Raw genomic sequence first — 72,089 nt, 5'->3', positions numbered from 1 at the left:
GAAGGTAAGTACATATTTTTTTTTATTAAAATGCAATACACCCAAAAAGTCACTTTTTCGAAATAAGGGTACTACTCCTCATTGGTATTTTATTGGTTCTACGCTTTTCTTGTGAGCTAGTATACATATACAAGTATTTAGTATGGCCGTATTTTATAATACACTATAAAATTTAATTCTCAGTGTATAGAAAAACCTGTGTACCTGGTCAAGTTTTAAGACATGGCAGGAACTAGAGAATTAAAATTTAAATGCATCTCATATTTCAGAAAATTATAAACTTTTATGGATTTTGAGATTCTTTTTTTTTTTTTTTAGTTCAGACAGAACATGCAGAATGTACCAAAATAAACTAAGTTAAGTCTTGTGTCTCTATAACACATAATAAACAACTAGTCTACATTGAGTGTAAAATATAAGATATAAAATAGAGGTAAACGGACAGAAAGTCACAGGACAGAAAGTCACAAATTTGATAGGACAAAAATCACAAATGATTTGTTGACAATTATTTGAGAAAGATCTTGAAATATATTCTTTTTATTTCATATATTCATTTTACCGTTTAGGAAATTGTTCATTAGCCTTGATAAATGAAAAAAATATTAAATTTTAACGATATTTAACCATACAAAAGATATATTTCTTGGCACAATGTGGCCATTTAAGTACCAAGCAACTTTGACATTTTGTTTTCTTGACAATTATTTGATCATTATTGAAATTTATTAAATAAATTTTAATTACAAAGTTGCTTTAAATATAATAGTTCAAGAAAAATACAAAAATGTTTTTTTTAAGAATAAGTGTTTTCTTATTCAAAGAAAAATAATCTCAAAACTGATTTGTGACTTTTTGTCCTGTGACTTTTTGTCCGTGACGTTTTGTCTGTGACTTTTTGTCCTGCGACTTTCTTCTTCTTCTTCTTCTTCTTCTTCTTCTTCTTCCATACACTGCCAACATTCAACTTTTATAATATATTGGCAAATTAGTTCTGCATGGTTAAAAACAGGATAAAAACAAATGTTCATCTTATTTTGTAAGGTTGGTCATTTGAGATTTGAATGTCTCAAATGACTGTGCTGTGGCGATCTCCGGGGGAAGCTTGTTCCAGTCTTTGGTGGTGTTCACAAAGAAGGATCATTTCCTGCAGTCTTTGGTTTCTGTTTGTACCATGTATCCATGCTGTTGTGTATGTCTGGATACTCTGGTTGGTCTTTGGAGGTACATGTCTTTGTTGATGGCTACTTTGTTGATGGCTACTTTGTCATCGTCTGAAAAAACCAACTTCCATATACTGCCCACATTCAACTTTCTTAATATACTGGAAAATTAGTTCTGCATGGTTAAAAACAGGATAAAAACAAATGTTCATCTTATTTTGTAAGGTTGGTCATTTGAGATTTGAATGTATCAAATGACTGTGCTGTGGCGATCTCCGGGGGAAGCTTGTTCCAGTCTTTGGTGGTGTTCACAAAGAAGGATCATTTCCTGCAGTCTTTGGTTTCTGTTTGTACCATGTATCCATGCTGTTGTGTATGTCTGGATACTCTGGTTGGTCTTTGGAGGTACATGTCTTTGTTGATGGCTACTTTGTCATCGTCTGAAAAAACCAACTTCCATATACTGCCCACATTCAACTTTCTTAATATACTGGCAAATTAGTTCTGCATGGTTAAAAACAGGATAAAAACAAATGTTCATCTTATTTTGTAAGGTTGGTCATTTGAGATTTGAATGTCTCAAATGACTGTGCTGTGGCGATCTCCGGGGGAAGCTTGTTCCAGTCTTTGGTGGTGTTCACAAAGAAGGATCATTTCCTGCAGTCTTTGGTTTCTGTTTGTACCATGTATCCATGCTGTTGTGTATGTCTGGATACTCTGGTTGGTCTTTGGAGGTACATGTCTTTGTTGATGGCTACTTTGTTGATGGCTACTTTGTCATCGTCTGAAAAAACCAACTTCCATATACTGCCCACATTCAACTTTCTTAATATACTGGCAAATTAGTTCTGCATGGTTAAAAACAGGATAAAAACAAATGTTCATCTTATTTTGTAAGGTTGGTCATTTGAGATTTGAATGTCTCAAATGACTGTGCTGTGGCGATCTCCGGGGGAAGCTTGTTCCAGTCTTTGGTGGTGTTCACAAAGAAGGATCATTTCCTGCAGTCTTTGGTTTCTGTTTGTACCATGTATCCATGCTGTTGTGTATGTCTGGATACTCTGGTTGGTCTTTGGAGGTACATGTCTTTGTTGATGGCTACTTTGTTGATGGCTACTTTGTCATCGTCTGAAAAAACCAACTTCCATATACTGCCCACATTCAACTTTCTTAATATACTGGCAAATTAGTTCTGCATGGTTAAAAACAGGATAAAAACAAATGTTCATCTTATTTTGTAAGGTTGGTCATTTGAGATTTGAATGTCTCAAATGACTGTGCTGTGGCGATCTCCGGGGGAAGCTTGTTCCAGTCTTTGGTGGTGTTCACAAAGAAGGATCATTTCCTGCAGTCTTTGGTTTCTGTTTGTACCATGTATCCATGCTGTTGTGTATGTCTGGATACTCTGGTTGGTCTTTGGAGGTACATGTCTTTGTTGATGGCTACTTTGTCATCGTCTGAAAAAACCAACTTCCATATACTGCCCACATTCAACTTTCTTAATATACTGGCAAATTAGTTCTGCATGGTTAAAAACAGGATAAAAACAAATGTTCATCTTATTTTGTAAGGTTGGTCATTTGAGATTTGAATGTCTCAAATGACTGTGCTGTGGCGATCTCCGGGGGAAGCTTGTTCCAGTCTTTGGTGGTGTTCACAAAGAAGGATCATTTCCTGCAGTCTTTGGTTTCTGTTTGTACCATGTATCCATGCTGTTGTGTATGTCTGGATACTCTGGTTGGTCTTTGGAGGTACATGTCTTTGTTGATGGCTACTTTGTTGATGGCTACTTTGTCATCGTCTGAAAAAACCAACTTCACAGAAATAGAATTCAAAAACCGTTGTGACATGACCAACAACAACTACCCTACACTTCAAGACCTGAACATAACAGAAAACGGAATAGCAAAACTATTATCCAACCTAAACCCATTTAAAGCTGCGGGTCCAGACACCATTACATCAAGGGTGCTGAAGGAATTAGCCATAGACATCGCACCAATCCTAACAACCATCTTCAGGCGATCCTATGAAACAGGTGATTTACCGGACATATGGAAAAAGGCTAACGTAAGCCCAATATTCAAGAAGGGAAAACGGTTTGATGCAGTTAATTACCGCCCAGTCTCGCTTACCTGCATTTGCTGCAAAATCATGGAGCACATCGTAACAAGCCACATAATGACCCATGCTGACAAACACAACATACTGTATCCACTACAACACGGATTCAGGAGAGGCCTGTCCTGCGAAACACAATTACTAATAATTGAGTTTATTAATGACATCACCATAAACATGGACGCAGGAAAACAAACTGACTGCCTTATAATGGATTTCTCTAAGGCCTTTGATAAAGTAAGTCATAGCCTACTTACACACAAACTGGATCAATATGGCATAAGAGGGAAAACCAATAGGTGGATCAAAAACTTCCTCGCCGACAGGAAACAAGTCGTAGTTGTAGAAGGGGAAAAATCTGATACAATCAACGTCGATTCGGGCGTCCCAAAAGGATCAGTTCTTGGACCCAGTTTGTTCCTTTTCTACATAAATGACATGCCAGAGGGAATCCGATCAAGGGTAAGACTCTTTGCTGATGATACAATCATATATCTCACAATATCATCGGACACAGACAGCGACCACCTTCAGGAAGATCTGAATAAATTGGCAATTTGGGAAAACAAATGGAAAATGGCATTTCACCCAGATAAATGTAATGTTCTTACCATAACAAGAAAACGTAAGCCTATTATAAAAGAATATGTACTGCATGGCCACACCCTCGAATCTCTAAATTCTGCAAAGTACCTTGGATGCACCATCAGCTCCGACTTAAAATGGAATGAACACATTAAAAACATATGTGTCAAGGCAAACAAGACCATAGGCTTCCTCAAACGTAACTTGAACATCAATAACAACACAATAAAAGAAACTGCATACAAGTCACTTGTAAGACCGACTCTAGAATATGCATGTACAGTCTGGGATCCTTATCAACAAAACAACAAAAACCGACTGGAAATGGTACAGAGGAGAGCAGCCAGATATGTCACTAACAGATATCATAACACATCATCTGTTAGTGACATGCTTAACAAACTAGAATGGAAAACCCTCGAAGACCGTAGGAGAACATCTAGGCTTACAATGATGTATAAACTTGCCAACGGGATGGTGAAAGTTGACACCAGTAATACTCTCATTCCACCAGATAGGCTTTCCAGAAACATCAACACAAATGGATATCAAGTACCATCTTGTAGGACCGAAGTGCGGAAGGAATCTTTTTACCCAAGGACGATACGAGACTGGAATGCCCTACCACAAACTGCCACCAATACAGGTAGTCTTGAATGCTTCAAGACTTACCTGCATGAGATGAACTAGACCAAGCCAAGATGTTTTTTTAAATTCACTGTATATATGATGTATAGCACAAATTCAAATCAATTCAATACTTATTTGTTTGTCTAAATTTTAAATGCGCATCCAAAAAGTGGCAAAATAATCAACTTATTGATGGTGGCCGCGTATTGGTAGAAGTAGAAGAAGACGATCTTGTACATCATTGCGAGCCTGGCCTCTCTGCGTCGTTCTTGGAGACTTTTCCAACCCAATTCATTTATCATGTATGTGACACTTGATCTGTTTCTGTGGCGCTTGGTGACGTATCGCGCAGCCCTCCTTTGAACTTTTTCAATTTGGTCAATATGTTTCTGATGATATGGGTCCCATACTGTTGTGGCATATTCTAGTTGGGGCCTTACTAGAGTTTTGTAAGCTTGCTCTTTGATGCTTTTAGAGCCGATGTGTAGATTTCTGTGGAGGAAACCAAGGCTTCTGCTGGCTTTGCGGGTAATGTTGTTGATGTGTTCTCCCCAGTCTAGTTCGCTTGTGATGGTGCAGCCCAGGTACTTAATTGATGTTTCATGTTTTATTACATGATCATGCAATACATAGTCCCATTTGATTGGCTTTTTCTTTCTGGAAACAGTCAGTACGCTACACTTTTCTGGGTGAAACTCCATCTTCCACTTTTCCTCCCATAGTGCCAGTTTATCAAGGTCTGACTGTAGGTGTCGGCAATCAGTATCTGAGGCGATGGTTAACTAGACTACTGTGTCATCAGCAAAGAGACGAACTGTTGATTTTAGGTCATTCGCTAGGTCATTTATGTAAAACAAAAATAGGCTAAAGCCTAGGACTGACCCTTGTGGAACTCCAGATTCTACCTTTGCTCTGTCTGACTGTTCACCCTCAACTACTACTACTTGGGTTCTATTTGTCAGGAACGCTTCTATCCAGCTGTTGGTCTTTCCCCTGATTCCATAGATAGTGATTGAGTTTATGTAGGAGTAGGCTATGGGATACCTTGTCGAATGCTTTTGAGAAGTCTAGTATCAGTAGGTCAGACTGTTTTGCCAATTCAAGGTACTTTGTTAGGTCATCAATGCATTCTAAAAGTTGCGTCTCGCAGGATCGTTTACTTCGAAATCCATGTTGTAGTGGATAAAGGATGCTGTTTGCCTCTGCGTGTTTCATAATGTGGCTGGTAACAACATGTTTTCGATGATCTTGCAGCAAATACATGTAAGAGATATTGGTCTGTAATTTGCTGGAATGCACTTTTGACCCTTTTTGTATGCTGGTGTGACTGTTGCTGTCCGCCAGTCATCTGGAACTTTACCTGTCTCCATTGAAACATTAAATATGATGGTAAGTATGGGAGCGATTTCGCTGGCAAGTTCTTTGAGTATCATTGGTCTGATGTTATCCGGTCCAGCGGCATTGTGTGGGTTAAGGTTTCTCAATTGTTTTTCTACTCCGTTGATTGTGATAAGGATGTCTCTACAGTCTGGGTAATTTTCTGGTGAGTCGGACATATGATTTTGATTGTAGAATTCACTGTTGCTGATGTTGTTTGCTGTGGAAAATACAGATTGAAATTGTTCATTTAATATGTTTGCTTTGTTGATTGGATCTGTTTCTAAGCTACCATTTTTTCTTAGAGGTGCCACTCCACTTTTATCACTTCTTCTGTGCTTGATGTATGTCCAAAATCTTTTAGAAGGGGCATTTGTTTCTTCAGGATTCTCTGGGGTGATGATACTTTCAATATACTTCCAATATGCTTGTCTTAGGCTTTTCTGTGCTGTCATTTTCAGTTCTTTAAATCTTGCTAATTTATGTCCTACATTCAAAATAGAGAACCATTCTGTACAGAATTATAAGAGACTCTACACATTAGGGGAAATTCGCCTAATTGCGGACACTTTTTCAAATATGGAAGTTTGGATACCGTCGAGGCTAATTGCAGACATACTGGTGGTTGCATTTGACAGGAGAGGGTAGAGGGGTATCTGTATGTATCTGTATCTGTATCAATATAGTTTCTGCCAATGTAGGCACACCTCCAATGGAGTCGAAAATAATAGTATCCTTCACCACACAATATTATACGCAAAGAATGTCTAATCCAATACACAATAATATATCAATAAAAATGACTTCTTCTGTTCCGCCACCGTTATGTACAATTAATATATAATTTGACAATAGAAAGATAAAATTTATCTTTAATTTTAATCCGTATGCACCCATATAATAACCAACATTTATTATTGGTTGATAACTGTCTATATGATTCGATTACAACTGATGATACCTGTGGAGATTCCTACCCTGATCATCAACATAATGTCAAAATATACTTTATATTTACTCATCATGATAGATTGTTTTTTCTTTTCACATTTTTGTTGTTTGGTTAGCAGTTCATACCGCATCATATGCAGGTTGTTAATAAGCTGTCTACACACTCTCTCTAGTTGTCCAGCAATATTTTGAACAAGTTCATTATTAAGTTTATCCACAGTATAGTAGAAAGGATTAACTATTAGCTGAACTAAGTCTACTTCCTCTACAATGCAAGGTTTTGCTAAAAGTTCACTAACTATATCAATTATTATCTCCATCAACCTTAGCCTGTCGGTTTCAAGTGACTCACATGTTAGTAGAAAGTGTGATAAAATTTCAGGACTCTTATTACAAAGCTTACATGTTGAACTGACTTTGTTTTTATTGAATGATGCTCGATTCGATTGAAATATATATGTTCCTGTAGCAATTTTGATTCTTGTAGGAATCCTTACAATGTCTCTATTGTTGGCCGTTTTTGTGATGATCAATGGGTGTATTTTTCCAATAGTATATTGAAAATTCATATACTGGAGAGTTGAGTACATCTTTAAGTTATCAAGAATTTTATTGGTCCAGTAACTTTCACTTTATTGTTTATAACTGATTTCCATTTTGTTTTCGTAGTGGATTGTCCAAAACGTTTTCTATATTTTCTATATTTTATAGCATACAGAGTTTTTTAATATCAATGAACCATCTATTGCTATTGAAAGATTTTGATTTAAGAGGCCTTTCTGCTATTCTCCACACATTGGAATTTTTTTTCAAAATTTTGATATGTAACTCAGCTTCAATAGGTATCATGCAAGAGAGTATATAAATGGCTGGCCATGGGTCTGCTGTATTTGTAGATAAAGATAGTAGCTGTTTTAATAACTTCTTGTGATACAGATTAAGAGTTGCTAGAGATTTTCCTTTTGGAATAAAAATTTCTAGTCCATAAGTAAGAATTGGTAATACAAAAGTTTTAACTAGTGAGAGATTTGTTTCTGGGTCCAATCCGTTAGTTCCATGTAGACCTGATCCCATTAAGCTGTATAAAGTGCGTCTTGATTTTTTAATGTTTTCTTCAACTGTTAACTGGATTGATTTTTTTTCTGATTTATGTATTCCAATGTGTGTTGCTGTTTGAACTACTGGCATTGGCTTATCATCCATAGTCCAAAATCCTTCTCCAGTTTCTATTGTTTTTGAGGTTGTTCTTACTGGCAGTATTACACTTTTAGTTGGTTGTAATTAATATTCTTCTCTTCGATTGAAGTCAAGAGCAATATCAACCATGGACTGTATCTCCAGTGGATTTGTTGCTATAATAGCGACATCATCAGCACAGACAACAGTTTGTTACCAATTTTTCCGCCGAGTCCCGTTTCGCACAACAGGTTCAGTAAAGGATTGACATATACTTTATACAAGTCAGCAGATATAGCTCCACCCTGACGTACTCCTTGATCTACTAAGAAAGGTTCGGAAAGGTGACCATTCCATTTAATACATGTAGCAGCATTTTGGTAAAGATTTTGTATCATTAGTAGAGATTGATCAGATATCCCAATTTGGAAGAGTTTTCTAATAAGGTTTGCATGTACTACCACATCAAAGGCTGATTTCCCATCGAGCATAGCTATATAAAAGTTGGTCTTTTTAGGTCTTTATTTTCTCTCTCAAACTCCTCTATGATGAGTTCACACATAAGTGGGGTGGTATTCTCTGTGAATCCACTTTGTAACGGGTTTTGAGATTCAATAATTATTATATTTTCTCTTAGTTTTAAAATCTTTTCTATTATTTTCGATAAGGTTGGAGTGACAGTAATTCCACGGTAGTTAATAGCACCTTTAATATTGCCTTTGTTTTTAAGTATTGGAAATAATGTGCCAATTTTGAATAGGTCTGGAACATAGCAGTATTTAAATGACATATTTATTAGTTCACGTATATAAGCTTTCAGATATTCACCACCATATATAATATTTTCTGCTGTGATTCCATAAATGTCCGCTGCTTTGTTTTTGTTCAAACTTGAAATTGCTTTTTCTACTTCCTCATCAGTCATTTGCATATGGATATATCTATTTTGACATATATCAGATATAACTTTAACTTCTTTCTCAACATGTTCCAGGTGTTTATGATCGAACTCTGTATTGACAGAGTTTTTAGCTAGTTCTCCAAAATGAATATGCCAGCCGTTCATAATTTGGTTGTCACTGTAATAAATTTGATTATCAACATTGAGCTCATCTATATGTTTGGACATTTTTCATCTTTGATTTCTAATCATTCTAAAAAATGTTTTGGTAGGCCTATCTGTGACTTTTGATTCAATTAGTTTTTGCCTCTCATTTATTCTTTTAATAGCTATTTCTAAGCGACATTGTTTCCTTTGTTCATAAGTTGTTTGTTTCTTTTGTTTTAGGTAGAAGTTCTTCGGGTCATTTATGCTTCCGTTACTTTTCCAGTTATAAAACGCTGTTTTCTTATTACTGATAGCTTTGCGGATTTCCTCATTCATCACTTGTAATTTTGGCTTCCTTTTTCCTTTTTTTGATTTAGGAGCAATAACTTTTGTAGCTTTAATTATGATGTTATTTAAGGTATTGAAGCCGCTCTCAAGGTCATCACGATTTTGTACTTTACATTTCGTTGAGCTAATTTCCCGCGTTTTTAGGTCTCCTCTCTTGATTGGTAGATTGGAAAATCTCAAAACCTGCGGAAATGCCGAGTCGTGTAAATGCGGACAGGGGGAGTTAAAATACAGACACCTTGTCGTCAAATTGTGGACACTTATTTTCAAACAGTTCTTGCTATTCAAAACGCAGGTATTATGTATATATAACATTGCCTTTCATGAATACTCTTTCGGTGCATCTTAAAGCATGGTTGAGAATGGTTTTCTTACATGAACTGGTAATACATGTGGAAAGGTGAGAAAAAAAATAAGATTAAAAAAGTCCAGTAAATATCTTAGACCATGCCAATTATTAAATGATATAAGATGCAGAAACTTTTTTGTACTGACAACTTCCATCGTGATTTTGTCTTCCAAGATACATGCATGCATATATACGTGATATAGTTGTGATACCTTTCAATTTCAAATCGTATGGCATTCATTGCAATGTGTTTAAATGTCCTAAATCTGACGGAGCAAACTTGAGTTATCCTACGACAGAGAAAGTGCAGATGGGCGGATGAATAGACGGACAGTTTAATTACTATAAAAGGGCATCCGCCGAAAGTCGACAGGCCACAATAAAGACGTAGTGCTGGAGATTGTGGTCACTCATGATGATACGCTATTGGTGTTCATTACATTTCGTCAAATATATACTTTTTCTATATAATAACCGTTCGCTGACCAATAATGGAATCGAATTTTATCCGACTGGCGACACTGAGGATACCAACGTGTGCAGACTGAGAACATGCATACCTAGTTCTGTGCCTTAGATGAAATGTCTAAAACACAACAGGTTAACGATAGATGCAAAGGATGATTAATTACTAACATTCATTCGTCCATGCAGGTAAAAAAAAAACCGTGAGGCATATGTCGTTCACATGAGAAAATTACCGAACCAAATATGGACGCTCCAGTCATGCTTCAGTGATTCCCTATATAGTCAACCAAATTTTTCCCACAAAAAGGGGGGGGCCGCCCCCCCCCCCCCCCCTAGATCCGCCTATGGACTACCAAGCTTTTAGTTTATGATTGATTATGTGATCACTAAAGAAAATTAGTTTTTGATAACCAAAGTAAATATTTAATGATGATGTGATTATATTGGCAAAAATTTGGTGATTATGCGAATAATGGTACCTCCCAATGAGGGCCCTCGATTGTTTTTCGATTTGTAACAGACGTACGGACAGACAGACAGACGACTGGATGCACAAATTAATTACCGTTGGACGCTCGCAGAAAGCCGATGCATTGGTTATTTTATTTCTATCATGTTTTGAAATTTTTTATTAAAACATTTCTTTTAAAAGAATATCCTTGATATCAATAAGTGCATCTGCCTCTTCCCCAGTAAGATACTGAGAATTTCCAACGCTTTATCTCTTCTACCTGATTATCTAGCTATAAACACAATGCTGCTGAATTCATTTTCCTTATCACTTTCAATAATTTCGCATAGTAGTGTTGATACATATTCATGTTTTGATAAACGTATCAATTTCATAAATAAATAGCCAATAACATCATTGTCAAATAGCCACTCGTCTACGAGACATTGTTGCAATTTCATTCGGGCGATCGTTTTCGGTAGATTTTATTTCATTCCATTTGCTCTTGCAAAAAGTCCTAAACATGTAGACATTCTGTAAAGAAAGAGAAATAGATTGACTTGACATCCCGTGGTTGACGTTTTCAGTTTTTGACCTAAAGAAGATGTGTGACCATGTGTGCAAGTTGCCTACTGGAGTGAAATTCAGACTTGTAAACGAATTATGTTCGTAATATGCAAAATGAGAGCAAAACAACATGATAAACCCAAATCAACAATTTATTGATATAAATGTATCGGATTCACACTAATACTACTAGATTCTAAGAGAGTTTTGCTTATTTCCCACATCATGGTGTTGACATACGCACCACTGCACGTGTTAGTTGTTAAAAATATCTTGTGTCCGCATTTCGGCTATCATATTATTTTCGGTGGTGAAAATGCGGACACTTGCTTTTTCCTATTTTGAAAATCAAAATTTAGACAAATCAGTAAACATAATTAAAAGAAATGTTTCCTTGCATAACATACGTAATGCCTATTGCTTTTCAACACATAAATTACCATTCTAACATGAACAGCTGTGTATTGAATGTGACACGCTGATTTTGGACCTTGTTCAAAATTTCCCGGTTTTCAAACTTGTTGACCATAAGCTATTTATAGCATGCACTTTCAATCACATGACATGAAAGTAAATCGTAAGTAATAAACATGATATCCTTATTGCAAAAAAATAGAGTTTCAATAGTAAACAAAACACCTTATTTCATATATCAATTTTATTTCAATTTTTTATAATTTTATTGAACAGTCCATTGAAAATTGAGATATTCGTTTTCCGTCCGCATATCGGCGCTGTCCGCAAATAGACGATTTTCCCCAAAAACATAGTAGAAAATTCGTCTATTATAAAACATATTTTGCAGTATAAAATATTTCCTCGTCTATAGAATGAATACATAGGTAGAAATGAGCGGACCGTATCAAACGAAAAAAGGAATCTCAAAATCAAGGTTAGTTCTAAATTTTCTGAATCATAAACCTTTAAAATTAAATTCGGCTAGTTCCTGCCATGCTTTAAAACTTTACCAGGTGCACCAGATTTGTCTGTACTCGAGTAATTTCAGTTAATTTTGAACTGTAAACACGGCCATTGTTATAATTTGGGTCAAAAACTAGGACGTGGATTATACATTGAACACCTATCCTAGATCTTAGTCCGAGATTACTCTGACGTCCAACGGCTGTTTTGCCAGACAAGCTGGGGCCGTGGGACGTCAGAGCTCGTCCCATATCAAAAAGTGGATATTTGCCCGTCCAAAATAGATGCGCTGCTTCGTCGCTTCTGGTGCCAACGGACGTCCTTGGAATTATATAAATCGGGTATCCATTTGTTCATTTTCCATTTATCTCTTCATTTATGTAAGTTTCACCTACCTACCACCCTTTATTTTCTCATATTTAGACAATTTTCACAGTGACCCATCGATTCAGACATTTTTACTTTTATTTTCAAATGGACGGCAAGTTACGAGAGATTTTGCGACCTCGAGACTCAAATATGCAAATATTTATACTTTTTGCACCTCCTTTATAGGAGATCGATATTTAACATTTAGTAGCCAACCACGGTTTTTCACCTCCTTTACAGGAGATCGGTATTAAGCATTTAGTGCCAACCACGATAACATTCGGAAGCTCTCGGATATTTACATTGCTTGCATCGTAAATGAGCGAGGTGTTAGATTATATATTCATATTGACCTAGGGTCATATGCATACATCATTTCTCATAGTCCATTGTGCCTTACTTTTTTCTCGTGATCACATGACAATCTTTCAAAATGAAAGTCAAAATGCCAGAATCGATGGGTCACTGTGAAAACTGTCTAAATATGAGAAAATAAAGGGTGGCTGGTAGGTGAAACTTACATAAATGAAGAGATAAATGAAAAATGAACAAATTGATACCCGATTTATATAATTCCAAGGCCGTCCGTGGGCACCAGAAGCGACGAAGCAGCGCATCTATTTTGGACGGGCAAATATCCACTTTTTGATATGGGACGAGCTCTGACGTCCCACGGCCCCAGCTTGTCTGGCAAAACAGCCGTTGGACGTCAGAGTAATCTCGGACTACCTAGATCTGTGCTAGTTTAAATACCATTAATGAAGTTGCCAGTGAACAATTTACATCCATGACCAAGTAAGTGTGAAAAGACATTTTGTTTGCCATGCATGCGCTCACATGAAACAATTATTTAATTAAGTCATTATTATTTTTTGTTTGTTATTTTGATATCTGTTAGAGTTGAGTAATTTAAACTATGCTTGATTTTTTTCTGTGAACTTCCTTGTCAGTAGTAGATCAAAGTCGTACCATAATTAGGGCGTCGCATCAAGGATGCGGGAGCCCTATAATTTTCCCTTTGTCCGTTCGCCTGTCCGTCAACATTTTTTTGTAAACTCAAAAATATCAAAAAGGATATGAAATGTTGCACAGTTGTTGTGCATAATATGTAGATGTGCATAATATAATTTTGTGAAATATGGCTCATTAATTAAAAAAAAACTTCATTTTTGTTAAAAATAAAAAAAAAAATGAGAAATGTTTTCGTGTAATAGAACATACTAGAATGTTTTCTGTTTAATTCCGGACAATTTAGAGCTTGAAACTTGAAGACTACATGAGTCGTACATATATGTTAATTGGCTGACTCGAGATGTCTTTTTGGTTATTTTTGTAGGATGGTGGCTCCGGTCTCATCGATGCTTACCTCACTGCATGAGCACTGACACCTCTGTAATTCATATCACATGTCGATAAAAAGGTGACAGTGTTATTTTATTCGAAGTCATTAGTTTTTAGCTCACTTGGCCCGAATGAGCTTTTCTCATCACTTGGCGTCCGTCGTCCGTCGTTGTCGTTAACTTTTTACATTTTGAACTTCGTCTAGAGAACCACTGAATGGAATGAAACAAAACATGGCATGAATGTTCCTTATGAGGTGCTGACCAAGTGTTGTTACTTTGTAGCCGATCCATCACCCAAGATGGCCGCCAGCGGGGCACTTCGTTTAACATAGGACTCACCGACCCTATGGACAATACATACAAATGTATTATTTAAGAGAACCACTGAATGGAATGAAACCAAACATGGCATGAATGTTCCTTATGAGGTGCTGACCAAGTGTTGTTACTTTATAGCCAATCCATCATCCAATATGGCCGCCAGCAGGGGACTTTGTTTAACATAGGACCATATGGACAATACATACAAATGTCTTCTTTAAGAGAAACACTGAATGGAATGAAACCAAACATGGCATGAGTGTTCCTTATGAGGTGCTGACCAAGTGTTGTTAGCTTGAAGCTGATCCATCATCCAAGATGGTCGCCAGCGGGGGACTTCGTTTAACATAGGAACCTATGAACAATACATACAAATGTCTTCTTTTAGAGAACCACTGAATGGAATGAAACCAAACATGGCATGAATGTTCCTTATGAGGTGTTGACCAAGTGTTGTTACTTTGAAGCCAATCCATCATCCAAGATGGTCGCCAGCGGGTGACTTCGTTTTACATAGGACCCTATGGACAATACATACGAATGTCTTCTTTTAGAGAACCACTGAATGGAATGAAACTAAACATGGCATGAATGTTCCTTATGAGATGTTGACCAAGTGTTGTTACTTTGAAGCCAATCCATTATCCAAGATGGTCGCTAGCGGGTGACTTCGTTTTACATAGGACCCTATGGACAATACATACGAATGTCTTCTTTTAGAGAACCACTGAATGGAATAAAACCAAACATGGCATGAATGTTCCTTATGAGGTGCTGACCAAGTGTTGTTACTTTGAAGCCGATCCATCATCCGATATGGCCGCCAGCGGGGGACTTCGTTTAACAAAGGACCGTATGGGAAATATATACAAATCTCATAAACATGTTTAACCCCGCCGCATTTTTGCGCCTGTCCCAAGTCAGGAGCCTCTAGCCTTTGTCAGTCTTGTATTATTTTTAATTTTAGTTTCTTGTGTACAATTTGGAGTTTAGTATGGCGTTCATTATCACTGAACTAGTATATATATTTGTTTAGGGGCCAGCTGAAGGACGCCTCCGGGTGCGGGAATTTCTCGCTGCATGCATTGAAGACCTGTTGGTGACCCTCTGCTGTTGTCTGTTCTATGGTCGGGTTGTTGTCTCTTTGACACATTCCCCATTTCCATTCTCAATTTTAAATGTCTTCTTTTGAAGAACAACTGAATGGAATGAAACCAAACATGGCATGAATGTTCCTTATGAGGTGCTGACCAAGTGTTGTTACTTTGTAGCAAATCCATCAACCAAGATGGCTGCAAACGGGGGACTTAGTTTAACAAAGGACCCTATGGGAAATATACAAATGTCTTCTTCTAGAAAACCGCTTAATGGATTGAAACCAAACATGGTATAAATGTTTCTTTTGAGGTGCTGACCAAGTGTTGTTACTAGTACTTTGTAGCTGATTTGTCATCCAAGATGACTGCCAGCAAGGGGAGTAAGTTTAACATAGGACCCTATGGGAAATACATACAAATGTTTTCTTCTAGAGAACCATTGAATAGAATGAAACCAAACATGGCATGAATGTTCCTAATGAGGTGCTGACCAAGTGTTGTTTCTTTGCAGCCGACCCATCATCCAAGATGGCCGCCAGCAGGGGACTTAGTTTAACACAAGACACTATGGAAAATACATACAAATGCTTCTTCTAGAGGTGCACTGAATGGAATGAAACCAAACATGGCATAAATGTTCCTTATGAGGGGCTGATGAAATGTTGCTACTTTGTTGCCCATTTACTGTTCAAGATGGCCACCAGGATTTTTTATTTAAATTACAGGGCTAATATTAAACCAAATTTGGCCTCAATCATTATTAGGGTATCTGTTATAATTTTAATCTATTTTTACATGATTTCCAAAACCAAAGTAGAATCAGGTCAGCGACACAGGCTCTTGAGAGCCTCTAGTTTTTCGTACTCCGTCCACATTGTTCTTCCTTTGACAACATTGTCGTAAAACATATACATATGTAGTCTTGGAAAAGAGGGACGAAAGATACCAGAGGGACAGTCAAACTCATAGATCGAAAACAAACTGACAACGTCATGGCCAAAAATAAAAAGACAAACAGACAAATAATAGTACAGATGACACAACATAGAAAACTAAAGACTAAGCAACACGAACACCACCAAAAACTGGGGGTGATCTCAGGTGCTCCGGAAGGGTAAGCAGATCCTTGGAAATTACATCAATCCTTAGATCACTTATTACGAAACTTTGCACACATAATTATTAGAGATTCAATCTAATTAAAAATGGACCTCTCACTTGCTCTTGTCGCTCGACTTATCAGTAAACAAGACAATAGGGGAAATGAAATAAACTGAAAAGTAGGGACAAAATTTTCAAAGTGACAAGCAAAAAAGAAAACAAACTTGTATAGTGGTATCATCTAGAAGTTAGTTAGTGTCCTCTTTAATTTTCATTTTTATCATTTTCAATATTTTTCTTTTGCCAAAAAGTTGGGGGCATGTGCATGACAAATAATTGAATACACTTAAAATGATAGCTTTTCCTTATACTTTCCCTGACCGGTCGATTATTCTTTTTATAATCGTTTGATATCAATTCTTCATTGGTCAAACATTCGTTAAATTATCTGAAATTGCTCTCACCGCGATATAAAGCCTTTTAGCACTTATGCGGCGGAATTCAAGAAATGGCTTTTTGGAATATTCATAAAGATAACTTCTATTGTTATGATTAGCTTTATTCAAGGTTTAAATCAGTTAGCCGGCAGCAAAATTCAAAATACGCAAATTTAATCGATTGAATGAAGGAATGACTATATATATAAAATATGAAATTTTAGAAGGTAAATCGTTTGCAAATATTTTATAGACCATGGCTTCAGCGGCCAAAGTAGGCGACACGTCTTTACAAATACCACATTATGTACAAAGTGATGCACAAAAAGTCAAGATAGAGGATTCAAATATTCAGATAATACTTGGAGAATCGGTAAGTTTGCAAATAGAATTGCTTCGATTTACCAAAATCTACTTAAAGGAAATATCAACTGAAAGTATATAAACTTTATTGTCAAAAAGTCAAATGTTACGAAAACAATGGAAAAATGGCAAATACTCTTCTTTCTAAAAAAATAATAATTACATCTTAAAAGTATAGTTTCCAGTTTTCGGATAATTTTCTAAAAATATTCATTAATACATGGATTGTTTTTTTATTTCAAACAAAATAATAAAATTTCGAAAAACTGAAATTGTTTTGTCATTGTTTTACATATAATGTGATATGAATTTCTGAAATATATAGAGTTGCAGAATTTTCACAAAGAAGGCTGTGCATCCAAGTATTTCTAAAAGTAAAGGTGACGTATTGTTATTGCACGGTTCAAGCTTTACTTCACAAACATGGGAAGACAACAAAACATTACAGTACCTGGCAGCAATGGGGTATACTGCTATAGCTGTTGATTTACCAGGTAACGTTTACGCCGCATTAGTAGCATTTATTTTTCGTATTTTGTAGTTTTTAAAATGAATTGTAGTATCTGGTATCATAAAAATATTTGTTTGGGGTATTGGGTAGATTATAAAGTGAATATTAGTATTTGGTAGCATAAAAATAAAATTTTAGTATCCGGTAGTTTATAAAATCTATACAGCTGAGAACATTACATAGAACTTAATCTTAACTGTAACGAAAGGTCCGTACTAGCACAGCTCAGGTGTGGCATTCTTCCACTCCGGTTAGAAACTGCCGGGTCGTTTTGTAGGTGAAGCATAAGATGACTGTGTAAAATGTGTGATGATAACTGTATGGAAAACGAATTCCATTTCCTCATAAACTGTAATTCTTACAACAATCTACGAGTTCAACATTTCTCACAACTTGATTGAAAATTTATATATTCTATCAAAAGATGAACAGTTTAAATATTTACTGTCAAAATCCGAGAAAAATTGCTAAATATCTATTGCAAGCTTTCAGTAATCGAAAACACTTTTTATATGAAAATTTTAGATAAAATTGATTACCGTTTTGTTCGTCGTACCATTGATATTAATGTTTAAAGTGACTTATAGGCCCAAAGGCATGAAAGGGTCTGTTTTTATATTTCACTGTATTATATATTATTTTGTGAAAAACACATGTCACAATAACATGTATAATAAAAAATTTAGTTAGTTAGTTAGTTATAAGGTGCGTACGCCCCCTCCTTTGATTGGAAAATATGTCATATTTTAGCATAAAATCGTGGGAAGTTGTGTTTAACTTATTTGTATCCTGGAAAAAAAGCTATTCACGGTAAAAAGGTTCAAAAACTATTTACTGGGTATGAACTATTTACTGCAAGCAAACATTTTCCCATACTTTATAATTAATCACTTATTTACTGGCTATACAGGTAGCAAGTTTATTTCATATACCTAATTTATCAAAATACTGTGATACAGAATTACAAAAAAAGAGAGATGAGATTCAAAGGGTCTAGGCAATCGAAAATCATATCGAATTCAGGTGCTCTCTTTAAGGGTAGTCAGTTCCTGCTCCTCATCATAGCGCCTGTCTTGTTGCTCAAGCAGCTACAAACCGGTGATAAGTCGGTTTCCGTAATGGTATAGTTGAGGAAAAGAGGAGGGAAAGAGAGAGTCATCTGTGATACAGATATTCCATGACAGTCAACACAATCATGATGGCATTCGTAAAACTTTCAAAGGGATGGCTACAACTTTACCACTTGGAACCCTTGATGCAATGACGTTCTTATAAGCAGTAACCATTTATCAAGGAAATTATGATAGAAAATGCAGCCATGGGATATCATAGCAACTGGTAGATATATACGAGAGGTAGTCCATAAGCAGGCACTGCTTATAAAATACCATATTGGTGATTTTATTGTCAACTCTATAGTGAAAAAAGTCAATCAAAGGCTTAAATTTTTATATAGAAACAAAGAGTGTCTAAATTTTCAATCTAGGAAAACATTGTGCTCTTCCCTGATTCAATGTCATTTTGACTATGCATGTGCATGCTGGTATGAAGGTATATCAAAACAAATGAAGAATAAACTTCAAGTGGCACAAAATAAGATTGTGAGATTTATTCTGCAATTACATCCCAGAAAGAGTGTGACATATATTGAATTCAAGAAATTGGGCTTTTTAAATATTAGTAATAGAGTCAAACAACTAAGACTCAATCATGTTTTTAACATTTTTAACAATATATGCCCAAATTATTTACATACTAATTTTGTTAAAAATGAAACATCTTTCAATACAAGATCTAGTAGTAAAAACTTTTATATACCAGGAATAAAAGGGTGTGAATCCACCACTTTCTTTTATAATGGAATAAAAGACTGGAATTCGTTACCAGACATGATTAAAAGTTGCTCTAAAAAATATAATTTTAAAGTGCAGGTGAAAAAATTTTTGATGGATAAATTTAAATCCCATCTTTAATAGTGAATTTGTTTTTTATTAATTATATTGGGGCTTTGACCATTTATCTGTGATAAATTTTAGATGATTTGTACTTGTATTTTCTATGTGTCAACCCTTGGTGTAAACTGGAAGTCTCATTATAAAAGGACCCCACTGGAAATAAGTTTTACTAACTTTTGTGGGTCATCCTAAGATATTAGGCTACAGTGTAAAATCTAGTCAAGTTAAATTTCACTCATTTCTAATCTAGTCTAATCATATTATCAAAATATCATGAAAATTTTCATAATTTTATTTTTTATTTCTTAATTTAAAATTTTTAGTAAACATGTATATCATTTTAGTGTCTATAAACTATGTCTAGTGTTATATCTGTGTCTTTGTAATATTTTGTATCTGTCAAATTCATGCCTTTTTATCTTGAATAAATATATATATATATATTTCAAGCTTCATGTAAACTATATAAAAGCTTGTAAGGTTTACATAATTTTCACGAGCATTTTTGTTACAGGCTACGGTAAAAGTCAGACAATACCTGATCATTGCAAACCTGCTGATTTCATGGAAGGTCTGATTTGTGTTTTAAGAATGTCAACACCTATAATTATCAGTCCATCTGCCAGTGGACGATACTCATTGGCTTATTTAGTTTGTGATGCAACGAACGTCTCTGAAAGAGCCAAAGCCTTCATACCTGTAAATACAGTGCAGGCACCAGAATATTCCACAGAAGAATACAGTAGGATACAGGTATAAAGATGTAATCAAGAATTGGTAGCTTGAGTGGGAAAGATGGTCATTATTCCATTGATGCAAGATTTTATTGTCTGTAAATACTTTAACTCCACATGTATTTCTCATTACAAAAAGCAAAAGATTTTCTATATATATATGATGACTCTATCTAAATATGATTCTTTCAACATACTATTAACACCCCTCTATTCTTCATTGTATTCCTACATCATTGGTAGAGTTTAAATTTTTAATGTAACATGTGATTCAAGTGCTTACTAGCTTCCAGTAGTTGCAAATATTTCACTAACTACTAGATAATTTGAAATGCCTAAAAGCAACCAAAATTCCAAAACGTTTGGCATATGCAACTATAATTTGCTTAATATTAACACGCTACCGGTATTTTCATGATCCTATCTCAAATGGGGTAAGAGGAGATGGGTCAATTGATTTTTTGTCAGTTTTGGAACCCATGAGGATACCTTAGGGTTAGCATGAATATTACAATATTGTTGGTCTTTGTATATATAATGTGACGTGTGATCAAAGTTTCAACAATATTCTCATAGTATGAAGATTTCATTGATTTACTGGTTTTAGCAAAATTCTTTTCACTCATAATTCTGACCTTAAATATCAAAATTCGGAAACTATGGTACAATCTACTTTATAGCTTTATCATCTTAGGAAGATTCAAGATTCTGTAATTTATTGTTGATGCGATTATCCAGGACATTACAAAAGACTGTATAAAAAACCCCACCAAAATGCTATTACCACCTCTATGAGCATAGGGCTTAAAAAAAAGTGTACTAGAAAAATGCAAATAAACTCTTCAATGCTAAAATCTGTAAAATATTTTCAAATCTATAGCAATAAGTACCTATGACCTACAACCAACATACTTCAAATTAAGCTAGGAAATAAGAAACTACAGTGGTATATAAGGACTTTGCCTACCCATATGTTGTCGCATGGGGTTGTTTGTATTCAAGCATGTGTACTTAATCAATTAATAATCTTCTAACTTGCATAGGGCCTCGGTGGCCAAGTGGTCTAAGTAGTTCTACTACTGTAATCACTAGCCAGTCAACACTGAGGTTGTGAGTTCGAACCCCACTCGTGCAGGTGCACTAGTGTTAAATTTTGAAATAAATGTGGATTGTGGACACAGATGATGCCCCCACTTGCATATCATATAGTTATAAAGGGACATAACCGAAGAACGGTAAAAGTGACGCTACCCAAATTTGATCTTGATCTGAGTTTTGTGGTAATAAGCATTGTGTATAAGTTTTATAACATTTGGTTGAGACAAACTAAAGTTAGGGAACAGAAAAGAAAAATTCAGCATTTTTTATGTTTATATAGGGGCATAACTCAAGAATGGTAAAAGTGATGCCACCGAATTTCCTACTTAAAATGTATTATGTAGTAATAAGCATTGTGTATAAGTTTCATAACATTTTGTTGAGGCAAACTAAAGTTAGAGAACCGAAACAAAAAATTTGTACTTGATCTTAGTTTTATGGTAATGAGTATTGTGTATAGGTTTTATAATGTTTGGTTGGGCAAACTTAAGTTACAGAAGGGAAACTAAAAATTTTGCATTTATAAAGGGCATATCTCAAGAATGGTTAAAGTGACACTTCCCAAATTCAACTTGATCTGTGTTTTATCAGTGGAAGGCAAAATTAAACATTGCATTGTATAAAGCATTGATTGTAGTTGATTCAACTTTAATCATGGACAAAGGAAGATAACTCCAATTTTAAAAATTACTTGAATAATGACATTAATATTTTTAGAAAAAAATTGAAAAATTTAACAATTTTTCCATTTGTAAAGGGGCATAACTCTAGAACAGTAAAAGTGACGCCACCAAAATTCAAACTTGATCTGTGTATTGTGGTAATAAGCATTGTGTATAAGTTTCATATTTTCATCTATTTTATCAGCAATCAAAGCCGGGCTCCAAAGTTATTGTAAAACTGCCTATTCTAGAGGTGGCGTGAATCAGATGTGGATACTAAAAAATTCCATAGATCTTTTAAATACATACAATCTAAACCTCTCTTAACTTGCAATAGTATTAAAACATTTGACTTTTCTACACTTTACACAAGTATTCCCCATTCCAAACTAAAAGACAAATTGAAAGAGTTGGTATTACTTTGTTTCATTAAAAAGAATGGCGAACATAGATACAAGTATCTTGTCTTGGGGAGGGATAAATCCTACTTTGTAAAGAATCACTCTGATTCAAACAAAAAATTCTCTGAAACTGACATTATCAAGATGCTTGATTTCTAGATTGACAACCTATTTGTTACGTTTGGAGGACGTTTTTTTCAACAGACTGTCGGAATTCCAGTGGAAACCAATTGTGCCCCTCTTCTTGCCGACTTGTTTCTTTATTATTATGAGGCTGACTTCATTCAGGAACTTCTTAGGAAGAAAGATAAGAAGTTAGCAATATCCTTTAACTTTAAGTTCTGCTATATAGATGATGTTCTCTCACTAAATAATACAAAATTTGGTGACTATGTTGAACGAATCTATCCCATCAAACTAGAGATAAGGGATACTACAGATACAGTTAAGTCTGCCTCACATCTTGACTTACATCTAGAAATTGACAATGAGGGTCGGTTGAAAACAAAACTTTACGACAAAAGAGATGATTTCAGCTTCCCAATTGTGAACTTTCCATTTCTATGTAGCAACATTCCAGCAGCGCCTGCATACCGAGTATATATCTCCGAATTGATACGATATTCCCGGGCTTGTATTTCCTATCATGATTTCCTTGATAGAGGATTGCTGCTCACAAGGAAGCTATTAAACCAAGAGTTCCAAATGGTGAAGTTGAAATCATCCCTTCGTAAATTTTATGGACGCCATCAAGAGTTGGTTGACCGTTATGGAATAACCGTTTCACAGATGATATCGGATATGTTCCTTATGTCGTAACTACAATACCCTTCTCTTTTCACGAATGTGACCTACCAATTATAGACTATTTACTGGATTTGTAATAACATAAGCAACACAACGGGTGCCACATGTGGAGCAGGATCTGCTTACCCTTCAGGAGCACCTGAGATCACCCCCAGTTTTTGGTGGGGTTCGTGTTGCTTAGTCTTTAATTTTCTATGTATCGCATCTGTACTATTATTTGTCTGTTTGTCTTTTTATTTTTGGCCATGGCGTTGTCAGTTTGTTTTCGATCTATGAGTTTGACTGTCCCTCTGGTATCTTTCGTCCCTCTTTCATAACATTTGGATGAGGCAAACTTAAGTTAGAGAACAGAAATGAAATATTTTGCAATTTTTTCATTGATAAAGGGGCATAACTCTAGAATGGTTAAAGTGACACCACCAAAATTCAAACTTGATCTGTGTTTTGTGGTAATAAGCATTGTGTATAAGTTTGATAACATTTGGTTGAGGCAAACTTTAATTAGAGAATGGAAACCAATTTTGGGACTTACGTACGGATGGACAAGGATAAAACTTAATGTCCCCTCCGGCAGGGGCATAAAAAATAATTAGATTGATAGTGTCAAAATATTTTTAAAAAATTGTTCTTTTGCGCGAAATTTTTTTTCTGACTCAAGACAAAAAACCATACCCACCGCCCCCTCCTCTTGAAGTTAAATGGTTGCTCCCTAAGCACATAATAAAAGAATTATGATTAAATTAGAATTTGTTCATTTTGTAAAGGGAGATAATTGAAATCACTAGCAAAAATATAAAGCCTAAAATGGTTGGTGTGGGGACTTGGAACTTAGATCAAGAGTATAGGCCAAATCATCTTTCCCCCAAAACAAAGTATAGAATTATATGGAATGCATGTTTTTACTAAATGAAATATTTTAACTTGTATCGCTGATCACAAACATGAAAATATTCATATTCATATCTATATGCTACAGAAAAAATTAACTTGGGTATCCTGAACAAGTATCAGTTTTAAAGCAGACAATCGATTAAATTGAATAAATAAATCAAAACAATATGGATTTTTCATCATTGTATATTAATGTATTGTAGATTCCGTCTGCAGTAATATATGGTGAAAATGACAGAAGAAATGAAAATTTACTTCCAAATCTACAGAAACTCCCAAAAGCAAGTTTATATAAAGTGAAGGACGCTAGACATGCAGCTTATTTGGACCAACCTGAAGAGTTTCATAAGATCTTATACAACTTTCTGAGATCCCTGGAAGCAGTTGAAAGTTCTGACTAGATTTATATAAATTTAACATTTTCATTGTTGAAAAGAGCAGATTAAACCAACTAAATAATGTGTTGTTTTTTTAAACTTTTGAATTTTGAATACTTTTTTCATTGCCATCTATATCTATTACTGGACAGGGTATTTAACACCATCCATTTAAAAACTTATGCATATTTTGTAAGTTTTAAAGCAACATCAATGCAAGGCACATAGGACATTTGCATCAGTGAAGCTTAAAATTACTTATTATGAATGTGCTACATAGCTTGCATTCAATTCTAATTTTGCAATGGAGATGGGTGCAATTAGGGTCTAAATTGACATAATTTTTCAATGAAATTTTAACTTTTAATAGACATAGAAATATCGGGTGTCCTTTTATGCAATAGTTGAGGGGAAAAATATATAGTCGGCATAGTTCTAATACACTTTAAAAGATTGATATTGTAGCATAAACATTACACTGTTTTAAGTTGAATTAAAGATGATATCTGCTTGCTGTTTGGTATTATTGTTTTCCATGCAACCATTCATACATTGTTTTTCATGCAACCATTCATACACTGTTTTTCATGCAATCGTTCATACATTGTTTTTTTTGCAAATTTAACAATTAAAAGCATTAATCAGGAAGAAGGTGTCCGAATGATCTAAAATGTGCTCACACTAGACAACTCAACTCAACACTGCAAAGCTGCTAACCAAATATAAATTTATTCTGTTCTGTAGTACCTGAGAAAAGTGTGACAGAAACATTTCATGATGAACTGACAGACGAACAGACAAGGTGAATGCAATATATAATGATAAATCCTTGTATTCAGCTCAGACACTCTACCACGTATTGTACATGAGGGAATTTTGAAAATGATCAAAGTAAGCCAAGAACCTTTACCACAATGGCGAGTGATCCCCTTTACATATGAAGCAATGTTCCTGAAAAAAAACCTAAAAAAATGAAATGCATGTCCAAAAAAAGATTGTGGAAGATTTTTTAGTTTGCAATTGTTTGTGCATAAAAAAGAGAGGGTTAGGGTCTAAGATTTTTGTAATTATTTTACAGCATTTTAAAGATCACTAAATGGTATCATAAATTTTCTCAATGCCATTCTAAACTAAAATCACACTCTTGACCTCTTGTTCTGCCAGACTGCCACCTTTGTTTAGATCTGAATCCATGAATGAGCTTTCTAGATGTATGACCACATTATTTGGACACAAAACAGATCCGTTATTCCAACTAAAATAATAACCACTTTAGTTAGCCCTGATGAAATTGCTCAACTTGTCAGTTATAACAAGATTGTTATTTATAGGAAAATACAATGGGAACCGACCGTGCGAGGGCTTTATAGCCAATAGGAAAATACAATGGGAACCAACCGTGCGAGGGCTTTATAGCCAATAGGAAAATACAATGGGAACCGACCGTGCGAGGGCTTTATAGCCAATAGGAAAATACAATGGGAACCGACCGTGCGAGGGCTTTATAGCCAGTCAAGGTTGTTAAAAACCCCCATAAGCAATGGGATAATTATTTATACAAGTATTTAAAAGCAATAAACTGTTGTTTAATTGATTACGGAAAAGTGTCCAAGTGTTTACTTGATTTTGTGGTTTTACCTACAACAACTAAATTCCAACAAAAAAATAGTACCCAACAAAAAATTATGTACTGCAGTAAATTGTCAATGACTGAGTATGTCAAATATATGTATTCAAAACACATTTATGCAAGTTGATAACAAGTTTTAATTGAAATTGTCTGAATGAATGTTTACAATACACCACATATATTATCTATGTGACAAAGTGACAGTTTTATGCATATGGATCAAAGTTTGTGTTCCATGAATATCACATAAATTAAGTGTTTTATGCATATCGATCAAAGTTTGTGTTCCATGAATATCACATAAATTAAGTGTTTTATGCATATGGATCAAAGTTTGTGTTCCATGAATATCACATAAATTAAGTGTTTTATGCATATGGATCATAAGTTGGTGTTCTGTTGATATCACATAAATTAAGTGTTTTATGCATCACATAAATTAACTGTTTTATGCATATGGATTATAAGCTGGTGTTCCATAGTTATCACATAAATTTTATGCAAATGGATATGGATATCACACAAATTATTTGAAATTAACAATGTTATGCATATGGATCATAAGTTGGTGTTCCATGGATATCACATAAATTTACATACACAATAAGTGAATGTATATGTAACGGCATTTCCATAGTTAAACCATCAACAATACTGGGTAAGCAGTCATATATACAGTCCTTGACAGTGTCATGACCTTTGGCACTTGGACAGTACACACCAGCTGAAAAAGACAATTACAATGTGTCAATTTTGTCCATTGATATTACTGGTGAGATATTTTATTAATATTTTGAACAAAAGTATTACCTAAACAGATTCTAATTCTGTTCCTTCATAATATAAGTTCCAAATGGAAAAAATATTCTGTAATATTATTTTACTGGTACAAATATAACAGTACAATGTACATAAATCAATGCAACCATTATCTGTTCTAGTGTCCAGTACAGATAAATATCTATTCAACTCAGTTAAGTTAGGCTTAGTGATGAGTAGTCCAATGTTAACCTTTTAGCTTCCAAATTTTAAACTTTCAAGATGTTTGAATTTCAAAATTTATTTCTGACCCATCTCAAATACCAAAAGTTACAAAATGAAAAGGAGTTGAAAGGACTGAGTGATAATCTTTAATTGTCAGACTTCTCATCAAGAAATGTTTTATTCAGGATATCCATACAATTATATCTATTTACTATAAATTCTAAAATTTTTGGCATGTTTTTATTATTTAAAAATATGACAGGATATGTCTTGCAAAAAAAAAATCTCACATTTTGAATTGAAATATGATACCATTATTCATATGCAGCATTTGGTGAAATCACAATAATTAATCTCACATTTAGTAAATTGTTCTAAATTTTAAATTATTCGAAGTTAATATTGTTTTTCTTTTAATGAAAAATCTTACCTCTTGCATCATCCGGATGCTTGTTATTTTGACCCAAGTTGAGGTCAGGTGACTCATATAAAGGTCGCAACCATGGTATATCTGTAAGTAATTCCCACCTTGAAGAATTGCTGTTGTAACCTAAGTAAAAAAAATTCACAATATATTATTTTTACGTCTACATAAATTAATCGGTTTTTCCTGTACAAAACCCCTCAGATGTTCTCAAGTTCTTTTGGCCTAAAAAAGCAATCTTTTGTCGTAACTTTTTTACCACTAATCTGGAATATTTTGGTAATCTTAGTATCAAATGAAAGCTAAATGACAGGTGATCATTGTAAAACATTTTTTTACTAATAACTTTGAACAATTAAAAAATTGCATGAAATTTAAAGAGGAGGGTACATTTTCCTGTTCCTCAGATCTGAAGTGCCTGTTTTGGTACTTCCTAAGTTTCGGTAACTAGTGCCCTCTTATATACAATTAAAGGTATGCTGATTTTTTTTAGCACAATTTGAGCTAAGGCAGTGCTTTGACATGAAATAGCTGTCACTTTATTTCAACTTAAGACAAAAAAGCTATGAATGCTTGAAATTGAAAAATTTAACATAGAAAGTAATAAGACCAAGAATTATTGGTAATGCTTTTGGATCTGCCGAGATTGAATTACATCAACTTAAATCACAACAGTAGTAATATAAAAAATAAATAATTATCAATGGCATAAATAGTAACAAAAGACCATAACTACATGAAAATTTTATTGTATCCTTAACATTGTGTGTTCATTTCTTTGTTTTCATGTGCAGTTTTAATGTCTCTTGAACCCTTTCCCTGAAAGCAAGTGACAAATTCTCCCATGAACATTTTCTTCAATTATACATCCTAACCTGACATTGTATATATAGATCTTCCCCATGGTTAGTTTTGTCTGTCTTCACTTATATATCCTCTCCTGAAATTGTTTATATAGATCATCCCCATGGATAGTTTTCTCTGTCTTCACTTATATATCCTTACATGACATTGTATGTATAGATCATCCTCATGGGTAGTTTTCTCTGTCTTCACTTATATATCCTTACATGACATTGTATGTATAGATCATCCCCATGGGTAGTTTTCTCTTTTTCTTCACTTATATATCCTTACCTGACATTGTATAAATAGACCTTCCCCATGGATAGTTTTCTCTGTCTTCAGTTTCTTGATGTACCCATTCTTTATAACCATAATTTTTAAGCAATTCTCTGAATAACAAAGTACATGTATCATTCCAAGTATCATGGTTCTAATTTAAATAGTAGTTTTCTTAAAGATGGTAACCAAAAGGGGGGGGGGTCTCAATATACAAATTTGAATAAAGGTGTCAGGCTGGGGTTTGTGTCTCGCCTACGATCACTGCTGTCAGTGTAAATGTGTAATGTTGACTTAACAAGTGAGTCCATTTATCAGTAAAATACAGAATTTAAATTTAATCCCAGACTGTCTTTAATGTTAACTGTAAAAAAACTAAGTCCATCTATCAGAAAAATACCGAATATGAAAATATATTTTCAAAAGTTTGCTTCAGACATTATCTCTTAATCATAAAAAAGTTCCATAAAATTCTATGAAAGTTTGACAAAGTACTTGATATGCAACAAACTTTAACCCCAGACTGTATCTACTTGTTAAATGTAAAAACAAGAATGTGTCCATAGTACACAGATGCCCCACTCACACTATCATTTTCTATGTTCAGTTGACCGTGAAATTGGGGTCAAAACTCTAATTTGGCATTCAAATTAGAAAGATCATATCATAGGGAACATGTGTACTAAGTTTCAAGTTGATTGGACTTCAACTGCATCAAAAACTACCCTGACCAAAAACTTTAACCTGAAGCGGGACAGACGGACGCGCAGACCGAAAAATATAATGCCCCTCTACTATTATAGGTGGGGCATAAAAACTATGTCCATTTATCAGTAAAATAAGGAAAAATGAAAATAAATATTTTCAAAATTTTGCTCTGGCTACTGTATTTTGGTCATTAACAAGCTTCTGTCCAAATTTTATAAAATTCCGTGAAGGTTTAACAAAGTTATTGATGACTGAAAAACTTTAACCTCAAACTGAATCTGAATGTTAAGTGTGAAAAAAAACTAAGTCCATTTATCAGTAAAATACAGAAAAATCAAAATCAAAATTTTGCTCTGGCTACTGTATTTTGGTCATTAACAAGCTTCTGTCCAAATTTCATTAAATTCCATTAAGGTTGGACAAAGTTATTGATGACTGAAAAACTTTAACCTCAGACTGAATATGAATGTTAACTGTAAAAATCAAAGCCTTAAAGGCCGTTAAAGCAATTGCTGCCTAGTTAATGTTTTTGTGACTTATATTTTTTATCCACATGTAAAAGAATTAAACCTGACAGGAGTCTTATCTAGTGAGAAGTAAGGATGTTTAACTTTATATCAATAAAAGACTTATCCAGCAGAAAGTAATATTTACAATTTTTTACATTTCCCAGGGGACGACACATTTACCTGGCTTATGGTGGAGGCAAATATATTTGAGGAAACGTATAACTCCCGAAAAAATCATAATTGATTATCCCCATCTAGAGTGTTTATTACTGGGCAATAATTCACATGACAATCCATGTACCTGGCTTCATTATCTTTATTGCTTTTATTTTAATGTTAATGATATCATAATTTGTGTTAAATTTAACCATTCAGTTGATGATTTCAACTTTAGTGACAAGAGTGTTCTACTGAACTATAGTTTTTTATAATAAGAATCATTCATTCATACATACCGATGAAAGATTTGAAGATGGGACAGGTTTATGAAATTTTCATGAAATGCACGTTACTGTCGATTAACCTGGGAACTGGCTTACGTTTTACCCCTTTCATTACTAATGACATAATCACGTAAAAAAATTAACGCAATGGATTCTAAAATAATTAAAATTTTCAGTTAAAAATCTTCAATACGCTTGACGATTTCCTGCATGGTCAATGCTAGTAAGATATATTTTAAACCATCCAATGAAAAAACGCTGATTATGCATTACACAAAACCAGAGGCATGACGAAACATTATATAAGTAAATAAAAAGATTATTTGGGTTTACCATACGACAAACAGAAACATTTTTTCATTTAAATGTTTTTGATTTTTAAAACTTCAGAATAATAAAACACAAAACTTTTTAATTCCCGCGAATTACAGATAAAATGCTTCGCTGGGGCGCAGCTTGATACGACCGCAGAGGTCGAACCCTGAACAGTTGGGGCAAGTATGGACACAACATTCAAGCTTGATACAGCTCTGAATTTGGATTGTTATTAAATATTTGACACAGCATAGGTTTCTGACACAGAAAGAATGTGGTCTAAGAACTTGAATTTTTTTAATTTACCTATTATGGTCCAATGTCCAAAATCAAAATACATGGATAGATTCAGCATATTAAAGAACCCCATATATTCAATTTTTGTTAAAATCAAACAAAGTTTAATTTTGGACCCCAACTTGGACAAACTTGAAAACTGGGCCCATAATCAAAAATCTAAACACATGTTTAGATTCAGCATATCAAAGAACCCCAAGAATTCAATTTTTGTTAAAATCAAACTAAGTTTAATTTTGGACCCTTTGGACCTTAATGTAGACCAATTTAAAAAAACGGGACTTAAAATTAAAAATCTAAATACACGGTTAGATTTGGAATATCAAAGAACCCCAATAATTCAATTTTTGATGAAATCAAACAAAGTTTAATTTTGGACCCTTTTGACCTCAATATGAACCAATTTGATAGCAGGGCCCACAAATAAAAAATCAAAATTCATGGTTAGATTCAGCATATCAAAGAACCCCATATATTCAATTTTTGTTGAAATCAAAAAAAGTTTAATTTTGAACCCCAACTTGGACAAACTTGAAAACTGGGCCCATAATCAAAAATCTAAACACATGTTTAGATTCAGCATATCAAAGAACCCCAAGAATTCAATTTTTGCTAAAATCAAACTAAGTTTAATTTTGGACCCTTTGGACCTTAATGTAGACCAATTTAAAAAACGGGACCTAAAATTAAAAATCTAAATACACGGTTAGATTTGGAATATCAAAGAACCCCAATAATTCAATTTTTGATGAAATCAAACAAAGTTTAATTTTGGACCCTTTTGACCTCAATATGAACCAATTTGATAGGGGGGCCCACAAATAAAAAAATCTAAATACATGGTTAGATTCAGCATTTCAAAGAACCTCATATATTCAATTTTTGTGGAAATCAAACAAAGTTTAATTTTGGACCCCAATTTGGACCAACTTGAAAACTGGGCCCATAATCAAAAATCTAAATACATGTTTAGATTCAGCATATCAAAGAACCCCATATATTCAATTTTTGTTGAAATCAAACAAAGTTTAAATACTGGACCCTATCTTGGACCAACTTGAAAACTGGGCCCATAATCAAAAATCTAAACACATGTTTAGATTCAGCATATCAAAGAACCCCAAGAATTCAATTTTTGTTAAAATCAAACTAAGCTTAATTTTGGACCCTTTGGACCTTAATGTAGACCAAATTAAAAAACAGGACCCAAAATTAAAAATCTAAATACACGGTTAGATTTGGAATATCAAAGAACCCCAATAATTCAATTTTAGATGAAATCAAACAAAGTTTAAATTTGGACCCTTTTGACCTCAATATGAACCAATTTGATAACGGGGTCCACAAATAAAAAATCTAAATACATGGTTAGATTCAGCATATCAAAGAACCCCATATTTTTAATTTTTGTTGAAATCGAACAAAGTTTAATTTTGGACCCCAATTTGGACTAACTTGAAAACTGGGCCAATCTAAATACATGTTTAGATTCAGCATATCAAAGAACCTCATATATTCAATTTTTGCTAAAATCAAACAAAGTTTAATTTTGGACCCTTTGGACCTTAATGTAGACCAATTTGAAAACTGGACCCAAAATTAAAAATCTAAATACACTGTTAGTTTCGGCATAACAAATAAATAAATGTGATCAAAGATTTTACAAATCTAATGCGCCATACTGTGCAATTAAAGATTACTTCTTGAAATTTTTCAATATTTGAAATTTGAAAAAAAAATAATATTTGAAGAATATTTCTTTTTAATTTCTGAAATCTGAAATGAGAAAAAATTGACCCCCCACAATTTCTTTTTATCCCCCCCCCCCCCCACCTTTTTTCCCCCAAAAAATTCTTTCCCTCAAGATATAGTCATAATCTCAATTCAAATTTCCAATGGAGTTGGCAACCATAATTACCCATTTAAATTTACCATAGTGCTAACTTAATCTATTTTATAATAGAATTAAAAATATAGTGTCAAATCTTTCATATGGATTTTTTTGTAAAAAAAAAAGATGCAACATTTGCAGATATTTTTACTGGTCTTCCTTTATAAATATGCATTTCTTTAAACATAATTTAAAAGCAGTGTAAGGGAAGTAACTAAAACGTTGTATTTGGATTACCTCCCTTACACTGTTTTAAATTATCTTTATTGTTCATTAACCATTACTTTATACATAATTTAAAAGCAGTGTAAGGGAGATAATTTCAATGATGTATTTGATTTATCTCCCTTACACTGCTTTAAATTATGTTTTGTACTAAAGTATTTGTCCATTAACCAGGACAACCTTGTTTTTCCCCCTTTTTTGCCCCTAATTCCTAAACGGTTTGAGCCATAACCCCCCAAAGCAAATCCTTACCATCCCTTTGTGGTATGGAAACTTGTAGTATAATTTCAGAGAGATCCATACACCGTTGCACAGTTATTGTCTGGAAACTAGAAAATGCTTATTTTTGGCCCCTTTTTGGCCCCTAATTCCTTAACTGTTGGTACCATAACCCCCAAAATCAATCCCAACCTTCCTTTTGTGGTATTTAACCTTATGGTCAAATTTCAAAAAGATCCATTCACTTAAACTAAAGTTAGAGTGCGAAAACCAATGTGTATTCGGACGACGACGCCGGACGACGACGACGACGACGCCGGACGACGACGACGACGACGACGATGCCAACGTCATACCAATATACGACCACAAAATTTTTTTGCGGTCGTATAATAATTGCATAGAGGGTCATTATGACATTTGACACTGTCTCGAGAAGTAACCTTGATCAGTTGATCATTTTATCATTTGTTTACATAGTGGAGTCTATCAGTATCAATCATCAGCAATTAAGGAAACCCTTAATAAATAACAGGGCCCGTAATTTCAAGGAAGTATTACCAACATGGTAAGTGTAATCAGAACTCGTAAATTGTGCTACTTTTAATTTAAAACAAATGATGCGAGATAAGATTATATTACTATATAACGTGCATAGTGATTTTACGATAATTTTATGAATGAACGATAATTACATGAATGAACAAGAGCAACTTCACCTCTTTCAAAAAGAAACACGAATTAAACAGCATAAAACCGTATATAAAGAGATAATTCAGTCAAATTTTCAATATTAAATCAACAACTGACATGCTTCAATATTTTGTTGAAACATCTCAAGAACGAAATCGCAGGTATAAAAATGCACTTTTTCACTGGGACTTCTACGTTCTTTGATAGTCAAACAGTTGTCCCCTTAAATACAAAAGTACATCTACAAGAACATATGTTGAAACTTCACAAACCCACTGTTGTTTTTTCAACTGTTTCAATTAATGTATTTCAATAGAAAACATGCATAGGATTTATAGAATGACAGACGAGGAATCTGCTCAAAAACTGGCTTGATCTGGGTTACAAAGATGGTAATACGCCATAGCATTAAAGCAATTGCTTAAAAACCAAGTCCATTTATCAGTAAAATACGGAAAGATGAAAATAAATATATTCAAAATTTTGCTCTAGATACTGTATTTTGGTCATTTCTTAAAATTCCATGAAGGTTTAACAAAGTTATTGATGTCTAAAATAACTTTAACCACGGACTGAACCTAAATGTTGACGACGCCAACAACGGAATCTAGGATCCCTATGTCTCGGTTTCGCGTCATAAATGTTGAGGCTCCAGTTTTTACAGACATCTAAACAGAAGATGAACATGTATGACCCATTGACAAATAAATTTCAACCCAATGATATATTTCCTCTGTGAAATTTCACCCTATTGATATATTTGGCATTCAAAAAATGTGACCCATACCAACGGTACGTCTGTGTATACCTTTAAATAGGAAGAGACCCCCCCATGAGAACTTGTTCTGTCTGAATAAGAACTGAAAAGTGGTCCTACTATATATTTCAAACTTACAAAGTATGTATTAAACTTATGATGAAGCAATGCATTGATCTATTTACCGACTACAAACAGGTCTATCTTTAAACTAAACTATTACTAAACTTAAAATAAACCATTAACCATTTAAGTGATTGTATAGAAATATAATTCACCTGATACAGGTACTAATACTTAATGAAAGGTTCATCTGATCACACAAAATTTCAAGTCATTGATCAATTAATTATAAAAGTCAGGTCAAGGTCAAGGAAATATTAAACACTTCACATTTCACAAGGGTTTCTGAGAATGTCTACATATTTTCATGAAATTATCTTTAAACTCAGTTCAGTCTGTTTCAAAAAAGGATTTGTTTTTTTTTCATTTCTACATCCATCACAATTGTATTTGAACTTACAGATTCATTCCAGCTATGAGATCCTGCCAGGTTTGAACACGAACTCTGTTATACATAGTTTCTAAAGGTTCTGGACTGTGGTCATAAATGATACATATACTATAGTCAATATCTTTCTTCGAAAACAAGTCTCTCTCCAAAGTTCTTGCATCAAACTGAAATATATCATATACAACTGCATGTAAATTTAGAAAAGCTAATTATTATTAACCCACTGAAAGGTATTCAATACATCTAAAAAATGACTAAGGGAGCTGCCATTTGATTTTTATGGGGGGCTAGGATGAAAAATTTTGTCTTGCATTTTTTTTTAAGTTGTAATCTCTGTCCTGCCTTTTTATTTTTCACTCCATTCGGTCCTGCCTTTTTTTTTAGTTTATCCTGACTTTTTTTTACGTAAATTGTCATCCTGCCTTTTTTTTTGCAAAGTGTCTCATCCTGCCTTTTTTTTACTCAAAACTCCTGTCCTGCCTATTTTTTTTCAAATTTCATCCTAGCCCCCCCTCATAAAAATCAAATGGTAGCTCCCTAAAATTAACAAACATCATCAACCTTGGATGAATCTAAATTTTCAAATCTCTGGTGAAGTTGTATGAATCAAATAACAGATTAACAGGTATTTCCTAGTAGTGTTTCAATATCAATAAAATTAAGAAGATGTGGTATGAGTGCCAATGAGACAACTCTCCATCCCAGTCACAATGTGTAAAAAGTAAACAATTATAGGTTAAAGTACGGCCTTCAACACGGAGCCTTGGCTAGCTCACACCGAACAGCAAGCTATAAAGGGCCCCAAAATGACAAGTGTAAAACTATTCAAATAGGAAAATCAACGGTCTAATCTATACAAGAAACGAGAAACACTTATGAACCACACCAACAAACGACAACCACTGAACAACAGGCTCCTGACTTAGGACTAAGGACTTTAAATTTTATTTTACTTCACCTTTTGTACAATATTTTAGTTTCTAGACGAGTGAACCAACACCTTCTAACGGTACAGGCCAGTAGAGTAATCAGGATGGATACCGAAGTATGCTGCGGTTGTCTTAAAACCTTGGGGAAATATAATTATAAAAAAACAACAACATCCTGGATTACTGCAAGGAAATGCTTTATTCTGGTCTACATGTTTCGCAACTTATGGTGGCGTCTTCAGGACAAATTAATGGTAGGAAACAAGTGTAGAAGTACATAAAATGCAGTTCATATGGGGTTACAAAAAGTTTTACAAGACGTAACGTCACAATTATTGGTTTGACAACGTTAAAATAAAAGTAAAAGTTAATAATGAATTGTCAGTATCTTTTCCAAAATGGACAACACTTTTAAAAATTGTGACTTGGCACTCATACCACATCTTCTTATATCTAACACCTCACTGGACATATAAATAAAGCATTTCCTTGCAGTAATCCAGGATAATGTTGTCTTTTTATAGTTATATTTTCCCGAGGACATATTGCGAAACAAAAAAACAGCGAAGGTAAAAAATTAGGCAGAAGAAAAAAATAATAATCAGAACAAAACCAATAGGTCCTTCCACAGAAAAGTGGAAAGACCTAATAATTATATAAATATTATTATTAATAAGAATGGTGAATGAGAATCCAGGTAGAAAAAATTTAGACTCAGAGTTTTGACGTGAAATTTGATATAATCTAACCGTGAATAAAGAATGGTGTATTCATTTATGTATGTAGCATTTGTCATTGGTTTAGTCAATTACATACAGAGAGATATCTATAGGATTTGAAATTTTCCTATGTTTTATATGGTGTGGATGGTATAGCTTCAAAGAACGTGTATATTGGTTCAACTGTCAATCAATACTTGATATTAAACACTTGCAATTCTAGCCCTGGATACTTAAATAGACAAATACATAAATATAGTTCTTTTTGTAATACATGTGTGTAACATGATCAGTTCAATGAAAGTTGAGAGAAAAACTGGTAAATAAATGTTAGCACAACTAACTGGACCACTTTGAAGATATCCAGCCCAATACGATATCATGTTGACCAACATGAACTTTCAGCTTGTATGGGCCAAACTGAAAATTCAATATTGTAGGGACAACAATTATATATAACATACAGTTTTATTTAAATTTAAGTCCTATGTTGTGGATTCATTATTATTCATATAGTACTTATATTCATGGATTTCCTGGTTATAGGTAAACCATTAATTTTAGTGTAGTATAGACATATTTACACTTGTATGCAAATTTGTCTGCCATTACGTATAATCACACAAGTTCCCGTAAAATTTGACATCACAATTTAAAAAATTTGATGTCACAATTAAAAAGTGATTGTTACTTGATGTCAGAAGGTAATTCAGAGCAGATCTTAGGTCATTCGGAGACAAAATTCAGCTAAATACCAAAAGTGTAAATATGTTTATTGTATACAGAATTGATAATAAACACAAAATCAAGTATTTAAAATCCAGAAAAATTAGTATTCATGAAAATAAATGAATTCACAGTAATACAATGTATATTAAAAGTTTTTGACATAAAACTAACCTGACGCATTGGCCTAATAACAGTTTTAATCATGCTTCCCTTTGCCAATATCTACCTGCTCAGTGGCTCTGTAATTTTCTTATCACATCTCTGAGACATGAGCAGAAGTTATCAGTGACATCACAATGTCCAAGGAGAAGTAATCAGTGATTTCACAATGTGTGAGGAGACATTATCAAGCCTACCTTTATCAAGAGTAAAATGTTCTAAGAGAGTGAAACAACCAGATATAGCTAGAAATAGCAAGATTAACAGATTATCAGGTTTTCTGCATATAGATATCTTAAGATATAAGCCTCTTGACCAAGGGTCCGGAAACGGTCATATATGCCAGACATGACCGATTTGGAAACTGAAAAGACCGAAATGATTTATTGGGATTTAGGTCTTTTTTTTTTTTTTTAACAGAAATAATTTCGGTCATTTCATTGAGATCAGGGTTTTATCGGTCGCCATTTTGAACTTATTTTTGTTTTCAGGTCATCAAGAAAAATAGATTTGTTTGAGACAAAATAAAAATTTTATTGATTTGTGTTAGTGATTTAATAATATTTATCATTAGTCTGTTGTTTATTCTATAATGTAAGTAAAAACAATGTACAGGACTCTGTCGAGTCACAGCGTGGGGTAAGTCTGGGTTCAAGCCACTAGGTTTGTTTACATAGTAAGGATAGTAATCAATGTCCAGGAAGTTTGAATTCGGCTTGGGTGTCGTTATTGTCTTGATTAAAGCCATAAAGGCCATGTACACAAATCTCACCTGTAAACACCTGTTAAGCAATAAAAACAATATGGTGATTTGCTGTGCATCAAATTTAACGTTTTAACCATTCTGACCTAGATTTTCCCAAACAGATATTATTTTATTCATTAAAGAAGACAAATAACACTGTTGACCCGAGAATCTGTCTATTTTTATCCAAATAAAACATATAATCCATTTATAATCGATCAGCTGATTTGGTCAACGTTTGTTAAATATAGATTTATGTTTACTGAGTTTGCGCATGGAAAATGGGGATCAACATGGGTTAATTGATAATCTTATTTGAAAGATCGATTTTACTGTTAACTTTTCGGTAGGAAATGGCAGATAAAGATATTAATAGATTTGCAAAAGTGGTAAAGCGTATAATTTATAGGAATGCAGAATTAAAAAAAAATGTTTAAAAAAGGAATTAAAACTAAATAACGTAATTTAGATTTGAAGCCATACAGCCTATTTAAGAAATATACTCAGCGAATGAACAATCTCGATTTTTTTTTGTTTTTTTTGCACTTCCGATTTTTTGAAACCATCTTACTCACAGAATGTAATGGGCGTTATCCTTTCTTTTGTTTTCCTGGCTAAACTTCCGATTTTTACCCAAGTGAAGCCATACATTCTCTCTGTAAAGACCAACAGAATTCATGGTTTCCCCTTTTTGATCCTCATATCGTAAACCAGGTGAATACACATTATCTTGTTGTGTATTAGGTAATCACTTACACTCATCCAAACAGCAGCAATTTGAACAATACAAACGATATCTTGTACATGCAATAAGAAGCTCAACACAGTTTATTAATTGGTTTACATAACTTTATTTCAAAATGATGAAACATGCCGTATTTTATTCCTCTTTTAATTTATGCAAATTTAAAGGGTTATGCATACGACCTCAGTGATGCAATACACAACAACAAAACGTCTCCTCGTGTAGTTTCTAACTCAGAGACATCACTGTTACTGTTAGATCAAGGTACAGTTACACTTGTTTGACCCAATACTTCACAAAAAAGGACTTTACTTGTCCATGTGCAAGACTTGTCACCCTCAGAAAAATGCATTATTGTGCATCACGATATTATTACATCACAAAAAAAAAATGACCGAAATGACTTGGGAAAATTTCCGGATCCTTGCTCTTGACACAAAGTGAAGTTTTTTCGCCAAAAAATTTCACAGCTGATATTTAACGATATCAATGCGAAGAAAACCAGGTAATCTGTACGTATATCAAAAGGTTTTGATACAAAACTAACCTGATGCATCGGCCTAAGAAAGATAAGTCTGCTTTTTCTACTCTGAAGATCTCCTATTTGTTTGACCATGCCATTCTCATCAAGCTTCTTACACTGGGTGAAGTCTATTCTATTCAGTACTGGTGCTTTCTTAACTGTCATGGATTTCAATACTCTGCTTGCATGACCTGAAAATATACATTGTGCTATCGATATATGAATATCTAAGGAGTGCCTGAATGCTGATAGATATGCAAAACAAATGTTTATCAAGTTACTTTCAAGTTGATGTTTTCACTTAAAAAGTTTTTAAAAGACATTTTATATTCATGATTTCATTTATACCAATGAGTTACGCTAGCCTTTATTCATTAAAGCAACCAAGTGCTTTGACGTAGAAAGAAGCACCAACCTTTCAAATATCCAAATTTAGATTAAACATCTGCACTGTTCTAAAGTTAATAATTACTTTTTATAGATATATATAAATTATGACAATAAAACTTCTTTTTCCCATTGTTTCCAAAAGTTAATAAGTATGAAAGGCTTTTTCTGAAATTGGGGTTGTCAACAGAACTAGACATACAGCAAATTTGGAAATCAATGTGTGCCTTTATTATCGGGAATCCCAAATGACCATGCAAATTAAAGATTTAAAACCATGTTGTAGTACAATGTACATCATTAGTATAAATTTACTAAACATCCTGTTGCATTTCGCTTATTACTCTAAATAATGAATAATTTCTGGCTTTCCAGTATATAAGGTAAAAAGAATATTTAAAGTTACTGTGGATTCATTATTATTCGTTGGATACCAATTTTCGTCGATTTCGTGGGACAGGTGATCCACGAATTTAAATGTTCAACGTATGGCACATTTTAGATAAAGTTATATGCAGACTTTGACAAAACCACAAAATTAAATATCCTTGAAAATGCAAGTTTTCCTCAATCCACGAAAATTGACATCCACGAAAATAAATGAATCAACAGTACTACATGTAAGAGTACATCTTGACGTTTGTGGAAAGCATAAAACATCAATAGTCAGTGTAACAGAGGTTGAACTGTCAACATGGAAATACAGTTCATTTCACTGGTTTGCATAATGCATAATTGCATAATTTTGTTATCTGCATAACTTTCTCCTGCAATGAATCATTTGCCTATTCTTCTTTTAAGTAAAAATCATCTGGTTATTTGCATAGCCTGACAAGAGGCCTTTCAGTTTATTGCATAGCAAAGAAAGTTTATCTGGATGTGTTAAATTAAAAGTTAAAATGATTCTTTTTTACCATAAATTGTAATATCTAGGTAACGCTAAACACATTTTTTCAAAATGAAGCTTTACTGAAATAAAGTTGTAAACTGTGAAACAAATCTTTTGTAGTGTTATTGAATAAGTATTTAAGTGGGTGTTTCATTTTTAGGACATTTAGTTAAAGTGTAACTAGTTGATTCAAATTTTGATGTTTGTGCATATTTTTCAGTATACCAATAACCTTTTATTTTTATTCAAGTGCAAAACTATACGCAACGGAGGATTTAAGTTAACCAGAAAACAAATTTTATCCCACCAAATTTTGTGCTTGTGCCAAACTATGCTACCTTTCCATAATACTGTATTGTGTTGAGTTGGTTTTTTTTGGGTGTCAAATATTATCAATAATATTGATAATGTTTACACGATATTCATCACTACAATTTCAAATTTTTTTGTTATCTGAATTTTTGTTATTTTTAATTTTCATTCAATTAGAATAATAATTTCAGAAAAATACCATGTTAATTTTGTCTAACCTGATAATTTACTAAGTTTTGGACAGTCCTCCAGTATCAAATCTGTAATGCCTACCATGTTCAGTGTCATACACTGTAAGGAACGAGACTTTAATGTCAAAACCTGTAAAAAAACATAGGATAATCAGAGCACATGTACACCACACAAGTTTCTGGAAAAAAACATTCAAATCAGTATAAATATAAGAAGGTGTGGTATAATATAAAAATAAGAAGATGTGGTATGATTGCCAATGAGACAACTCTCCACAAGAGACCATTAATATAATGGAATATGTAGACAGCTCTCTCACAAGCAAAAAACCCTAACTGTAAAATATAAGGGCATACACTACAGGCACGGGGACACATTCTACTGCATCAACACAGCACGAGTAACAAACCCTGCAGTAAATATAAAAATAAGAAGATGTGGTATGATTGCCAATGAGATAACTCTTCACTATGATAGCCCATGAGACAACTCTCCACCAGAGATCAAATGACATAGAAGTTAGGAACTAAAGGTCATCATACAGCCTTCAACAATGAGCAAAACCCATCCCACATATAGTAAGCTAAAAAAGGCCCCAAAATAACAAATGAAAAATAATTCACACAAGAAAACTAACTAAATAATCAGGATTATACTATCAAATCTTTGGGAAGCAAAATCTCTAAATAACACATTAATTCATAATCATCAAAAACAAACTGGTCTAAAAGAATAGCAAAATTTTAAGTTATTTTTTCCCATTAAAAAGGAGATATGTTAATAGAAGGAAAACTTTATGTCAGATCTTTTAATATTTTCTTTGTTATTTTGAGAAGTTGGTGTCGAAAAACAAATCTGTGATGGTTTCTATAGAATTTATTAACAATTATTATTAGACTTGGGACAATTTACAGATTGACATATTGTATACTAGGGTCTTTTCACATAATTGTAAATTCAGAAATCATTGTGAGGTTTTTATTAATGCAAATAATGCGTCTATTTGAGTATTGCATTAATAAGAATTCGCATTCTGATATCTGATATATTTGTATGAAGCTTTTCCTAAAATAGCAATAACTAAATTTGCATTTTTGTTCATTCTGCAAAAATTGCAATAATAAATGCATGCTATAATTTCTGAATTTACAGTTGTAAGGGTCATCCTTTATGAAAAGGTTATTTGTACGGATGTAACACAAAAATTGTATCACATAACCTTTAACCTGTACATGTTGTACGGGTCATCCTCAACGAAAAGGCTACTTGTACCAATGTATCACATAAATTATATCCCATAACCTTTACCCTTTTCAAGACTATCATATATATGACTGTGTCACTTGTACTTAACATGGATGATAATAACTGGACATTAGACCGACCTGAACACGATCATCTTCCATGACTGGGTCACTGGTACTGGTCATCTTATCACACATAACAGGAGACTTCTTAGATTTCTGGACAATCTTAATATAACCACTTGTACCACCTGTAACAGTCCAAAAGAACAATTATTATCTGACATTTCCTTCCATAAGGTCAATGTCAAATTCATTTTAGGGTTTTATTTTGTGTTGTTTGGTTTCTGTCTCAGTCACTGATGCCTAATATAATATCCCAATAACCTTTCATTCACTATAAGATATGTACCTTAAACCTCAAAAGAACTTAGTCTCACCTCCATAGATGACACTACAGTGTGTATCAACAGAATTACTATTTATTACTTTTTGTTTGCACCAACTTAATAAAGCAGGATTTTGGTTGTGTTTGTGCTGCTCAATCTTAAGTTTTCTATGTTGTGTTTTGTATACTGTTGTTTGCCTTTTGGTCGTTTTTCATTTTTTTGCCATTGTGTTGTCAGTTTGCCATCAACTTATGAGTTTGAATATCTCTTTGATATCTTCCACCTCTCTTTCAATAAATATATTTATCAGTGGGTTCTGTTTTTTTACTATTTTTGCTATTATTTTATCACTTTCTACACGTTTTGATGAAAATGTAGTTAACAGCCAAATTTTGCTCACATGAACTTCACGTATAAGCTTGATTAATAAATTCATGCAAGCAAAATTTGCCTCTGTACTAGTATTTATTAAGATTACTTACAGGAATTCTGGCCATCTTTACTTGCAGTGCCTGCAGTTTGTCTGAGATCACTAACATTGACTTGGCACCATCGATCAAACATAATCTTCAATGTTATTACTTTGCGTGCAACACATTTCTTTTTAAAATTACTCGGTGTATCAAAATTTGACACAGACTTCCTTTTTCTGTCCTCTAATCCTACTTCATTTTGGTCATCTTCTTGTTTCTGACGGGATTTTGATCGTGTCATGGGACATGAATATTGCTGTTCCTCAGAATCATTATCGTTCACTACACTAGAATTATCTGATTTTGTATATGCTGGGTTCATAAATACTTCATATTTCTTATCGCTAGATTCTTTTCCATTTTCTTCATTTTTATTTTCTAAAATAAAAACTTCCCTTTTATCATTATCTCTTTTCCTAGGTTTTTGTACATTCTTTATGTAGTTTATACTCTTTTGATTTCCTGAGGATTTAGTTTCACTCTTTGATGTTTCATTGTCACAGTTAGATGTAGACGCATTGTTCAGCACAACTGAATCTTTATCCAAGTTTTCAACACTTTCCATACACCCCTCTGCTACTGAAGTTTGTGATTTAGTTTTCCTTACCAATCCCTTTTTCTTTCCGTACAAACTTTTCCCATTTCGCGTAGCAACACCTGATGTGCTACATTCAGAATTAGCAGCACACGATTCTGTTTTGTTCTCACTTTTCACCTGATCCACTACTTCCTGTCCAAATTGTTCATTTATTTCATGAGATTGTCCTTCCTCTGTCAAAATGTCTGACTCTAAAACACTTTTACCCTGATGTATGGAATCATTTTTATTAAGATCATGTGTGTCTTTTTCATATAAATCATGATCATCTTTGACCTCACATTGAGATTTATCTGTCACACACAGTGAATTATTTGACACATTATCAGTTTCTGCACTTTCATTAGATATTTTGCATGTCTGTGTTTGTGACACACGACTATTTTCCATTTTGTCGTAACTTTCTGCACTATTACCTTGACATAGAACACATTCAGTAGTTATAACTGACGTTTCCTTTTTACTCAACCAGTCTGAATCACATTTTTTGCATCTGTATGGGTGACCAGTCACACATGATGAAGGATTTCTATCACACACACCTTTACCCTCAACAGGTTTTACCTCTGGCGATGACATTGTATCTACAGAATTACTATTTATTACATTTTCATCTGAACTAACTTTTATAGAAGACTTAGAAAATGAAGGCAAATTGTCTCTATTAACACACTTTCCTCCATTAGAAGCTTGATCCTTATAATTTTGGGTACCACATCTATGGCTTTCTGACTGACATTTGTGTCTGCTTGTTGGCAAAGAAATACTGTATTCAGAAATATAGGTGGAACTTGATGCTGACTTATCTTTTAATGAATTTTTGTCATCATTTAATTCAGCACTTATTGCAGGTCCAACATTATTTTCTGTTTCTGTATGAAATAAACTTTCATTGGAAGTTGCAGTCTCAGACATTTCTTTACTATTTTCGTTATTACTAGATGAATCATTTGTTTTGCTGTCAGCTTCCATGTCTATCATTTCAATATTTTTAGCATCATCAACATCACAAAGACCTTGCTGTTGATTGGCTAAATTTCCATTGTCAGCAATATTCTGATTGGATGCGGCATCATTATCCTTCTGTTTGGCTAAATCAATATTGATAGGAATATTCTGATTGGCTGCAACATCAGCATCATCATTACCATCTTCAACATTAGGTTCTATAGCATTTAAATTATTCACTAAATGTCCATTGACTACAACAATATTGACTTCATCATGATCATCAGCTGCATTTTCAAGTGCTATGTTATCTGCATTTTGATTGGCTGCAACATTATTCATATTGTTATTTGCATTTTGATTAGCAGCAATATTATTCAAATTATTATTAACTTCATTCTGATTGGGAACTTGGTTATTCTGAACCACAGGAGCATCAGGGATAAGAGAAGATGATAAACCAAATCCAGTGCCTGCACTCAAACCAACCCTGTTTGGATAAAAAAATTATAAGAGTGAATAGGACTACATTCATCATATATACCTTTTGTTTCTGTCCTTTATACCTCCATGCTTAATCAGGTATATGACTCAATTTACTATACTATAATCAATATGAAATAATCCCAACAAAAAATTTATAGAATAAAACAAAACTTTACGGTATTTGAATATACAATTACAATATACTTGCCTGCTTTGTGATTGATAAAAAGACAGCACATTTCTATGGGTGTTAAAGGTACATGCATCAATGTCTATTAAAATGTTATTTTCGTTGATGGAGGAAAATTTATAATTTCGTACCCACGAAAATACAAATTTTCCTCAATTTTCGTGGTTTTACCAAAGTCTGCATACATGCATATAGAAAGTCTGTACTTCATTGAACATCTAAATTTGTGATTTACTAATGAGTCCGCAGTATATCATTTGACCTTTGAATAAACTGTTAGATATACAGCATGCAGCATTGAATCTAAATCAATAATCAATTACCAGAAAAATAGTATATAGATCATTTAAGGTTTATGCTAGGACTTTTATTTGTTTATGATTATTTAGAGATGTATGAATTTAAAATAATAACACAGTATATATCAAGTATGGTTCACATGATGAATGTTTGATGTAAGAATATATGACCTTTAGTTGATATCTTTGTTACCCACATATGTAGGTACATTCTTTACATGTATGTAATCCAGTGTATGGATATATATATGACCTTTAGTTGATATCTTTGTTACCCACATACTTATGTAGGTACATTCTTTACATGTATGTAATCCAGTGTATGGATATATATATGACCTTTAGTTGATATCTTTGTTACCCACATATGTAGGTACATTCTTTACATGTATGTAATCCAGTGTATGGATATATGTATGACCTTTAGTTGATATCTTTGTTACCCACATATGTAGGTACATTCTTTACATGTATGTAATCCAGTGTATGGATATATATATGACCTTTAGTTGATATCTTTGTTACCCACATATGTAGGTACATTCTTTACATGTATGTTATCCAGTGTATGGATATATATATGACCTTTAGTTGATATCTTTGTTACCCACATATGTAGGTACATTCTTTACATGTATGTAATCCAGTGTATGGATATATATATGACCTTTAGTTGATATCTTTATTACCCACATATGTAGGTATATTCTTTACATGTATGTAATCCAGTTTATGGATATATATATGACCTTTAGTTGATATCTTTGTTACCCACATATGTAAGTACATTCTTTACACGTATGTAATCCAGTGTATAGATATATATATGACCTTTAGTTGATATCTTTGTTACCCACATATGTAGGTACATTCTTTACATGTATGTAATCCAGTGTATGGATATATATATGACCTTTAGTTGATATCTTTGTTACCCACATACTTATGTAGGTACATTCTTTACATGTATGTAATCCAGTGTATGGATATATTATGACCTTTAGTTGATATCTTTGTTATCCACATATGTAGGTTCATTCTTTACATGTATGTAATCCAGTGTATGGATATATGTATGACCTTTAGTAGATATCTTTGTTACCCACATATGTAGGTACATTCTTTACATGTATGTAATCCAGTGTATGGATATATATATATGACCTTTAGTTGATATCTTTTTTACCCACATATGTAGGTACATCCTTTACACGTATGTAATCCAGTGTATGGATATATATATGACCTTTAGTTGATATCTTTGTTACCCACATATGTAGGTACATTCTTTACAGGTATGTAATCCAGTGTATGGATATATATATGACCTTTAGTTGATATCTTTATTACCCACATATGTAGGTACATTCTTTACACGTATGTAATCCAGTGTATGGATATATATATGACCTTTAGTTGATATCTTTATTACCCACATATGTAGGTACATTCTTTACACGTATGTAATCCAGTGTATGGATATATATATGACCTTTAGTTGATATCTTTATTACCCACATATGTAGGTACATTCTTTTCACGTATGTAATCCAGTGTATGGATATATATATGACCTTTAGTTGGTATCTTTATTACCCACATATGTAGGTACATTCTTTACATGTATGTAATCCAGTGTATGGATATATATATGACCTTTAGTTGATATCTTTATTACCCACATATGTAGGTACATTCTTTACATGTATGTAATCCAGTGTATGGATATATATATGACCTTTAGTTGATATCTTTGTTACCCACATATGTAGGTGCATTCTTTAGATGTATGTAATCCAGTGGTTGTTGTTGGTTGCTGTCATGTCATAATAATTTTTTGTTTATATTTTTTTTGGGGTATAAATCAGGCCATTCATTTTCTCTTTTGATTTGTTTCACTTTTTGCATTGCTAAGGCCTTTTATAGTTTACTATATGGTATAGGTTTTGCTCATTGTTGAAGACTGTAGTGACCTGTAGTTGTTTGCATCCTTCTACTTTAGTCTCTTGGCAATAGTTGTCTCATCAGCCATCATACCACATCTCCTTATTTTCATATGTGTTTAAATGCATATCTTAAAAACCTGCATTAAAGTTTAGTCCCACTCTCATAAATGGACATATCATAACCCCAAAACAAATTGCCAAAGCAGAATGAGGATATAATGTTAATGTAAACCGTATAGACGTACATCTTGATAAACAACTTGCTGCAATATAGCCTTTTTCTTCTGATGCAACATAAAGCAATTACCAATCAATCATGATACACCTAAGCATTTAGAACTTTTGTGAAGATGTATAAAAAAGATCGTGTTGAAGCTGACCAATACTGTATTTTACTCGAATAGTCTGTAAAAATTCACTATAATAAAGGTTATCCATCTTTATGAAGACGTATAAAAATAGATTGGGATGAAGCTGACCAATACTGTATTTATCTCGAATAGTCTGTAAAAATTCGCTGTTATAAAGGTTATCCATCTTTATGAAGTCGTATAAAAATAGATTGGGGTGAAGCTGACCAATGCTGTATTTGACTCTAATTGTAAGTAAATTTCATTATCATAAAGTTAATCCATCAAAACAAGTGTCACCTTATCCCACAACTTGTCTATGTTGGTTCTAATATAATTATTAAAACTGCTATGAAAGTTCAATAAATTTAAGGTGCAAAAAGGGCTTTTTAGGCTAATTTTGTTATTAGAAACACCAAAATATCTTATGACATATTTTCAATTTAAAATGTATTGGAAAAATAAAATTGAACTGAAGTTACTGAATAGTGTCCATATTTTGATAAACACAGAATATTTCCTCACATCAAGTTATATGATTTGAGGTCAGAAGTTGGACATGAAATTGAATCAAAATCACTTTAGCCAAAAGTATAGGTCAGAGTGATATAATTGTGGTAAGATTTTATTATTTTTTCCCATGGTGTATCCTTGCATTTGGTTAACACAGCATAAACTTTTCCCTTAATTCCCATTGGCTTCATACCCAGGTCTTTATAGAGCATCCTTTTGGGGATTCCCTAAACATGACTTCTTACCTAGAGCATCCTTTAAGGGGTTCCCTTAAAATTAGTTCTTACCTAGAGCATCCTTAAGGGCTTCCCTAAACAACTTATTTCCTAGAGAATCCTTTAGGGGGTTTCTTAAACATCAGTTCTACCTAGAGCATCCTTTTGGGGGTTCCCTAAACATCAGTTCTACCAAGAGCATCCTTTAGAGGTTCACTTGACATCAGTTCTTACCTAGAGCATCATTTAGAGGATTCCCCTTAACACGACTACTTACCTAGACATCCTTTAGGGGGTTCCCTGAAATTTAGTTCTTACCTAGAGCATCCTTAAGAGGATTCCCTATACATGACTTATTTCCTAGAGAATCCTTTAGGGGATTTCTTAAACATAAATTCTACCTAGAGTATCCTTTAGGAGTTCACTTAACATTAGTTCTACCTAGAGCATCCTTTAGGAGTCAACTTAACATAAGTTCTTACCTAGAGCATCCGTTAGGGGGTTCCCTTTGCATGACTTCTTACATAGAGCATCCTTTACAGGGTTCCCTAAAAATTAGTTCTTACCTAGAACATTCTTAAGGGGATTCCCTAAACCAAGGCTTCCAAAAAGGTCATATATTCCGGACATTTGTATAATGTCCGGTAAAAGTCCGGCTGGGCAAAGCACGAAATGGTCATCTACTTTTTAGATTTCAAGGCTTTCTTAAGAGACGGTCATTTTAACATAATTCACGATCTTTTTGACCCAACCTTTTGCCTTTAACAGCCACACATTTCCGGTCATAAAAGTGACATGATCATTAAGTACTATCAAAACAACCCCTACTTTAATATCTTCTCATTTTAATCAAGGCTAATTAGTTGTCGAACAGTTGAAATTTACCTGTTCAGGTGACAGGTAAACTATTTTGAACCGGACATTGATGGACATTGATCGGTCTATTCAAAGTTATTTTCTTACATTTCACCGGTTTGCATCTAATTAATTTAGTCAAAAAGATTTAAATTATCAGAAATACATTTATAAATAAGATTTGATGAAAAAATTAAAGAGGTGAAAATGAAAAATCGTCATAACCACGTTGTTTGAACCAGAGACATGTCTCTGTATGAACTAGTACACTTGTGCGCATGTGCATGTGCGCAGGTGTGAAATTTAATTATGCATCCTAATTTCTTAAAAAAATGCTTAAATTGTCATTGATACCTTTATCTCACGTTTATTTCGAATATTTTCTTGAAGAAATAACGTAGAATGAGCTACTTACACTCATTCATGCTTTGCAAACGTACACGGAATTTACGTATCCGTCTCTGGTCCATGTTTTACCATTGTCAAGATAACATCCGGTTTCAGATTTAAAAACGAAAGTAAAGTTTTTGACAACGTTATTTTGCACAAATAAAGAGTCTAAGGCAGATATAAGTACGCTGATGTTGCACACTTCGGATGATGCACTGCCAATTTAACTGTTTACGTCAGAACTTCGAATTTGAATCAAAGAAACTTTAGAAAGTTTAATATCGTTTTTTTTTAAAATATCAATCATTGGGATGGCCAACTCGGCAACTGATTACCATAATTGCCTTTTGTTTATTTAGTCTTAAGGGATTCAAATCGGGATAATATATAAAATGTCCGGCTGGCTAAAAATAATTTTGGAAGCCCTGCCCTAAACATGACTTATTTGCTAGAGAATCCTTTAGGGGGTTCCCTAAACATCAGTTCTACCTAGAACATCCTTTAGGGGATTTCCTAAACGCCAAATCTTACCTATAGCATCATTTAGGGGGTTCCTCTAAAAATTAGTTCTTACCTAGAGCATCATAAAGGGGATTCCCTAAACTGGACTTATTTCCTAGAGAATCCTTTAGGGGGTTTCGCTTAATACCAGATCTTAACTAGATCATCCTTTAGGGGTTCATTAAACATCAGTTCTTACCAAGAGCATCATTTAGGGGATTCCCTAAACATGACTTCTTACCTATAGCATCTTTTAGGGGGTTCCTTAAAAATTAGTTCTTACTTATATAATAGAGCATCATAAAGGGGATTCCCTAAACATGACTTATTTCCTAAAGCATCATTTAGGGGGTTCCCTAAACATCAGTTCTAACTAGAGCATCTTTTAGGGGTTCACTTAACATTAGTTCTTACCTAGAGCACTTTTAGGGGGTTCTCTAAACACCAGATCTTACCTAGAGCATCCTTTAGGGGGTTCCCTAAACATCAGTTCTAAGTGAATGGCCTCTATCACTGGGAGTGAAGGTATAAATGCACAAAATTCTTCTAACTTGATAGAATGACATCTTCTTAATACCAGCTCACGTAGACAATCCCAGGCATTAGCATCTACATTATAACAAAATTGTAATGTAGTTTTTTTTTATATTATCAGCTCAATGTCTCTTATATATGCTTACATGAATTCCTATTTCTGAAATTTTCTCAGTCAAAAGGTTGTTATTTAGTATAAAAATGCCATCTGGAACAAACTTCTGATGTTACTGGCATTTAGTCTTCTCACAAAAACCAATTTTTCAAATAATATCCTTACAAGATGGCAGAACTATGAGCAGAAAACTTTCATTTTCAATTCCAATGACAGTAATAGGGACAAAAGTAGGTTACCAGAATACAACTCATATTTGAAATATAACTTCTCAATATATTTGAGGGACAAAAATTTGTCAGCATAAAAATCTACTTCTAACACTGTTGGTTTTAATTTTCAGACTTATAGATATATTATTAGTTACATGGTGTGTTAGTGACCTAATACGATATATATGGGGTCAGTAAATTCCATATGGGGTGAGAGCGAAGCTCGAATCCCCATATGGAATTTACTGACCCCATATATATCGTATTAGGTCACTAGTACACTGTGTAACGAATTTATCTTACCGACTATCTTCACATGTGGTATTTTGACTAGCGGCCTATCAAAGAGATCAAGTCTTCAATACTTCGTATTAAGATCCTACTTCCATTTGTCTTTACAGAAAACAAATGCCAACAATAGCAACTTTTTAGCTTTAAATTTGTTTTCTTAATTAATTTCAATCGTTCATTACATGTATTATAATTACTTCGCCTGTTGAATCCTTTCAGATTTCTTTTTTTGTTTTGAAAGGGAAGTAACCCAGTTATGCCAACAATAACAACTTGTTAGCTTTAATTATGTTTTATGAACTTATTTCAACCTTTCATCATCAATTTCTTCGTCTGTTGAATCCTTTCAGATTTTTCCTCAACACCGTGTTGTTTTTATGAAGGGTTGTGGCATCATTTTTGTTTTGAAAGGGAAGTAACTCCTTACTAACTCCATATGGTAACTAACCATGTATGGTTGCTAACCCTATATTTTTTAGGACACCCTATATCAAATATACATAGTCACCACATGTAGTCCTTTAACCAATCATATCTCTATAAATCTATAGATTTCTCTATAGAAATCTATAGGAGGTAAGATAAATATATATATATATATATAAATGCCTAAGAATGTAACTTTAACACACTAATGAGTGTTATAAAAATAGTGGTTATATTTCATATATTTGTGCAAATATTTCACTAAACAAATTAGCTTCATCAGGCTCATGCAGCCATCCAGGTAAAAATCGGATGATGTAAAGAAATTTTTGCAGCTTATTGTACATTACAATTATCAAATTAAAACAATTATTTGAAATATTGCATGAATATATAAAATATAACAACTATCTTTAAAACACTCATTAGTAACTGCATCAGTTTATTTTCAAACTGAACTATGCCTAGATAGATTGAATGTTGATTGTTGCTTTTTTTAGACACTATATATATATATATATATATATATATATATATATATATATATATATATACAAACTAAATATCCTCTTGTTATCTTTAAATAATTTTCAGAAAAAATCATTTCTCTCCAATCTCCAAGAAATACACATAATATTTTCTCATTTCAAAAAACACCATTGTGCATGTATCCCTTACCTAAAAATTTAAATTGCCACAGAATTGTCTTAAATTAATCCCAGATGAGGCCCTTAACAAATATCAACCAATATTCACTATCTAAATCACATAGAAAAATTGTTAATGATTTCTAACCTGGTGAAAACCAATCAGTTGGTTTATGTATGTGTGGGCTGTTGTAAAGTTCTAAATATCTAAGTGTAGGAAAACACTCCCCTACAGCCTTCATTCCAACATCTGTTATAGTAGAGGGGGATTCTGTTACACTGTCCAGTCCCTCAATAACCAGGTCTTGATTGGTCCAGTTACCTGAAAAAAATGTACATGGCAACTTTTTACACTGTCTAGTCCCTCAATTACCAGGTCTTGATTGGTCCAGTTACCTAAAAAAATGTACATGGCAACTTGTTACACTATCTAGTCCTTCAATTACCAGGTCTTGATTGGTCCAGTTACCTGAAAAAAATGTACATGGCAACTTTTTACACTGTCTGGTCCTTCAATTACCAGGTCTTGATTGGTCCAGTTACCTGAAAAAAATGTACATGGCAACTTGTTACACTCTCTAGTCCCCCAATAACCAGGTCTTGATTGGTCCAGTTACCTGAAAAAAATGTACATGGCAACTTGTTACACTCTCTAGTCCTTCAATTACCAGGTCTTGATTGGTCCAGTTACCTATAAAAATGGAAATGGCAACTTGTTACACTATCTAGTCCTTCAATTACCAGGTCTTGATTGGTCCAGTTACCTGTAAAAATGGAAATGGCAACTTGTTACACTATCTAGTCCTTCAATTACCAGGTCTTGATTGGTCCAGTTACCTGAAAAAAAATGTACATGGCAACTTTTTACACTGTCTAGTCCCTCAATTACCAGGTCTTGATTGGTCCAGTTACCTAAAAAAATGTACATGGTAACTTGTTACACTATCTAGTCCTTCAATTACCAGGTCTTGATTGGTCCAGTTACCTGAAAAAAATGTACATGGCAACTTTTTACACTGTCTGGTCCTTCAATTACCAGGTCTTGATTGGTCCAGTTACCTGAAAAAAATGTACATGGCAACTTGTTACACTCTCTAGTCCCCCAATAACCAGGTCTTGATTGGTCCAGTTACCTGAAAAAAATGTACATGGCAACTTGTTACACTCACTAGTCCTTTAATTACCAGGTCTTGATTGGTCCAGTTACCTATAAAAATGGAAATGGCAACTTGTTACACTATCGAGTCCTTCAATTACCAGGTCTTGATTGGTCCAGTTACCTGTAAAAATGGAAATGGCAACTTGTTACACTATCTAGTCCTTCAATTACCAGGTCTTGATTGGTCCAGTTACCTGAAAAAAAATGTACATGGCAACTTGTTACACTATCTAGTCCTTCAATTACCAGGTCTTGATTGGTCCAGTTACATATATCTGAAAAAAATGTACATGGCAACTTGTTACACTATCTAGTCCTTCAATTACCAGATCTTGATTAGTCCAGCTACCTGAAAAAAATGTACATGGCAACTTGTTAAACAGTCTAGTCCTTCAATTACCAGGTCTTGATTGGTCCATTTACATAGAAGAAAATAAACACAGTAAATCTTTTAACTAACTGTAAAGACTGATTTCTGATTATTATCATGTGTCACAGATTTGCAACATAGAAGGCAATCATTACATCATGAAGTAATCAAAACCATATATTAACAACCTAATTAAACTAGTTCTTTACTGTTCCTAGGACCAAAAGTGTTCCGTACAATATTTGTGGCTCCAACATGGTCAAATACGACATTCTAAGTGTATTGATTGGCAGGGGATCTTGGGACCTGATGTTTTGTTTAAAACGACCTGTGCAGTGTACATACATAATCATGGCTGAAATTAAATAATTTTTAAAATAAAAAATGACATCATAATCATGCCTAAAATTAAAAAAGCCTCCATCAGCAACATTAAATAGTTAAAATAAAATTCCTTCACATACTTAATCATGGCTATAATTAAATTACCTTTATTAAACATTTTTAAAAAAGTAACTTCTAAAAATAAATTGACAGCTAATCACCTAAAGACAATACATTTCTTTACAAATAATTTACAAGCAGTGTAAGGGAGGTAATTTGACAATATGTGTTTGAATTACCTCCCTTGCACTGCTTTAAAATTATGTTTGTACTTAAGTAATTGTCCATTAACCTGGAAACCCTTGTTTTCCCCCTTTTTTGCCCCTAATTCCTAAACAGTTTGAGCCATTACCCCCCCCCCCCCCCCCAAAGCAAATTCCTACCATCCCTATGTGATATGGTAACTTGTGGTATAATTTTAGAGAGATACATACACCATTTCACAAGTTATTGTCTGGGAACTAGAAAAGTATTATTTGGGCCCCATTTTGGCCCCTAATTCCTGTACTGTTAGGACCATAACCCCCAAAATCAATCTCAACCTTCCTTTTGTGATCATAAACCTTATGGTAAAATTTCATAGAAATCCATACACTTAAACAAAAGTTATTGTCTGGAAACCAATGTGTCTTCGGACGACTAAGACGACGACGTGATACCAATATACGACCGCAAAATTTTTGCTGTCGTATAAAAAATGCCTTTTTTGACCCCTAAATTCCTAAACAGTTGGGACTATAACCTCCAAAATCAATCCCAACCTTCCTTTTGTGCTATTGAACCTTGTGCTTAAATTTCATAGAGATCCATTCACTTATACTAAAGTTATTGTCCGGAAACCAAATGTCTTCGGACGACAACGACGACATACAAACGCAAATTTTTTGCAGTTGTATAAAAACTAATGGCCTAATTCATAACAAAACAATTTATGAAAAAACAAATATAACAGACATGAACCAACGACCACCACAGAACTACAGGCTTGTTTAAACTATTTACACTGGTATGCACTTAATATTAGTTATTTTAATTTACCTGATTCCTGGAAAGGTTCAGTGTAGCCAAGGTAAAGTCTGTCAAATACTGGAAATTGTACAAATGCTGTCTTCAAAGCTATGAAAAGACTGTCCTTTGTCAGGGATGGCTGAAGATACATCTCCTCTAAACTGTTGATGGATTGTAAAAAATAATATCTTGAAAAAACATTACAATTAAAACAAGAAAAGAAATAAAAAATATATAGGTTATTCATCCAACATTTAAGTATCTACCCTGTTCCATTCCAGATTTATGTCAAGTACTGTTATATTTACATTATATTATGCTGCTCTTATTCTAAAATCTATCTACTAAAATATTTTTTGATAAAAGTAATCCTTTTTGTACCTTATTCTTTTAAATTAATGTATCCTTTAATCAGTAAACAAGTGAAAATGGATTAAACTGAACAAGGGAACATGGCTTGTACTTTTTTTTTAATATGATATAAGTTTGAATGTTTGTTGGACTTAATTTTATAATCATATCATTCTACATTGTAAAAAATGTTGACAACTTATACTTTTTATATTACCATTCTATCGGAGACTTTCAAAAATTCAATAACAGTCTGCTCCAATAGCCACTAGCCTTACAACCCTGTTTAGTGTAATTAATTCAGGCTGTAAAATATTGCACACAAATTTAAATTGACATATATTGAAAGTTCTTTAAACTATTTCACCAAAAGATTCTATACCAGATTGCAATTTTAACAATACACTTTAAAAGTTAATGATTATTCCTTAAATACTGTATGTCATCCTAAATATTCATGACAAATTTGCCACAGACTGACAGACAATAAGCAAATAACAAACAATCAGTCAATCGTTAAATTCTATGTACCAGTAATCCTCTCCATGCAGATCCATATGTACAGCCAACATACCTTTCTGCAGATGCTATAGCCAGGAAGCCTATATCCATACCAATAACATGTTTACAAGCTCCAAACTTCATGGTCTGCATGTTCTTAAATCTATGACCCCTCAAACTTGCTCCCCCATCATGTATAACATGGTGTAATAGTCCACCTGAAATGAGGAAAAAATAGAAACAAAAATAATTAAAACTATCATTTCAATAAGCAGTTCCAATTTCATGCATGTACTTTATTTAGAAACATTTTCTTCTGTAAAATAACTAACCAGTATGGCTTAGCAATATTTTTCTTATATTTTTATGAAAAAAGTCAGAAGGTTAGACATGTATGAGTGATCAGCATTGTACAAAAAAAAATGGTACAAGTCTTGAGAGTTACAATCTGTGAAGACTTGTACCATTTTAGCTCACCTGGCCAAAAGGGCCATGTGAGCTTGTGCCATCACTTTGCGTCCGTCATCGTCTGTTGTCTTCTGTCGCCATCGTCATCGTCTGTTGTCTTCTGTCGCCATCGTCATTGTAAACTATTTCAAGAATTTTCTCCTTGAAACATAATTTTTTACATTTTTTTGTGGGTCTATGACTTTTTAAAAACTCTTCTCCTCTGAAACTACTTGGCAAAATACTTGCAAACTTTAACCGAAATTTCCTTAGGGTATATATCTTGGTTTACATTTTTGCCTAGTATGTTGAAAACTATAATAAAGAGATAGAGAGATGCTTAAAATTGCAAAGATGATCAGCAAGACAAGTTCTACAAATTAGTCTAATGGTGGAAATCATCAGTTGACTCCTTATTAGAGTTATTGCCCTTTGATGACTATTTTTACCAATTTTTTGCGTTTTTGCCTCATATCTTCAAAATTATAATCATATAATGATAATATATAGAAACTTAAATAAGCTATAAAATGCTTCGCCGAGCGCAGTCGGATACGACTGCAGAGGTCGAACCATGAACAGTTGGGGCAAGTTTGGACACAATATTCAAGCCTGATACTGTCTGAATTTGGATTGTGATCAAATTTTTGACATAATATAGGTTTCTGGCACAAAATAAATGTGGTTAAAGATCTTAAAAATTTAAAATGGAACATTTAATTTACCTAGTATGGTCTGATATCCAAAATTTAACAACATGGTTAGATTCAGCATATAAAAGAAAAACACCAAAAATTTAATTTTAGTTGAAATCAAACAAAGTTTAATTTTGGACCCTTCAACCCTTAATATGGACTAACTTGAAAACAGGGCCCAAAATAAAAAATCTAAGTTCACAATAAGATTCAGCATATCATAGAGCCGCAATAATTCAGTTACAATCAAACAAACTTTAATTTTGGATCCTTTGGACCTCAATGTAGACCAATTTAAAAATGGGGCCCAAGATCCAAAATAGTAATACAAGGTTACACCCCCAAAAATTAAAGACTTTAAATTAATCCCATTGAAATTGGTTAAAAGATTTGTATTTATTTCTTGCTACTGCACAATACTGTGATATTGCGCAATACTGTGCTATTGCACAATTCTGTGCTATTGTGCAATACTGTGCTGTTGCACATTACTTAGTTAATCTGCTATATATAACAATTTTCACACCCTGTTTGGTGTGAATCTCCTGCCATATCAGTATGTGTTGCTTTTATATGTAAATCAGAAATAATCAATGTAAAAATGAAAAATTTTAGAGAAAAAAACCCAAATAATTATGAAAAAAAAAATCCATTTGTCCCCCCACCTTTTTTTATTTTAAAAATTAGAAATTTTGAAAAATCTTGGAAGAAAAAAAAAAATGAAACCCCCCCCCAAAAAAAATACCCCCCTCCACAATTTTTTTTTTTTTTCAAATAAATTTCAAATTTCAAAAATTTTGAAGAAAAAAATTATGAAACCCCAAAAAAATTTGAAAAAAATCCCCCCCCCCCCCCTAAAAGTACAATTTCAGAGAGAGAGTTCCATAAACTTTAACACAAGTTATTGTCTTGAAACTAGAAAAATGATTGTCTTTGTCCCCTTTTTTATCTCTAATTTCTAAATGTTTGGGGCAATTACCCCCAAACTCAATCCCAGCCTTCCCTTTGTGGTATGGAACCTTGTGAGATCCATATATACACTTAAAAACAAGTTATTGTCCGGAAACTACAAACATGCTTGTTTTTGGCCCCTTATTCCTAAACTGTTGGTACCATAACCCCCAAAATCAATCCCAACCTTCCTATTGTGGTATTGAACCTTCTGGTAAAATTTCATAGATATCCATTCACTTAAACTAAAGTTATTGTCCGGAAACCAAATGTGTCTTTGGACAACGACGACAACAATGTCAATGAATGACATGATAGCATTATATGAACCAAATTTTTTACAATCGTATAAAAATGATCAGAAAGACAAGATCTAGATTTTACCTACAAGTTCTATTCACAGCCAAATGAGAGCAGTGGGGAACTATAACAGACTTTTGCCCATTTCTCCTCCAAAATAAAATTCAGGCTGTTAGTTTTCAAGCCTTTAGTTTTTTTGTTTCAATTTTTTTACATTTGTTATATTGGGGCCCATTATAACTTGCTATGTGGTATGTGCTTTGCTCATTGCTGAAGGCCATACTGTGACCTACAGTTTATTATTTTTATGTCATTTGGTCTCTGTTTAAAATTGTCTTATTGTCTTCGTAGACTTTGAACTGACCTGTTACAAGAAAGTTGGTAACTAAAAAAAAAAAAAAAAAAAAAGCTTCAGCAGTAACTAATTTTGTATCTTGAATGAACTTACCCAGAAAAGGAACTCTGATTAGTTCCATCCTCTGTAAGCTCCTTGCAGCTGCCAGTCCAGCTATCAGTGGAACATACTTCAGGACATTTGTAGGTCCTGCACAGTTAGCCATAACAAAACTCTTTAAGCTTGGTACTGCAAAGTCTTTAAATGGTTGTGGATTAATGAAATGTACATATCGTAACTGTAAATGTTTCAAATGTATCAATGCTGGCAACTTGGGAATAACTATCCCTATTAAATGCATAGATGTTATCATGGGATTTTCAGGAATGCGTAGAACATTGAAATCATCAATGGGGAAACATCCGTCTCTGTTACGAAATGTTCCAAGAACCTCAACATGTGCAAAATAAGTGAATAAAGTTCCTAATACAAGTGTGTCCGAGACTTCTACACCTTTCAGTTGAGTTAATACTGACAATGATTCAATAATACCAGGTATACTCAGCTTCTTTGTTCCACGCTGCCGTCTTTTTGAGAGATATGGCGGATGGAATCCATAAATGTATTGCAGGTCAAGACAACGCTTAAACAAATGAAGGAGGGAAGAATCAGACAAGCGATCACTCATCCAACTTATCAACTCCCCTTCAGAAAAATCTAAGTTCTTTTTTACCCGCAGATGCATAGTAACAGCATTGTGGAGTTTTCTACTCAGATGATCGAGTTTGAGAAAATCACGTAGGTGGAGGTATCTCATGATATTACATAAAACCTCCAAAGACAGGGTAGACACATAATCCTGGTCTGCATGCTTAATATTTTCATTTGGTTGAGAGGAAATCTGTTTCTCAACAATTTTGGAAGTTATTCCTGATTTATTAACTTCATCGTTCTCAATATCTTTTTCCTTTTCTGTTGGAACATCAATTGTATCTTTTATCTTGTCTTTCTTTCTAATTCTTTGTTTCTTCCTTGGTTTCATTGTCTTTAATTCTGTAATATAAAGTACAAAACCAGTACAATACCAAAGTACAACATGAGTTCCATACCAAAGTACAACATGATTTCCATACCAAAGTACAACATGAGTTTCATACCAAAGAACAACATGAGTTCCATATCAAAGTACAAGAGTTACATACCAAAGTACAACATCAGTACAATTCCAAAGAACAACAATTTACAACACCAAAATACAATACTAAAGTACAAAAACATTACAATTAAAAACTACAGGTCCAGTACAGTACCAACGTACTTTATTAGTACAATTCCAAAATACAACAACACAATACCAACGATCAATATCAGAGTACTTTATTAGTACAATTCCCAAACAATCTGATGTACAACAACACCACAATTCCAAAGTACAATGCTCATGTTTACTGTGTTAATTGGTACATATCATGACCGACTCTTCACAAAATTTACTTGCTTACTTACTTACTATGCCAGAACAATACCAAAGTGCAACTTCAGTACAATACAAAAGTAAAAAAAATAGTAGAATACCAATGTACAACAACAGTACAATACCAACAATGACCAAAGAACATATGTATACCACCAGTACAATGCAATTTTGTAACAAAGTACAATACCACATGATACCAGTACAATCTGCAAGAAATTTCCTATACCATTGAAAGTACAATATTTTATGCAAGTCGTGCCAGTACAATTTTAACATACAATAGAAAAGCTATACCAGTACTTTAAATTTTCTATTACATATAAATATATTATGGGCACTTGCTACCTGATAAGCTCCTGAAGGTTACTTGATGGTTATGATATCAGATATAGAAATTTGCAGAAAATCATACACTCCTCAAATACAAATTTGTAAGAAATCAATACAATAGTATGCTACTTTATGATGTTTTATGAAAAATCAAGAAAAAGAATGAAAAACCAGAAAGGAGTTTTCTACTATGTTCATGATGTTCATAAAGCTTTTTTACCATGATATCAGTAACCATAGTAGACCAATATAAAAAATTCCACCATTTATACTACACCTTCCAGAGCATATAATTCACTTTAATTTGGTGGTAAATTGCATGACATTTAAACCAAATATCAAAGTCTTAGAAGTTTAAACATTGCTAAATAGATGTCAAGTCAGTATGTTCATGATGTAAAATTAAAAGAAGTCAAAAATGTGGATAGGATATATTATGATGAGGGCATCTTTTTGGCACTTTTGAATTATAAAATGAAACAGTATTATGCACATGTATATGTATATGTATCAAGCATGTCAAGTAACATTCACAAGACCATTTTAAAATTTAATCTAAAACATTTACTTATGGTCTTCAAATTAAATTTTCTTTCATTCAATAACAAAAACAGCCAAACTTATCAACATGATAAAGATTCTTAGTTCATGTGTATCAGTAAGATAAGATATCTTATAGCAAGATGATGGATGATCTTTGGGCATGTAAGGGGTAGGCTATATATTGCTTATATTCAGCATTCTAGTTCTAACTCAAAGATAATTTGGATTATTTGCTTTTGCAATGTTTATGTTTTTATTTTGATAGAAAATGTATTAAGTTTTGCATCTCAGATGCACAGAAAAAGTAAAATTCTGATAGCTGCTTGCTCAGTTAAACATGTTAAAAGAGATTAATAACTGTTTCGGATTAGTTGAGGCTCTGATCTTTATTTCCACAACTTATCAGCGCTTGACAAAGTCAACAGTGACCTTTAAACAACGTACTGTACCAAGGTCCTGTACTGTCTTTGGGTCTTATTTGGACATATATAAATGAACACCTCATGTTATTGTTGACAGACAAATTCTATCTTAGGATCAAGTTAAAAAATCATTATGTACGATACATGTAAAGAAGTTCAAATTAAAAGCCAATCTTAATTGACTAGGATTGTCAGTTTTCCTACCAAAGGTCGTGGTTCTCTCTGTGCACTCCGGCTTCCTCCACCAATAAAAACTGAGTGCTACGAAACAGCACAAAAGTGCTGAAAGTGGTGTGAAACAACAATCAATCAATCAAATCAAAAGTAATTGGTTAGCTGACCCTGGGTAATGGGGATAAGATGCATGGTAGGAATAAGAGATGTTAATTGAAGGGATTGCAATAAATAAAACAACAGCAGCTGTGCTGGCCTAAAAAAAAGTTGTCACTAGAAAAATCTTTACTCGCCAAAATCCTAAAATCAAATTTTTGAAGGCCATCACTTTTATCCAGATGATATTTGATAAAAAAAAAAAAGATGTGGTATGATTGCCAATGAGACAGCTATCCACCAAAGTTCAAATGAAGCGGATGTAAGCAATTATAGGCACCTGTACAGCCTTCAACAATGAGAATAAACTGCTTCGCTGAGCGCAGCTGGATACGCCCGCAAAGGTCCAACCCTGAACAGTTGGGACAAAAATGGACACAATATTCAAGCTTGATACAGGTCTGAATTTGGATTGTATTAAATACTTAAAATATTATAGGTTTCTGAATAAATGTAGTCAAAGAACTTTAAACTGGTTATATGAATTGAATTTATATTCAATTAAAGATTTCTTGCTGTTGTGCAATACACTGTGCTGTTGCGCTATACTTAGTAAATCTGTTGTCAGACTATAAACAATTAAAGTTCAATTAATTCTCAATGTCATATTAAAAATTTATGAAAATGTAAAAGGAGCTTACATCAATAGATATAAATAATTCAAATAGTTTCATGAGAATTTCTGACAGCATTTTTGAGTTATTGTCCAAAAACTGGAAAATCCCCCCTTTTTTAATGAATAAAACCCCATAACTCAGAAATGTAAAATGTAAAATTTATAAAATTCTAAACGGAGCTTACATCAATAGATATAAACAATTCACCAAAGTTTCATAAGAACTGCTGAAAGCATTGTTGATTTTTTGTCTGAAAACTGGAAAATCCCCCTTTTTTTTATGAATAAAACCCTGTAACTCGGAAATGTAAAATCTAAAATATATAAAAATCAAAAGGGAGCTCATGTCAATAGATATAAACAATTTACCACAATTTCTTGCAAGTTGGTGAAAGCATTCTCGAGTTATTGTCCGAAAACTGGAAAATCCCCCTTTTTTTAATGAATAAAACCCCATAACTCGGAAATGTAAAATCTAAAATTTATAAAAAACGAAAGGGAGCTCACGTCAATAGATATAAACAATTCACCAAAGTTTTATGCAAATTGGTTAAAGCGTTTTTGAGTTAATGTCCGACATGTTGACGACGGACGGACAGACGGACAGACAGACGGACAGACGGACGGACAGACGGACAGACAGACGGACAGACGGACTGACAGACGGACAACGGTATACCATAATACGTCCTGTAAACGGGCGTATAAAAACCCATACCATATAATAAAGGCCCCAACCTTAAAAAATTGAAACATCTTTATAATTGAGAAAACATTACTACCAATGCCATCACTGTTTGGGGAAAATGTAAAACTTTTTGGGAGGAATTTTAAGCCATTTTTTTTTTAGTAATTGGGAATTTTCTCTAGGGGAAAAAGCCGAATTTCGGCTGTAATTTGAGGCAAACAATATCACTGGCTATATACCTGCCAACTTTTGAAAATCTCCATGGGGGGGTTTTAGTGCGTTACAACAATTTCAAAGGTTAAAAATGTTTGCTGTGTTTTTGCGACAGCTGTTTTGTGCTCTAGAAAAAGTGTCATATATTTTTATATATGGTATATGATGATGAGCTTTATATATGGTATATGATGATGAGCTTTATATATGGTATATGATGATGAGCTTATAATCTTTTCTTCTTCCCCCTAGTCATGCTAGTCCAGGTCACCAAAAATGTTTTTAACATAATTTTATTGCTACTGAATCTACTTATTTGGATCGGAAATTAATCACAGCTTGATTTGACTTCTTAATTGGCCATTAAATAACATGCGTTTCAACATGCGTGATTTATGACAACTTATCGGTGGGTGTGCAAATATTGACACCTGTGTGTAATGTCTCTTTTCAAAAGATTTGATGTTAACTACATGTACATGTTGATTGGAATACATTTTTATTGGTTTTTAATACAATATCACAGATTCAGATCGATTAAGAAGTGAAATCTTCTGATCAGGAAAGAAATTACTAACTAAAATTCCTCCCAAAAAGTTTTACATTTTCCCCAAACAGTGATGGCATTGGTAGTAATGTTTGTAAATATCATATTCATGTATTTTGATATTAGAAAGCACTTTTGAGATCCGGTTTTCTGATCAGAATCATTGTGGTGTTTGTAACACATGTAGTTTTCAATCAATCTCCGGCGCAGAGTTCATATCCGTTCCATACATGCTCCGCAATACTGCACATAATATGAGGTCATATTGAGTGTAGTGTTACGAAGTATTGAACGGAACAGATATGATCTCTGCGCCGGAAATCTTCTGATCAGGAAAGAAATTACTAACTAAAATCTGTGTTTTAAACAAATATGTACAAGTAAATGTTTAGTGTCAAGAATGTTATTATCGATATATAATCATTAATAAAATGCTATTGTATTTTTATAAGACATACTTCCTTATCACATAATCTGGGACTAATATACTTATCTATGAGTCCAAACACACAGTATAATATATGTATGACGGTATATTTTTCCTGTTTCAATTATCATGTATGAGGCTATGAATGGGTAACCATTTATGAGAGTATGAATAGGGTTTACAGAAAAGAGAATAATTGGACAACAAATATAAATAACAGAATATAGAAGTGATGAAATATAAAGAATAGATTGATTGATTCTTGGTTGCTTAATGTCCAGTGGCATATATTTCATGCATGTTTAGGACAAATATAATAGAGACCAATTGGCAGAAGAATAAAGAGTAGAGTGAAATGGTAAAAAAATAAAAGATTGAGAGCTACAGAAAGGATGATCCACCCACACTCGCATATATATACATCTCTAAATAAATATTTAATTTTGGTTTCATGGTGCCCCCCCAGGCATCAAGGTTCTGGATCCGCCCCTGTCCATTAGCTACTATGCATTATATGTTTATGGTAGTACTACATCATTGAATTTTGTCAATCAATCATGATTTTCTTCTTAAGCTGTGTAAGAACCTTCTTGCAGATGAAAATTCATCTGCCATGATCACGATTTTTACAATTCTGACATACAGACAGTTAGCTGCGAAAACGTAGCTCTAATGTCCTTTGATTTTTTTTTTCTATGGTCCACAAATATCAAAATCATCAAAAGGACCTTAAGAGCTACGTTTTCGCAGCTAACAGACAGTGAAATACAACTCAAATGTTCCAAACAAGTTCAAAATTTAGCAGGTTTGCAATTTGCAATGCCCAAAGATCAGGAGAAACAACGTTGTTGATTGGCTGATCAGGGTTGTCTCCCTTAGGAAAAGTTCAAAATAATGTTTTAGAGCTTTTTACACAATCATGATCGTGCAATCGTGACAAGGGGTCAAAATCGTGTAATTCACACCTAAAAGTTCTCCCTACTTTTATTAAAAAATATTAATATTAAGGGTATTAAAGGTTAATAAACTTATTCAGATATATATATAAATGGTATATAAATTCTTGAAATTTATGACACATAAAAATATTTAAAACTAATGGTGTGATTTTTAGCATTATAATTGTTCATAATTATAATTTTCACTGATTGTTGTAATAACTGTCTTTGATGGATTAATAATAAAATCAACATTTCGTTTTGATAAACTAGTCATGCATAGTCAGCTTGGAACAGGAACATATATATTGACTGTTAGATATACTGTTCCCAGCTTGGAATGAGTAAACACAATGATGTACGAATTGTACATTTTGTAAAACATAAAACATGTAAAAAGGATTTATAAGTTCATTTATTATTATATTGCATAAATTGACTTCATGACTAGAATTATTAAAATTGTTAACAAATATCAATAAAGATAAATACATTGTATTCCAGTATTCTACTATGCAAATCAAAGGAAAATAATTATTTGGTTGCAGCAATACAGGGGAATTTTTCAACAAACTTTAACATACTCTGTTCAAATAATAAACATGATAAACATTATACAACAATAAAAAAAAATAAAAATCAGGGCGAATGGACCCAAGGTACAAAGGTATTAGAGCGAAAAGGTACTAGGATGAAAGTGAGTCAAGGCGAACGGCCTCGGATTCCAACTGAACTACAGGCTCCTGACTTAATTGGGACAGGCACATATAGAATGAGTCGGGTTAAACAAGTCTGCTGGTGCCAAACCCTCCACCAGCCATGGTTCAATTTTAACCTGTTAAGTTTATGCAAAAAGCCATTTTATATCATTATTGTTCTCTTATTGTAGCATCATCATTTTTTAGTCCAAATACATGAAATAATTATGATGTCTTGAAAGGCTGTTTTTTTTTTTTTGCTTTGACGCCTTACTACGACGTAAAGTGTCAAAGCAAGAAAATGAAATAGCCTTTCATGACGTCCTAATTATTTGGAATACACCATTTTCTTCTGATGAACCTTAAAAGGGATTACCATGATTCCACTGCTGCACTTAACAATTTATGAAATTTTTTATCTCCAACACAGACAATTGCTTTTATCAATTGTAAGGTCGACTATCCATATATATTATAAGTTCTATATGACAAGCCGACCTTCCATTGGATAGACACAAGACTTAGTTCCTGTGAGTGTGATCTCAACATGTTTATAACATTATTCATTAAACTCAACTATTAAAAGGGTTAAGTTTAATAGGTATCTAAACCCTATTAAGTTTTCTCCCTGTAACTGGGAAATGAGAAGAGGGGATTCAATTGCTAGATTCAGCTGTTGTGCTCACATTTTGTGCTATAAACATAAAGAAAGAACTCTAGACCCTGGGTGGTTGATTTTCTGTTTTGATGATTTCCACAAAGTACTAAAATACACAACAAATACGGAACATACTTGTAAACGACGGTCTCAATAATTAGCGACAAGAAGCGTCAAGAAGCGACAAGAAGAAACATTTATGAAACGAAATAAATATTTATTTTATAATTTTAACTTAAATCTCTGTCAAATGGCTTATAATACAATACAAATACAAATACAATATGATTGTGTGTTGCAAAGTTTGCAAAGTTTGCATGCATCTGAATTTCATTGTTTTAGTTGCAACAAATCAAATGAAACCGACAGAGGGGCGAAAGTTTTTTTTTCCGGTGCTTTATACTGCCTAAGTGTTAAGTTTTCACACGTCGTGTTGAATGATTAAAGTTTTAACGGTAAATTTTACCCTAGAAAGAAAAAAAAAAGGTGGTACACCTGAGATAAATATTATAAATGGGACTATATTTCAGAACTGGGTTAATGAGGACACGCACGTGGGTCTCCATCTAGATTCGGGGTTCTATGACTAAATGAAGGTATACACAGACGTGCCGCTGGAATGGGTCCCCTTTATATATTTAAATTGTATTAATGGCATACACTAAATTTCACTGAGGTCAAATATCAATGGGTTAGTAATTTTCATCCTCCGAATTATAATAAATGTTTGTTTAAATGCTGTTTTATCGTTTTTATTCAAATTTAGATATCAAAACTTGTACTTGGATGGAGAGTTGTCTCATTAGCACTCATACCACACCCTCTTATTCATATTGTATAATATGTGATTACTGAGAAAACTATGAATGGGTCACGATTTTGTCATCAGAAATATATTAGGTGTCGTGATTTTTCCTCAAGGTTTTAATTTATGAAAGGGTGTTTTCCCAGCTGAACTGCAGTACCCAAAATCCCATGTTTAGATCGACCCCACCGTTCCCCGTGATTGAGAAATAACCTTCATTAAATTAGAGTGGCTTGAAAGATTTTAAAGCAAACTACTTCAATCCTAATATTATTGAAAATTAATAGTCAGAGACATATATGTCTCTGTAATAGTTTTGGGCTAAACGTTGGGGATTTTTTTTTTATCATTTGCGGATTTGCCTGGGACATAAATAGATCTGATCGTGCCACTTATAATCCCCCCTCCTTTTTGCCCTTCCACCCAGGAATTTACCTTCACGTACTGTTGCACCCAAATTAAACACAGAATGAAAATAAATAATTGAATTTGACCTTATAAAAAATCTATGATTTCACCCCAAAAATATTGAGAATTAAAGTATAGGACATGCATATTAAATTGCACATTGCTAGAACACAGTGAAATATCCGTACAAATGTTAAAAAGGTAATACAAATAGAAAGGAAATACGAAAAAAGTTCAAAAAGCATTGCATAACAAATATATCCGCGAAACGTACATATATTTATAAATATAGATTATAACATGGCATTTTTCATATCAGACCCCTTATCAGCCCTAGGTCATGATATCAGCCCGAGAGCCGACACTGGCAGGCTCGAGGGATGATTTTGACCATGGGCTGATAAGGGGTCTGATATGAAAAATGACATGTTATGTTCTTTTTATCATATATTTCGGCAGAAGCCATACAGACATGAAAACTTTTATTAAACTTTATAAAATTCATTTATTGTCACAGTATTATTTGTTTTGCGTTTTTTCAATAATATATTTTTCTGTTTCCTAATATTCCTTTTGTTATTCTACTTAGCTATGTTATTCACTTAAATGTACCACTGAGGTTTATTTTCCGGAATTTGCAGAATGACGTCGAAATGCTTTGCGATTACGTTAAAGAAAGGCATGCGATAATAACCGGAAGCAGTTTTAAAATTGATATAAACCGGAAACAGTTGATATATACCGGAAGCAGTTGATAACAATTAAAAGTCATATCACACGGTTAAGACAATTCTACCAATTTATTGAATAAAAATATGTATAAGTTATTTTTATCAAGGGGTACAATTATACCATTATTTTCTACAAGTATATGATAAATATAGATTATAACATGGCATTTTTCATATCAGACTAATTATCAGCCCTAGGTCATGATATCAGCCCGAGAGCCGACAGCCTCGAGGGATGATTTTGACCATGGGCTGATAAGGGATCTGATATGAAAAATGACATTTTGTGTTCTTTTTATCATATACTTCGGAAGAAGCCATACAGACATGAAAACTTTTTTTAAACTTTATAAAATTCATTTATTGTATTATTTGTTTTGCGTTTTTCAATAATATATTTTTCTGTTTTCTTATATTCCTTCTGTTATTCTACTTAGCTATGTTTTTCACTTAAATGTATCACTGAGGTTTATTTTCCGGAATTTGCAGAATGACGTCGAAATGCTTTGCGATTACGTTAAAGAAAGCCGCATGCGATAATAACCGGAAGCAGTTGATATAAACCGGAAACAGTTGATATATACCGGAAGCAGTTGATAACAAAAGTCATATCACACGATTAAGACAATTCTACCAATTTATTGAATAAATATATGTATAAGTTACTTTTATCAAGGGGTACAATTATACCATTATTTTCTACAAGTATATGATAAAGGTGCATATCACGTATCACGTATGTTTACATAATTGTTGTATTCTGACCTGAAGAATTCTCATAAAACTTATCTGGTGCATTTATCTCCTCTACAAAGTTATATTCGTATTTAGCAGTCCGTGCCCCCCCCCCCCCAAACCACTTATAAAGTTACTATCTTGCTTAACTCCGAGGTTGTATCATCTATGGAATATATAGATATAAGAAGATGTAATATGAGTGCCAATGAGACAACTCTCCATCCAAGTCAAAATTTATAAAAGTAAACCATTATAGGTCAAAGTACGGTCTTCAAATGTGTATAGATGACCTGCTCGTTATTGCCTTATTGAAAAATATCACTGAAAAGTATGTTAGTGTGGTCGACACGTTGCTAAATGCTGTATATCATATATGACAGAAACGCAACATGAAATTTCATTGAAATGTAACCATTCTTTTAAGAGCAAAGAAAAGTATGCAGTTAAATGGTTACAAAATGTTGATAAGGGCTACTCAAATGTTCCTAAACCGCACTTTTCTTCACCAGCAGACTGTACTATAGCTACATACAGTAAGATTACTAAGTGTACGTACACTCGGCGGAGGAAAGGAGATTTAAACCCAAAATAAATTCCACTTCAATGGGCTTTATTTTTAAGAATAATTTTAGCAATTTCTGCTTATTATCGCGTGCATAGCGGAGAAGTTGATCTCACTGAAGATAGCATCCATGGCGTACTCAAATCCTTAATTGATTGAAATTGTAAAACCCGACGCGAAATAATCCGATTGATTCACTAAAAAGATCAGAAATTATCCAGCATTTGCATATTTAATTTAAGAGACCCTTAAGTAATAAGAAAATAAACAGATCATACCCTAAATTATCCGAATTCAACTTGACATAAATCCAAGAAAATTTTACTTAGACATTTACAAACATGTGAAAAAAGGGAATTTGCATAGATTTACAAAACACGTACCCGAAATCTGACATTCGGACAAAAAGGCTACCCGAATTCTGCTTTCAAGACCATTGCAGATCCGAAAGACCAATGCCAACCAGATTTCTTTCAAACTCACAAAAATGCCCAGAATTTTCCTAGCATAAATAAACTGTAGTTATCCCCAACCCTCCCAGTTCACCCAAGTAGACAGCCATCACTCGTAACCAACCTAGGTTTACACATCCATACCTAGACCTGACAGCGAACTAAAAGCGTAAACAATGATCTATTATTAATGCTTTCGTTCGATATGGGTGACTCGCGGCTTAACGTCAGCACGGAAGCAATTATTTCATGTTCACGACAACAAATAAACCAACATTACGATGTGTAATGTTCTTTACATGTAAATATAAAGAATGTAAACCTGCTCACACAAAAACAGTCCGCAGAAAAACATTCTAACCACTCAATCATATCCCGATAACCCACTTTTCGGACCCATATATATCAGTTCACACTGTCTTTCCCTATATTGGTACATATAAAGACATATTGGTACATATAACGACATATTGGTACATATAAAGACATATTGGTACATATAACGACATATTGGTACATATAACGACATATTGGTACATATAACGACATATTGGTACATATAACGACATATTGGTACATATAACGACATATTGGTACATATAACGACATATTGGTACATATAAAGATTTATTGGTACATATAAAGACATATTGGTACATAAAAAGACATATTGGTACATACAAAGACATATTGGTACATATA

The 72,089-nt window shown here is 33.4% G+C and overlaps 2 protein-coding genes across 8 annotated transcripts; one reads left to right on the top strand and one right to left on the bottom strand.

The window, feature by feature from the left end:
* Positions 1 to 11,788: 11,788 nt before the first annotated feature.
* LOC127729054 (putative protein-lysine deacylase ABHD14B) lies at positions 11,789 to 25,131 on the top strand. 6 transcript variants are annotated; one of them, XM_052236680.1, is made up of 6 exons: positions 11,793 to 11,811; positions 13,861 to 13,944; positions 17,077 to 17,196; positions 17,512 to 17,680; positions 20,167 to 20,405; positions 24,449 to 25,131. In XM_052236680.1, exons 3-6 carry the CDS (start codon positions 17,080 to 17,082, stop codon positions 24,644 to 24,646), a joined length of 723 nt encoding a protein of 240 aa, XP_052092640.1. In that variant the 5' UTR covers positions 11,793 to 11,811; positions 13,861 to 13,944; positions 17,077 to 17,079; the 3' UTR covers positions 24,647 to 25,131. The 6 variants fall into 6 exon arrangements, with proteins under 6 accessions (XP_052092644.1, XP_052092640.1, XP_052092638.1 ...); XM_052236678.1 differs by lacking the exon at positions 11,793 to 11,811 and adding an exon at positions 11,956 to 12,126; XM_052236679.1 differs by lacking the exon at positions 11,793 to 11,811 and adding an exon at positions 13,253 to 13,319.
* Positions 25,132 to 26,337: 1,206 nt separating this feature from the next.
* Positions 26,338 to 67,801, bottom strand: LOC127729045 (F-box only protein 38-like). Of its 2 annotated transcripts, XM_052236668.1 has the most exons (15): positions 67,720 to 67,801; positions 59,919 to 60,857; positions 57,151 to 57,295; positions 56,256 to 56,386; positions 53,453 to 53,626; positions 51,535 to 51,688; positions 43,798 to 45,824; positions 43,068 to 43,177; positions 41,709 to 41,811; positions 39,927 to 40,093; positions 35,363 to 35,517; positions 28,818 to 28,895; positions 28,536 to 28,555; positions 27,667 to 27,786; positions 26,338 to 26,976 (listed from the first exon to the last, which is right to left on the bottom strand). In XM_052236668.1, exons 2-15 carry the CDS (start codon positions 60,844 to 60,846, stop codon positions 26,798 to 26,800), a joined length of 4,491 nt encoding a protein of 1,496 aa, XP_052092628.1. In that variant the 5' UTR covers positions 60,847 to 60,857; positions 67,720 to 67,801; the 3' UTR covers positions 26,338 to 26,797. The 2 variants fall into 2 exon arrangements, with proteins under 2 accessions (XP_052092628.1, XP_052092627.1); XM_052236667.1 differs by lacking the exon at positions 28,536 to 28,555 and having other exon boundaries at positions 28,798 to 28,895.
* Between the last annotated feature and the right edge of the window lie 4,288 nt (positions 67,802 to 72,089).

Source organism: Mytilus californianus, unplaced genomic scaffold, assembly GCF_021869535.1.
Source record: "Mytilus californianus isolate M0D057914Y unplaced genomic scaffold, xbMytCali1.0.p SCAF_2, whole genome shotgun sequence".
Lineage (NCBI taxonomy): Eukaryota > Metazoa > Mollusca > Bivalvia > Mytilida > Mytilidae > Mytilus > Mytilus californianus.
Note: the sequence above shows the minus strand (reverse complement) of the source record. Positions and strands in the feature narration are given on the sequence as shown.

Excerpts from the sequence above, each read along its gene's own strand:
- LOC127729045 (XM_052236667.1), bottom strand. The coding sequence starts at position 60,846 with ATGAAACCAAGGAAGAAACAAAGAATTAGAAAGAAAGACAAGATAAAA. Across the intron at positions 57,296-59,918 it reads AATCAGAGTTCCTTTTCTGG|GTGGACTATTACACCATGTT; the intron begins GTAAGTTCATTC and ends TCCTCATTTCAG. Across the intron at positions 51,689-53,452 it reads AACTGATTGGTTTTCACCAG|ATGCTAATGCCTGGGATTGT; the intron begins GTTAGAAATCAT and ends GTTATAATGTAG.
- LOC127729054 (XM_052236684.1), top strand. The coding sequence starts at position 17,080 with ATGGCTTCAGCGGCCAAAGTAGGCGACACGTCTTTACAAATACCACAT. Across the intron at positions 17,197-17,511 it reads AGATAATACTTGGAGAATCG|AGTTGCAGAATTTTCACAAA; the intron begins GTAAGTTTGCAA and ends TGAAATATATAG. Across the intron at positions 20,406-24,448 it reads AAGAATACAGTAGGATACAG|ATTCCGTCTGCAGTAATATA; the intron begins GTATAAAGATGT and ends AATGTATTGTAG.